The sequence below is a fragment of the Poecilia reticulata genome, chromosome 11 (assembly GCF_904066995.2).
Source record: "Poecilia reticulata chromosome 11, P_reticulata-male-v2, whole genome shotgun sequence".
NCBI classification, from domain to species: Eukaryota; Metazoa; Chordata; class Actinopteri; order Cyprinodontiformes; family Poeciliidae; genus Poecilia; species Poecilia reticulata.
The window spans coordinates 20,316,487-20,388,575 of NC_088840.1; the positions used below are offsets into that span (position 1 = coordinate 20,316,487).

The window sequence follows — 72,089 nt, forward strand, 5'->3', positions numbered from 1 at the left end:
TTTATACGGGAAAAGAACATTTACTAAAATGATCCTCATACAGAAAGGTGCAGACATTAACCTTCGTCCAAACGCTGGTGTTTCCTACCTATTCAGTGTAAGATTATCTGGGGGGTCCGGGAGAAATCCAGCAGTCTGCGCTGATCATCCATCTCTTCCTCTGACTTGACGATTATTTCTTTAAACTCTGAATGTTGCTTCAGCAGCAGTTAACAGGAGCTTTTTGATAAAGAGAAACACTCCCAACATTCAACACAACAGACCACGCGAGCTCTTTGTCTTCTTCTTTCCAGGTTTATGATTGTCGGTTTTCATGTTATTGCTTTACCGCCACCTTGTGGAACCTTCGATCATTACATGTAAAGAGTTCTCATACAGTGGCAACTCATTTTGAAAAACTTGAAATCTTTTCATAGTTATAATAGAAGACAGTTGCAGCAGAAAAGAGAAAAATACAACTAAAACAAAAACCCACAAAATTATAGACGACAACCATAATTTCTAAAATAAATATCAATGTAAGCATATTAGTAATATATATTAAATGTAATTATTTTTTATTTATTCATAAAACTTTTCATTCAGGTGTGTTGAGCCAGAATCAAATCTAAAAGTTGCAAAACAGCGACCCTTGAAGACTGTAGTTTGACACTTTAAATGAGTTAACAGTCATACATTTTATCAACAGTCTTCAATATGCACAGCAGAAAATTAAAAATGAGTAATTCTTGAGAACAGGGACAAAACAGGTCCTATGGATAAACCACAAAATTTGAATAAAATATACACATAATAGGGACTTCCGGTCATGTCGTGGTGCTGAACGGACGTGCGGTGAAGCCCTCATCAATTTCCTTCTAAAAAACTTAATTAACAACCTGTTATATCTTGCTTCTTGAGTCAACTGTACTAGTTATCGCTGATACTAGTTATCGCTGTTAACTAGTACCAGATAGCACCAAAGAACGCAAAACCAACCTCCAAAAAGGCTTTAATAACGTCTATGTTGAGCCCAGCGCAACAGTCCGGGAGTAGCAGGTTAGCTAACGCTAGCATTGCCTACAGCGACGGGGCAGCTTCTCCCCTAGTTGGCAGTGGCGTCTCGGATATGCCTCCTGTTAACAACAAATCCACAGAAACAGATGGTGATGGTCTGGCGGCCATGGAAGCAGGTAGCACTAACGACCTCGTGGCGGCTATTAACTCGATGAAATATGACTTTGTTAAGAGATTTGATAGCCTGCTAACTGCTATCCAGGGGTTGCAATCGGATATAAGAACTGTTACCACGCGTGTTACACAAGCAGAGGACAGAATTAGCGCTAACGAGGATACCGTGAGAAATTCTGTTCCCCCCTGTGTTGGGAGCGCGCATTGCAGCCAGAGTAGTGGATCCGGCGGATCTGACCATTTTCACGGCGTTTCTGATCGATTTCTCGGTAAAAACTACTCATATAATCATGTCAATGTTGTAACTTTCAGTTTAATCGGCAGCTGTCAAAATAAAAATACATACATAAATAAACGAGGTCTTGTGTTATTTTAAACGCGAAGTGAGTCGATCTTTTTTCAGCCTTTGTCTCGTAAGCCTGACAAATAAGTCAGTCAACAAACACAGGTTTCCAACACGTTGTGTGCATTAATAATGTTTCATTTCTGATAAAGGAGGAGGAGGGAAGCTGGCTGATAGCAGGGCACAAAAATAAAGACTTCCTGAAAAGATCAGAGTGTAAACTTTTTGGTAAATCCCGTTCTAATGTAAAATATGACAGATTACTGGAGAAAGGAAATGTCTAGTATGCTATAACACATAATATTTTTTGAGAATTTGGAAACAGGTGCTTTTAATTTCCAAAAGTTATTGGAGGAGAGAATGGATTGCCTGAAATAATGTGTTTGCCCTCTATAAAATGGAAACAAATGAATTTACCTGCAAGTCTTTTGCTGTGTTTATTCCTCTTATCATCAACAATAATTCCTATGATTTTCATAACATTTTCTCTTTTTTAACAAAGTTAGGATGGGGAACAAAATATTTTAAGCATGAAACTAATAAGCAAGAATTGGAACAACTTGAAAAATCTATTAAAAACACAGAAACGCAATTATTTAACAGTCCTTCAACCCAACTAAACACAGAACCTCTTAGGTTAAGAGCTAAATACAACATGCTATCTACAAATAAAGCAATTAAAAGTTTAATGAGACTGAAACAATTATATTTTGAACAAGGTGAAAAGGCCAGTAAGCTGTTGGCTTGGCGTATCAAACAGGAACAAACAGATAAAGCAATAAACTCAATTCAAACAGCTGAAGGGGTGTTTACATCTGACCCAAAAGAAATAACATGTTTTCAAATTTTTACTACAAATTGTATAGCTCAGAGTACTCACACCTGGTTCCCCAGGCACAAACTGATTTCTTGGATTCATTGGAATTTACTCCCCTAGATAACGAATCCTTAAAATCACTTGATTTTGAGCTCAATGCACAATTACTGTCTGAGGCTATATCCGGTATGAAAGGTGGTAAGAGCCCAGGACCTGATGAAATTCCAATTAAAATATAGACAATTTTTCAATCCAAAATGATACCTCCAATGCTTGACATGTATCAAGAATCCTTCAAAAAAGGATCTTTCCCTCCCTCACTTAATACACCAATCATCTCCCTACTCCTGAAGTCAGGTAAACCTGCAACTCAATGTGGCTCATATAGGCCAATTTCTCTTATTAATAATGATGTTAAATTTTGTGTAAAGTGTTAGCTAGGAAGTTGTAGCTACTTTACCCATGATGGTCCACCCTGATCAAAATGGCTTTGTACAAGGAAGCCAGGGTTTTCACAACATCAGAAGGGTGTTTAATGTAATTTTGAGAAATCTGAAGTTCCAGACAATGCTACCCTGTCACTGGACACAGAGAAGGCCTTTGACAGGATAGAATGGCAATATATGTTTGCTGTTATAGAACGCTTGGTATAGGAGGGAAATTCTTAGCTGGGTAAGCTAATTTACTCAAACCCACAAGCTGAAATCTTAACCAATGGTCTAATTTCATCTCCCTTTAAATTGAAACGTGTGACAAGGCAGGGCTGCCCCCTTTCTCCTCTGTTGTTCACACTGGCCATCGAGCCTTTAGCTATGGCAATTTGCAAACACGATAATATAACCGACATAAGAATAGGGAGCTTGGAACATCGTATAGCCTGTGTGCAGACGATATAATCCTGTTCTGCTCTAAGTTGGGTAACACCATGCCCACAATAACTGATTTAATTAAGTCTTTTGGAGTTTTTTCAGGATATAAGGTAAATAATGCTAAATCTGAAATATTGTACTTATCAGAAAAAGAACATCTCAATCCTCCAGTTTCAACTCCATATGTAGCATCAAAACAAGGATTTACCTATCTAGGTGTTAAAGTCACCCCTACAATAACGATATTATTCCAACTAATTATTACCGCCTTACAGAATCAGTTATGCAATTAGTACAAAAATGGTCCAAACTACCCATCTCCTAATAGGTCGTGTCAATATAAAAAATGGCAATATTGCCAAAATTTTTGAATGTTTCCAATCAGTTCCACTCCCCCCCCCCCCACCTTCTCTTAAGGAGATAGATAAAACTTTTTCAACTTTATTTGGAACGGTAATGTCCTAGAGTGAGACTGCCCCTTTTATATTTGCCTTACGACAGAGGAGGTTTACCATGCCCAATCTATTATGGTATTTCTGGGCAGCCCAGATCAGGGCAGCTATGTTTTATTTATTTCCAGACAGCCCCCAGGGTGGGTTACATGGAGTCCCAGCTGATCTCTATTCCTATAATCTATATTTGTATTCATCAGACAGGAAAAAGCTTATAAACAAACAAAAAACTCTTTCCGAAAAATACATTGCTGTCTGGCAAAAACACTTGATTATTAAGAGAAAAGCAACAACTATCCCAGTTCTCACCCATTTTTGGAAACGGGGACTTGCGTCCAGGTAGAGCGGACCCAGTTTAACTGTGGTCTGCTAAGGGGATACCAATGATCTTTTATAGGGAGAATATGTCATTCTAAGACCTTAAAAACAAATATGACATTCCTACGAAACATTTCTATAATATCTTCAAGTTCGGATTTCATTTTAATAATCTTGATCTACCCTCTTTGTCTCCATTAGAGACATTATGTAAGTCTCCTATATGACAGAGGACAGGTGTCTCTTCTTTATTGCTTGTTTGTTGACAAATGTAAAGAATCTTCGGCCAACATCCTACAAGCATGGGAAACAGACTTAGGAGAGAGCTTGTCGAGTGAGGAGTGGTCAGAAGCCTGCACTTCGATCCATACACAATCTGCTAACACAAATTCCAAATTATTACAATACAAATGGTTGACTAGGCAATACATCACTCCAGTTAAATTGCATCATTTTAACCCTAATATTCCTGACACTTGCATTAAATGTACTTCCCAAAAAGGTTCTTTATTTCATTGTATGTGGGCGTGTCCTCGAGTGTTGGCTTTTTGGAAGGATGTATTGATTGTGATTGGTCAAATGACTGGTAAAAAGGTTCCTTTGAATCCTAAAATGTGCATCTTTAATATTTATTCTGAAGACTTTGTTATCCCAAACAACTTGAGATCCTTACTTAATGTCTCTTTTTGGAAGCTAAACGCTGCATTGCACTCTTGGAAGAAAGGGTCATTATGTGGAATTTCCCAATGGACCACACAAATAACATTCTACTTTGTACTCGAGAAAATCAACTATTTTACTAAGAACAAGCTTGATAAATTTTGGGTGATTTGGTCTGTCTTTTGCCAAAATGATATCCAACTCGATGGATGGAAAAAGGATTGGTTATAAGGTCATATGGTGAGTCAAACTGATGTTTACGTTGTTTAGTCTATTAAGGGTCTGCTACAAAACCCCCTTTTTTATCTATTCCCCTCCCCAGTGTGTATGTCCTTTAGGTTTTTGTCTGGTCTAGATCTACATTTTAAGTATTTGTAAGTGAATATATGTATGTTTCTTGTTCTCTTGTTAAAATCAATAAGAATACATAAAAAAATATATATACACAAAATATTTTTTTTTCAAATATCTGACTAAACTAAAATGGGTCATGTGAGCACAACAATGTATATTTTCCTGGTGTTTGCTCAAAAGTTTTTGTATTTTAAACACTGTAGTCGGTGGATGATGCCTGTAAAATCCCTTGTCCAGGAGCAGAGCTCAATACATTAAAATAGCTTAAAATAATTAAAGAAATACTAAAATTATATACTATGACAATTAAGTATAAGTAGTCATATAAATAATTATAAAAGTATAAATAAATTTTGGTTAATTTGTTATTCTCTAGTTTTTTTCTTTTTATTCCCAAGTTGTTTGTCCCAACCATGTTGTGGTTGTGACAAGCCACATCATGGTTTGTCACAACCACAAACTGGTTGTGACAACCAGTTTTTACAAGGTTTTGTAAAAACTGACAATTTACAAAACTTTGATGAAATTTTGTGAAATAAAAACTTAATTTTGGTTTACTGTAAAGATTTCATGAACCTGATGAGCTACAACATGGCCTCATTCAGAATAACGTCATATAAATTGAGGTAGTTTGGCATTTCGTCAACTCCGTCAGATGTCAACTGTATCGGTTTTTGTGACTGAAATTGTCAAATCTCACTTAAATGTAAAATTAATTCATTTTAATGTATTTTAAATAAATTGAATTACTTTACATGTACCAAGTTTTTCAGTTTACTCACTAGTTTGTCACCACCTTTAGTTCTGTGGATTTTTTGTTTTAAATATTTAGTTTCTTGAGAAGCATTTGTTGGTAAAATGAGTAAAAATATCACTAATAGGGTCATTAAAAATTATTCTATATATATTTTTGTCAGGTGGTGATGAAAACGTTCTAGGTCAGGTCGATTGAAAGCGTATTTTTTTTTATGTTGCAACTGGGAGCCTGTAACTTAGCATCTTTACATTGTCATATGGTTGAGAAACAAAAATATATATTTGGACTAGAAACTAGACTAAAAATATTGAGAAAGATTGAGTTTTTCTTCTAACTTCACCTTGGCGTTTCCTACCATGTGCAGTCCTCTGTCTTCTTCTTTGGGGTTTTATGATTGTCGGTTTTCATGTTATTGCCTTATCGCCACCTTGTGGATCCTTCGATCATTACATGTAAAGAGATCTCATACAGTGGCAATTCATTTTGGAAAACTTCAAATCTTTTCATAGTAATAATAGAAGACAGTTGCAGCAGAAAATAGAAAAATACAAAACAAAAAAAAACACTTTTATTATAAGTGTATTAAGGTCAACAACACCCACCCACTCTTTCTCAATACAGAATAGAAAAATACAAATCAAGTCCAATTTTGAGAGAATGTTCTGGAAGGGAGTCCATGTCCGGTCAAACTCAGTTAGTGCATGAAATAGTCAGTGGGCTCCAAAGCCACTTCAGCTATCAGCATCAGTACTGGCTCTCCTCAGGACTGTGTGCTGATCCCTCTGCTCTTCACGTTGTACATAAACAGGATGTTAATCAGTATTGTTTTTGATACAGAATATGCCAGGAAAACAAAACAAAGCATCTCTGAAGGAAAATGTGTTGTGGTTGCACATCTCCAAGAATCCAAATGTGAAGATCCAAATGATCACATTTAACAAATACAACTTTCAGCTCTATAGACATGAAACCCCTCCAGTCTTTCATTCTAGTGTTAAACCACATCCATTGAATAGTGAACCTCAACATAGAACGTGTGGAAAATACTGCTATGGCTTTTCACCTGTGTGACGCCTCATGTGGTGAGTTAAACTAACCTTGTGACGAAAACTTTTTCCACAGCTCCCACAAGAAAACGGCTTTTCACCAGTGTGAATCATCATGTGGCAAGTTAACTCCTGTTTTCTCCTAAACTTTTTCCACAACTCCCACAAGAAAACGGCTTTTCACCAGTGTGAATCATCATGTGGCAAGTTAACTGAGGTTTTCTCCTAAAACTTTTTCCACAGCTCCCACATGAAATGGCTTTTCACCTGTGTGAATCATCATGTGCTGAGTTAACTTCTGTTTTTGACTGAAACTTTTTCCACAGCTCCCACATGAAAATGGCTTTTCACCTGTGTGAATCATCATGTGCTGAGTTAACTTCTGTTTTTGACTGAAACCTTTTCCACAGCTCCCACATGAAAACGGCTTTTCACCAGTGTGAATCATCATGTGCTGAGTTAATTTCTGTTTTTGACTGAAACTTTTTCCACACTTCACACATGAAAACGGCTTTTCACCAGTGTGAATCATCAAGTGCTGAGTTAAATGCAGTTTTCGACTAAAGCTGTTTCTACAACTCCCACATGAAAACGGCTTTTCACCAGTGTGAATCATCATGTGGCAAGTTAACTCCTGTTTTCTCCTAAAACTTTTTCCACAGCTCCCACATGAAAATGGCTTTTCACCTGTGTGAATCATCATGTGGCAAGTTAACTCCCGTTTTCGACTGAAACTTTTTCCACAGCTCCCACAAGAATTCGGTTTTTCACCAGTGTGAATCCTCCTGTGCCGAGTTAACTCCTGTTTTTGACTGAAACCTTTTCCACACATCACACAAGAAAACGGCTTTTCACCAGTGTGAATCATCATGTGCTGAGTTAAACTCTGTTTTCGACTGAAACGTTTTCCACACTTCACACATGAAAACAGTTTTTCACCTGTGTGAATCATCATGTGGCAAGTTAAATTCTGTTTTCGACTGAAACTTTTTCCACACTTCACACATGAAAACGGCTTTTCACCAGAGTGAATCATCATGTGTCTAGTTAACCTATCATTTCTTCTAAAACTTTTTCCACAGCTCCCACATGAAACGGTTTTTCACCAGTGTGAATCATCATGTGCTGATTTAACTTCTGTTTTTGACTGAAACTTTTTCCACACTTCACACATGAAAACAGGTTTTGAACCGTATGAGTTCTCATGTGATCATCAAAACATATTTTAAAGCGAAACACTTTTTACAGATGGCACATGAGAAAAGTTTTCTTCTTTTCTGATTTTGCTTCTCGGCTCCAGCAGCTTCCTTTAAGAGGACTTGGTTCCTGTTTGGTTCTGATTCAGTTTGGTGTGTCTGCTCATCAACAGGAACCAACATGCAGGTATCAGTCTCCTGTTTTAATTCAATCTGTTCTTCACCCTGACTGCAGTAAACTTCTTTCTCTTCCTGGTCTTGTTTTCCCTGCAGAGGTTCCAACTCCTCCTGGTCCAGAGTCGATCTTCTCTCTTGGTTAAACTGCAGGGAACCTGGAGGAGAAAACAGAGAAAAAGAGTTATTGTTAACTTTATTGAAGTAAGTAGGAGAAATCTTTCATTGTTTAAAACAGAAATCAACAAAAAAAAAAACACTTTAAAATTCAAAAGCATAGACAGAGAGACAGATCAGTCGTCACATCCAGCGAACTAACGAATTTGCCACTTCGGCACAAGCACAGAGGACGTCAGAGGATAAAAACAATAGACTCCGAGCAAAACTCAGATGTCCCAGCTTTTACTAGCATATAAACGCACCATCTACACACAAATCTTGGAGCTTCCCAGAAGTGTGAAATGAGTCTCAAAAATAGTTGTGCAATCGTAACCGGATTTGTGTGTAAATGCAGTTTTGTGTATGTGTACCAGGTGATTTGTGTGTACTTTATCAACATGTATAGGCGTAGGAGAAGGTTTATTTTATTTTTAAGTTTTACAAATCGAGTATTACACACACATAGATATTTTAACACACACACAAATCTTTTTACATACGCACAGATATTTTGAGACTATTTTCACTCCATAAGGTCTCAGTTTTATATGCTTCATAAAATTTATCATGGATTACCCGACACACCTCTAATGAAAAGTTTGACCAAATTTGTTAAGCAAATAACAATGTTTGACCACTGTTATTTGCTTAACAAACTGGAAAAAATAAACTATAAAAACAATCTTCAAGGTTTTTGGATATTAAACTTTTATCTACATACGAAGCATCACCTCAGTGTAGCGGTGGCTTCTTGATTTGACTTTTATAGAATATTTAGTTTGACAAACACATTATAAAATTTACAGCTACTAACACCACTATTAATATTGTATGTTTTACTAAACTTGCGCTTCGTTGTTCACATTTCTCCTGTTTTCTGAAGTAAGTCTCAGTAGTTAAAGGAGAGGAATAAAAAATGTCATTTTCTCTCTACATAAATAAGCCATTGGCACAGCGTAATATTCATGTCTGCGTTCTAATATGTTAATAAAATATTTATACGGGAAAAGAACATTTACTAAAATGATCCTCATACAGAAAGGTGCAGACATTAACCTTCGTCCAAACGCTGGTGTTTCCTACCTATTCGGTGTAAGATTATCTGGGGGATCCGGGAGAAATCCAGCAGTCTGCGCTGATCATCCATCTCTTCCTCTGACTTGACGATTATTTCTTGAAACTCTGAATGTTGCTTCAGCAGCAGTTAACGGGAGCTTTTTCATAAACTCGTTAAAACTGGACCGAAGATAGTTTTCAGAGAAACACTCAAACATTCAGCACAACAGACCACGTGCAGTCCTCTTTGTCTTCTTCTTTCCAGGTTTATGATTGTCGGTTTTCATGTTATTGCTTTACCGCCACCTTGTGGATCCTTCGATCATTACATGTAAAGAGTTCTCATACAGTGGTAATTCATTTTGGAAAACGTTAAATCTTTTCATAGTAATAATAGAAGACAGTTGCAGCAGAAAAGAGAAAAATACAACTAAAACAAAAAACCCACAAAATTATTGACGACAACCATAATTTCTAAAATAAATATCAATGTATGTATATTAGCAATATATATTAAATGTAATTATTTTTTATTTATTCATAAAACTTTTCATTCAGGTGTGTTGAGCCAGAATCAAATCTAAAAGTTGCAAAACAACGACTCTTGAAGACTGGAGTTTGACACTTTAAATGTGTTAACAGTCATACATTTTATCAACAGTCTTCAATATGCACAGCAAAAAATTTAAAATCAGTGATTCTTGAGAATAGGGACAAAACAGGTCCTATGGATAAAGCACAAAATTTGAATAAAATATACACAAAATATATATTTTTTCAAATATATAACTAAATTAACCTGGCTCATGTGAGCACAAAAAAGTAAAGGGTTCTCTCAAATAACACATCCTAGATCTGAATGAATTAAATATAATTGCCAATAATTTCCATCTGTTGTCTATTCCATTTGCACAACTGCATGTGAAATTGATTGTCAATCAGCGTTGCTTCCTAAGTGGACAGTTTGATTTCACAGGAGTTTGATTTACTTGGAGTTATATTGTGTTAAGTGTTCCCTTTATTTTTTGAGCAGTATATATTTTTCTGGTGTTTGCTGAATATTTTCTTATTTTAAACACTAGTCGGTGGATGATGCCTGTAAAATCCCTTGTCCCGGAGCAGAACTCAATACATTATAACAGCTTAAAACAATTAAAGAAATACTAGAATTATATGACAATTAAGTATAAGTAATCATATAAATAATTATAAAAGTATCAATAAATTGAATTAAAAATCATGTTTATATATTTTCCAACTCCATTGAAATTTGTCCTTAGTTTTTGTCAACACCGTCAGAAATGAAAAGAATGTAAAAAAAATTAAAAAAATCAGGCATTATTGGGGGGCACCAGAACTTCTGAGGACCCCATGGCTACTTCCTTTCTCTTCCTTCGCTAAGAGGGCTAGTTAGCTCTGGTTAGCTTATGTAAGTGGTTCCCAAACTTTTTCTCCTGCGCCCTCCCAGTGGTTTCCAAATATTTATAGGCCCCCCTATGGATTACAAAAGGCTGTCTGGTTGAACGACGTGTGAGGGGGGGAGAGAGGGTTCTTAGAGACTCCCTGTCCCTGTCCCTAGAGGCGTGGGGTGAGGAGGGGGCGCAAAATGAATGTACGTAGCTGAACACATAGACATTAATAGGTAGACGCCTCATGGAGAGGGCCGGCCCGTTGCTGCGATACGTAACAGCGTCTGCCATATTGAATGTGGCATCTCTGCCAGTAAGCCAATACAAGTGAATGGACCGAACTTTATAAAGTGCGTTTCTACAAAGTATTTTAAGTTAATACCTGCCATTGACACATTTTCTGACACACATTAATAGATTTGGCAATCAAAGAAATTGGTGAAGACAGAATTCTTTACTTTTAATGTCATTAATTAATTGTTTGGGGGCATTTTTGAATAAAAAGCACAATGTTTTGATAGAAATGACACTGATAATTTTTATATTGAAATTGATGGACACACTTTTACAGCGTTTTATTAAAGAATATATTTATGTAATTCCATAATTTAATGAACATATAACATTTCAAGACAAATAATTTTCCTGTATTTATTTTTTATACGTTATTGAGAAATTACTTTTGATTTATAAATCAGTCATTATCAAACATTAAACTACATATTTTTCTTACCTTTTACGGAGAAAAAATATTTATTACAGTATGTCAACTCTGCTATTGACAGCAGAGTGAAAATAATTCTAACAGAATAAATAATTTTTATTTCATTACATAAGTGACATAAGCATATTTTGTATGTAGATATATCTGAATATAAAAGTATCTGATATATATCTGAAAATGCACAATTAGTGTATAACAGCACATTGGAATTTTTATTATAAGTGTATTAAGATCAACAACATCCACCCACCCACTCTTTCTCTATACAGGATAGAATAATACCAATCAGTCCTCAAGTCCAGTCTTGTGAGAATGTTCTGGAAGGGAGTCCATGTCCGGTCAAACTCAGTTAGTGCATGAAATAGTCAGTGGGCTCCAAAGCTACTTCAGCTATCAGCATCAGTTCTGGCTCTCCTCAGGGCTGTGTGCTGAGCCCTCTGCTCTTCACATTGTACATAAACAGGATGTTAATAACATACAGTTGATCAGTATTGTTTTTGATACAGAATATGCCAGGAAAAGAAAACAAAGCATCTCTGAAGGAAAATGTGTCGTGGTTGCACATCTCCAAGAATCCAAATGTGAAGATCCAAATGATCACATTTAACAAATACAACTTTCAGCTTTATAAACATGAAACCCCTCCAGTCTTTCATTCTAGTGTTAAACCAAATGAATTGAATAGTGAACCTCAACATAGGACACATATGGATAATACTTCTATGGATTTTCACCTGTGTGACGCCTCTGGCGAGTTAAACTAACTTTGTGACGAAAACTTTTTCCACAGCTCCCACATGAAACGGCTTTCACCTGTGTGATGCCTCATGTGGTGAGTTAAACTAACTTTGTGACAAAAACTTTTTCCACAGCTCCCACATGAAAACGGCTTTTCACCAGTGTGACGCCTCATGTGGCGAGTTAAACTAACTTTGTGACGAAACGTTTTTCCACAGCTCCCACATGAAAACGGCTTTTCACCTGCATGAATCATCATGTGGCGATTAAACTACCATTCTGACAAAAACTTTTTCCACAGCTCCCACATGAAAATGGCTTTTCACCACTGTGAATCATCATGTGCTGAGTTAAACTCTGGTTTTGACTAAAACTTTTTCCACAGATTACACATGAAAACGCTTTTCACCGGTGTGAATAATTATGTGCTGAGTTAACTCCTGTGTTCCCCTAAAACTTTTTCCCACAGCTCCCACAAAAAAAGGTTTTTCACCTGTGTGAATCATCATGTGCCGAGTTAAACTAACTTTGTGACGAAAATTTTTTCCACAGCTCCCACATGAAATGGCTTTTCACCAGTATGACGCCTCATGTGAAGAGTTAACTCCTGTTTTCCCCTAAAACCTTTTCCACAGATCCTGCATGAAAACGGCTTTTCACCAGTGTGAATCTCATATGCCGAGTTAAATCCTTTTTTAGACTAAACTTTTCCACAACTGCCACATAAAACGGCTTTTCACCAGTGTGAATCATCATGTGCAGAGTTAAAGTTGGTTTTCGACCAAAACTTTTTCCACAGTTCACACATGAAAAAGGCTTTTCACCAGTGTGAATCGTCATGTGCTGAGTTAAAGTTGGTTTTTGATTAAAACTTTTCCCACAGATCCTACATGAAAACGGCTTTTCACCAGAGTGAATCATCATGTGTCTAGTTAACCTATCATTTCTTCTAAAACTTTTTCCACAGCTCCCACATGAAAACGGTTTTTCACCAGTGTGAATCATCATGTGCTGATTTAACTTCTGTTTTTGACTGAAACTTTTTCCACACTTCACACATAAAAACAGGTTTTGAACCATATGAGTTCTCATGTGATCATCAAAAACATATTTTAAAGCAAAACGCTTTTTACAGATGGCACATGAGAAAGGTTTTCTTCTTTCCTGATTTTGATTCTCAGCTCCAGCAGCTTCCTTTAAGAGGACTTGGAACTGTATGAGTTCTCATGTGATCATCAAAAACATATTTTAAAGCGAAACACTTTTTACAGATGGCACATGAGAAAAGTTTTCTTCTTTCCTGATTTTGCTTCTCGGCTCCAGCAGCTTCCTTTAAGAGGACTTGGTTCCTGTTTGGTTCTGATTCAGTTTGGTGTGTTTGCTCATCAACAAGAACCAACATGCAGGTATCAGTCTCCTGTTTTAATTCAATCAGTTCTTCACCCTGACTGCAGTAAACTTCTTTTTCTTCCTGGTCTTGTTTTCCCTGCAGAGGTTCCAACTCCTCCTGGTCCAGAGTCGATCTTCTCTCTTGGTTAAACTGCAGGGAACCTAGAAAAGAAAACAGAGAAAAAGAGTTATTGTTAACTTTATTGAAGTAAGTAGGAGAAATCTTTCATTGTTTAAAACAGAAATCAACAAAAAAAACACTTTAAAATTCAAAAGCGTAGACAGAGAGACAGATCAGTCGTCACATCCAGCGAACTAACGAATTTGCCACTTCGGCACAAGCACAGAGGACGTCAGAGGATAAAAACAATAGACTCCGAGCAAAACTCAGATGTCCCAGCTTTTACTAGCATGTAAACGCACCATCTACACACAAATCTTGGAGCTTCCCAGAAGCGTGAAATGAGTCTCAAAAATAGTTGTGCACTCGTAACCGGATTTGTGTGTAAATGCAGTTTTGTGTATGTGTACCAGGTGATTTGTGTGTACTTTATCAACATGTATAGGCGTAGGAGAAGGTTTATTTTATTTTTAAGTTTTACAAATCGAGTATTACACACACATAGATATTTTAACACACACACAAATCTTTTTACATACGCACAGATATTTTGAGACTATTTTCACTCCATAAGGTCTCAGTTTTATATGCTTCATAAAATTTATCATGGATTACCCGACACACCTCTAATGAAAAGTTTGACCAAATTTGTTAAGCAAATAACAATGTTTGACCACTGTTATTTGCTTAACAAACTTGCTTAACAAACTGGAAAAAATAAACTATAAAAACAATCTTCAAGGTTTTTGGATATTAAACTTTTATCTACATACGAAGCATCACCTCAGTGTAGCGGTGGCTTCTTGATTTGACTTTTATAGAATATTTAGTTTGACAAACACATTATAAAATTTACAGCTACTAACACCACTATTAATATTGTATGTTTTACTAAACTTGCGCTTCGTTGTTCACATTTCTCCTGTTTTCTGAAGTAAGTCTCAGTAGTTAAAGGAGAGGAATAAAAAATTTAATTTTCTCTCTACATAAATAAGCCATTGGCACAGCGTAATATTCATGTCTGCGTTCTAATATGTTAATAAAATATTTATACGGTAAAAGAACATTTACTAAAATTATCCTCACAGAGAAAGGTGCAGACATTAACCTTCGTCCAAACGCTGGTGTTTCCTACCTAATGGGTGGAAGATTAATGAAAACAGTTTTTCACCTGTGTGAATCATCATGTGTCTAGTTCAGGGGTGTCAAACTCCAGTCCTCGAGGGCCGGTGTCCTGCAACTTTTAGAAGTGCCTCTGCTGCACCACACCTGAATAGAATAATTAGGTCATTAGCAAGGCTCTGGAGAACTGAGGAGGTAATTAAGCCATTTGATTCAGGTGTTTTGTACCTGTGGCACATCTAAAAACTGCAGGACAGCGGCCCTTCAGGACTGGAGTTTGACACCCCTGGTCTAGTTAAATTCTGTTTTTGACTGAAACTTTTTCCACACTTCCCACATGAAAACGGCTTTTCACCAAAGTGAATCATCATGTGTCTAGTTAACCTATCATTTCTTCTAAAACTTTTTCCACAGCTCCCACATGAAAACGGTTTTTCACCAGTGTGAATCATCATGTGCTGATTTAACTTCTGTTTTTGACTGAAACTTTTTCCACACTTCACACATGAAAACAGGTTTTCAACCGTATGAGTTCTCATGTGATCATCAAAAACATATTTTAAAGCGAAACGCTTTTTACAGATGGCACATGAGAAAAGTTTTCTTCTTTCCTGATTTTGATTCTCAGCTCCAGCAGCTTCCTTTAAGAGGACTTGGTTCCTGTTTGGTTCTGATTCAGTTTGGTGCGTTTGCTCATCAACAAGAACCAACATGCAGGTATCAGTCTCCTGTTTTAATTCAATCTGTTCTTCACCCTGACTGCAGTAAACTTCTTTCTCTTCCACTTTTATCTGATGATCTTCTTTCTTTTCCTGGTCTTGTTTTCCCTGCAGAGGTTCCAACTCCTCCTGGTCCAGAGTCGATCTTCTCTCTTGGTTAAACTGCAGGGAACCTGGAGAAGAAAACAGAGAAAAATTGTTATTGTTAACTTTATTGAAGTAAGTAGGAGAAATCTTTCATTGTTTAAAATAAAAATAAAAAAACACTTGAAAATTCAAAAGCGTAGACAGAGAGACAGATCAGTCGTCACATCCAGCTGACATTTGGAGAATTCTCATATCAACGGATTTTAAAAAACATATTTTTTCGCAAAATTAATTGTAGCAGGGATTATTGTTTATATTTAACAGTAAATTGCATTATGTCAATATGTTATTTGTATTACTCTAAATTACATAAAAATTTAATTTTAGTCCACTTTATTTGTAGGTTAATAGTTGTTTAGTTTTTGTCCTTTGTTATTTACTTTTCCAATTTAAACAGGAAGAACTGTGGGTCCATTTTCCATCACTATAGAGACTGGTATCGGACCAGCATGCACTGGGTTGGGCCTCTAGGTTTTGATCAGAGCAGCAGAGGAAACAATGAAAAGTAGTGATGATGAGATGAAGCTTCATGAAGCCCTGAGGAACTCCATCCAATCACTGGACTCCTGAGCCGATGCACCGCTGTGCTTCATATGCTCCACTGTGACATCAAGTGGACAATATATGTGAAATAGGCAAAACAACATGAAGCCTTACAATAAATAAACAAGTAAAAAATGTTTGTGATTCTGATATATAAACTCTGATTAATCTGGTTGCATAAAAAATGGCTGGATCAAAAAGAAAACGGGGAAAAACAGGAGAGAGGGTTGTGATTGGCTTGTTATTCGCTACGTCACCAGAGACAACGATTTATGACAAAATATAAAAACTAACTGCTCGTGTTTAGGTGAGTTCTCCTTTTTATATGCTTCATAAAATTTATCATGGATTAATCGACACACCACTAATGAAAAGTTTGACCAAATTTGTTAAGCAAATAAAAACAATCTTCAAGATTTTGGGATATTAAACTTTTATCTACATACGTAGCATCACCTCAGTGTAGCGGTGGCTTTTTAATCCGTGTATGGTTCGTTCTTTGGTTTTTTTGTTTCAAAATAAAATTAGAAAAACCAAACAAGCATGTGTTCTTTTTTGTTTTTTCGTTTTTTAAAACAAAATTAGAAAAACGGCAATTGCAAAAATAAAGAAAATGAGCTATCAATTTTTGTTTTCATTATTTAATTTTTGGCAAGCGGTCTGACCCGGAAGTTCTCTCTGTCCGGCTTTCGCAGGGACCGAATCACACACATTATGCAGGCTGCAGGGACACAAGCTTGTTCATTTCAGGCTATATACTGTAGTATTTTCTCCCAGCCGCAAGTCAGTTTAAGTAAAGCTCCTGTGAGAAACAAATAATACCGGACAGCTGGTCACCGAGAAAAATTGTTAGCCTGAGTTTTTAGTTAAGTTTTTTATTTTGAAAGGCCAGAGCACCGGGGAGTGGCTTTCCACTGCAGCCATACCCGTCTCGTCTCTGGACCAGCAAGATGGCTTCCATTGCACTGCGCCTCCAGCAGCGACAAACAGTAAGTACACTATTAATTTGTCACAAAAAGTTGTTTTAAGATGTTTTTAGACTAGAAAGTAGCCCTTATAGCTTAATTTACGGTTTGAAATATACTCCGGCGTTTTCGGAGCAGCGTAGCTCCGCTAACGGGGCAAGGCGGCTCCAGGCTCAGCGGCCGGGTGGAGTGTGTTTACCCCGCTAACCAAGGTCTGGGAAAGTCACCTTGTCTATTCTGCTGCTTGATATCTGATCGTAGCTTCTCAAAGTGTAACATGAAGAGTTTAATGTGTTTGCATATATACTATTAGATACGTGTGTCAATATAATATTCCTCTCTGCAGAGTTCGATGTTTCTGAAGATGTTAGTATCTCCTAATCATTGACATCATCCGATACTAGTTACTAATATTCCCTTCCTCTGATCTTTTTAGTTTGTAAATTCATATTATTTATGTGTGCGAAATATATTCTTCCCTTCGATTGGCTTCTTATGTGAAGTGTGAACTTTTTAAAATATATTTTGTATTGTTTCACGCAGGGAGCTCTTAGGAGGAGAGGCCTCAGCTCCAGGTTTGGATGCAGCTTCCCAGAATCTCCCAGTGATCCTCTTCCTCCTCCTGACATCGTCTTCTTCGCTGTCTCCTCATCTTTTATATACATAAATTATAGAAATATTTTTTCATGTTTCCCCAAACATTGGCTGAATATCTGCGTATGTTATTGTAATAAATAAATTTATGAAAATGTTTCGTCTGTTTATTTTGTAAGATTTGAGTTTAAAGCTCAGATTACATAAAGGTTGATACAAATTAAATATTTGTTTCTTTTAATGTTTCTTGCTTATAAATCCAGAGCTAAGAAATAATTAAAAGTATCAACTCAAAAGTTGTTCATTATGTTTAGTCAGTTGAGTCTAATAAGTTATAATAAATAGGACACGCTGGAGGGACGATGTCTCTCTGCTGGCCTGGGAACACCTTTGATTCTCCCGGAGGAGCTGGAAGAAGTAGCTGGGAGGGAAGTCTGGGCTCACGACCCAACCCGGATAAATGGAAGAAAATGGATGGATGGATAAATAGTCTCATGAAGTGCACAGAGGTTTTCATTTCTAATTGGACAGTAATATGCATCTTATAAAAATGTGAAAAGATATTGTGAGGTGTTAAACCACAGAAGAGAAGAAGCCTATATCATTTTTCTAACACCTACTGATGTACAAGATTTGTTTGTTTTTTTAGATTGAAGTCTGAATTCTGAGATTAAAGACAGAATGATTACCTTTTTTCTTTCCCAAATCTTCTTCCATAGCCAAACATTTATTTAGTTAAGCTTTAAATAATCTGGTAAATTATTTCAAACATTTCCTACCTGGTATAAATCTATTTCTAGCAGAAATAGATTTCAATACCAGAAATAGAAATAGATTTCTATTTCTGGTATCTATTTCCAGGTATTTACCTGAAATAGATACTACTATCAATCTATTAGTATATTGTATATAAATGTTTTTATATATACAATATATTCTATATTTATTTTGGATAAATATACAATATTTATCCAGGATATTGTATATTTTGGATAACCTTTTTTGCATGCTTGTTCATGACATACCGGATTATAATTGCTTTGCTAATGCTATTCAGAAAGGAAAAACTTAAACTTAAAGGGTTTGAATGACTGGCAGAATGTTCTTTGAGCGTCTTTTTAAACCAGAGCAGATTAAAGGTTGGTAAAAAAAATGGACGGACTAGCCCTTTAGATATTTACTGAATGGGAAGCTGCATTTAGCAGCCATTAGCTTCATATACAAAACAAAGTCGGAGTTAAAGGCTGTCTGTGTGAAGGTATGATCAAATTAATTACATGTCGCTTTGGACGAGTGTAGAAAAACAAAGTGTGCGGGACAGAGCATAATGTCTATGTGTGATACGGCCCCTGTGTAAACCGGACAGAGAGAACTTCCGGGTCAGACCGATTGTCAACAATGAAATAATGAAAAGCTAAATTGACAGCTCGTTTTCTTTTTCTTTTTGCAATTGCCGTTTTTCTAATTTCGTTTTAAAAACAAAAAAACACATGCTTGTTTGGTTTTTCCAATTTTATTTTGAAACGAAAAAAACCAAAGAACGAACCATACACGGATTCTTTTTGATTGGACTTTTATAGAATATTTGGTTTGACAAACACATTATAAAATTTACAGCTACTAACACCACTATTAATATTTTATGTTTTACTAAACTTGCGCTTCGTTGTTCACATTTCTCCTGTTTTCTGAAGTAAGTCTCAGTAGTTAAAGGAGAGGAATAAAAATGTCATTTTCTCTCTACATAAATAAGCCATTGTCACAGCGTAATATTCATGCTGCGTCAATATGTTAATAAAATATCTATACGGGAAAAGAACATTTACTAAATGATCCCATACAGAAAGGGCAACATTAACCTCGTCCAAACGCGGTGTTCCTACCTAATGGTGGAAGATTATTTGGGGTCCGGAGAAATCCAGCAGTCGCGCGATCATCCATCTCTTCCTCTGACTTGACGATATTCTTAAACTCTGAATGTTGCTTCAGCAGCAGTTAACAGGAGCTTTTTGATAAACTCGTTAAAACTGGACAGAAGATAGTTTTCAGAGAAACAATCCAACATTCAACACAACAAACCACTTACAGGCCTCTTTGTCTTCTTCTGTTCTATTATCGCGGATTGCAAGCAACTTTAAGGTGCATACCGCCACCTACTGTACAAGAGTGTGTAGCAACATTTCTTTACATCTATTAAATTCTATTTATTAATCTTTTGAAATAAATAATACTTTTCTTAATCTATAAATATCCATTATGTTTCCTAATGTTCCTTTAATACTCAATGTTTGACCTGTCCTTCCAACCATTCTTTTTAGATTCTCCCTTTCAGATTCATATGTTCTACAGTTCATTAATACATGTTCTACATTTTCTTTCTCTCCACATCCTTCACACTTATCATTACTTTTCTTCCCTATTAAATATAATGTGTCATTTAAATTGGTATGGCCTGTTTTTAATCTGGTCATAATTATTTCTTCCCTTCTGTTTCTCTCATTAATATTTCTAATTAATACTGACTTTTGTACTTTATATAATCTTCTCCCTTTCTTATCTTCATTCCACCTTTTTTTGTTGTTGTTGCCATTTTTCCACCAGATAGGTGATCTGATAGTCTTTTAGAGATGCGAGTTTCAAACTGGTGTATTTATTCTCATTCCCACACATATTTTAAGATTTTTAGAACCATCTGAATACATTTTGAGGTAGTTAGAATATGATTTTCTTAAATATACATCAGTCTTTACCCCTATTTCATTTAAATTCCAGTCGTTTTTCATTTTAAGAAGTCTCATGTCTACATTAACCTCAGGAAGTAGCCATGGAGGAATAACACTAATTGGATTAAACTGAGCTATTTTCTTATCCTCTACTCCATACATTTTGGTCAATTTATCCATCCAAATCCATTACTCTGGAACTTTGCATATTCCTAACAGTTTTGTAATATAATTAATGTTACATTCTCTTCTTCATTACTTTAAATTTTTATCCAATATACTAAAGCTAATTTTATTCTTATCATTTCCAGCGGAGTTTCTCCAGTCTCTATTAGAAGAGCATTAATCCATCCATATGGCTCCATCATCTGCATACAATGCATAGTTTATACATTTATCAGTATCAGAAAAAAATTTCATTTATCATTATATTAAATAAGATTGGACTAATTGCACTACCTTGAGGTATCCCATTTTCCACATTAAACTCTTTTGAATAATCATTCCCAATCTTAACTCTTATTTTTCTATCCAGCAAAAATTTGCTATCCAATTATACATCGTTCCACTAATTCCCATCTGATTTTTTTAAGTAGTCCTTCTCTCCACAGTGAATCATATGCGTTTTCTTTATCAAAGAATGCTATAATCATTACCTCCTTCATTTTTAAAGCTTTCTCTACGTCATTACTTACTCTGGTTAGAGCATCCATTGTTGTTCTCCCTGTTCTAAAACCACACTGGTATCCATTCATTAGTTTCTTAAGCTCAAGAACATATCCTAATCTACTGACTATTATTTTCTCCATCCATTTACTTAAATGAGAAGTTAAAGCTATTGGTCTATAATTATTTGGACTGCTAGGATTTTCCCTGGTTTATTAAACAGAAGTATTATTGCCCTTTTCCAGCTATTTGGTATTAAACCTTCATTCCATATTTTATTAAATAATTGTAATATTAATTTCAATGTTACTTCTGGAACCTGTCAAAACATAGCATAACATAATTGATCCTCTCCTGGAGCTGAGTATCCTGTCCCTTTCAGTACTGTTTTCATTTCTTTTATGGTTATATTCATAATGTTGACATGCATTTTTGACATTTTTCCAAAATATTTTTATAATTTCCAAGTTTTTGTATTTTCTGCTGTCTGTAAGATGTTCACCACTGTGAACTGCAGCAAATGTCTCCCCTAATAAATTTGCCTTATCTTTATCTAAAACTAATATTTCCTGTCCTCAGACCAATGCTGGCATTTTAACATCATTCCTTTTCCCCGTCATTTTCCTAAACATTGACCAAACGTTCTGCAATTTTATTTCTGAACCTATTGAGGAACAATATTCTCTCCATGTTTTCTTTTTAGCTTCTTTAATAATTTTGCAAGCCATTGCTCTTTTCTTTTTATATTCAATAAGGTTTTCGGTTGTTAAATTTTTCTGTAATATTTTAAATGCTTTGTTACGTTCTGCTGTACTGCATTCATCATTCCACCAAGGAACTGCTTTTTTCTTACCTTTAACTTTGATTTTTGGGATACTAGAATTAGCAACATTTAAAATGTGTTCTGTTATCTGATATTCTTCAATGTTACCTTTTAATGTAACCATATGGCTGTTTTTTTCACAATTGATTAAAAATTTTAGCCAATTAGTTTTATTGAAGCACCATCTTGTTAATATTAAATTTTGCTGCCTATTTACACTGTCATTAATTATTGTACTCACTAGAAAATGATCACTCCCTAATGTAGACTTCCTGTTAATATTCATCATTCCATCTCATTTCCAGTATTCCCTCCTGGATGTAGAAGCCATGTTGCTACAGTCAATGTACAGTTTATGCAATCCGCCAAAATCAAATCCTACCGCCTTCGTTTGTTCGCTATTTCACTCGTTTCTCCTTCTTCCCGCTCCACTCCCAAGCTCCTTTGGAGTTTTATGATTGTCGGTTTTCAATCATAAAATGACCTTTTAGAATCAAATCTAAAAGTTGCAACTCCAAAACCGACAATCATAAAGCCCCAAAGGAGCTTGGGAGTGGATCGGTGGTGCTTTGCCGCCACCTTGTGGATCCTTCGATCATTACATGTAAAGAGTTCTCATACAGTGACAATTCATTTTGGAAAACGTTAAATCTTTTCATAGTAATAATAGAAGACAGTTGCAGCAGAAAAGAGAAAAATACAACTAAAACAAAAAAAACCCCACTAAATTATTGACGACAACCATAATTTCTAAAATAAAGATCAATGTATGTATATTAGTAATGCATATTAAATGTAATTATTTTTATGCATTCATAAAACTTTTCATTCAGGTGTGTTGAGCCAGAATCAAATCTAAAAGTTGCAAAACAACGACTCTTGAAGACTGGAGTTTGACACTTTAAATGTGTTAACAGTCATACATTTTATCAACAGTCTTCAATATGCACAGCAGAAAACTAAAGTGATTATTGAGAACAGGGACAAAACAGGTCCTACGGATAAACCACAAAATTTGAATAAAATATATACAAAATCTAATTTTTTCAAATATCTAACTAAACTAACCTGGGTCATGTGAGCACAACAATGTATATTTTCCTGGTGTTTGCTGAATATTTCTTTTTATTTTAAACACTGTAGTCGGTGGATGATGCCTGGAAAATCCCTTGTCCCGGAGCAGAACTCAATACATTATAATAGCTTAAAACAATTAAAGAAATACTAGAATTATATATTATGACAATTAAGTACAAGTATTCATATAAATAATTGTAAAAGTATCAATAAATTGAATTAAAAATCATTTTTATATATTTTCCAACTCCATTGAAATTTGTCCCTAGTTTTTGTCAACACCGTCAGAAATGAAAAGAATGTAAAAAAAATCAGGCATTATTGGAAGGCACCAGAACTTCTGAGGACCCCATGGCCTCTTCCCTTCTCTTCCTTTGCTAAGAGGGCTAGTTATCTCTGGTTAGTTTATGTTATTCTTTAGTTTTTTTCTCTTCTTTTTATTCCTAAGTTGTTTGTCACAACCATGAAGTGTCAACACCATAACTGACAATTTACAAAACTTTGATGAAATTTTGTGAAATAAAAGCTTAATTTTGGTAAAATGTAAAGATTTCATGGACCTGATGAGCTACAATATGGCCTCCTTCAGAATTAAATCATATAAATTGAGGTAGTTTGGCATTTTGTCAACTCCGTCTGATGTCAACTCCATCAGAGTTTTTGTGACTCTTTCAGTGAAATTGTTGTCAAATCTCACTTAAATGTGCAATTAATTCATTTTAATGTATTTTACATAAATTGCATTACTTTACATGTACCAAGTTTTTAATTTTACTCACTAGTTTGTCACCACCTTCAGTTCTGTGTCAACTCCGTCATGCAGTGTCAACTCCGTCAGATGGACTTTTTGTTGTTTTTGGTTTTAAATCATATTTATTTTGTTTCTTGAGAAGCATTTGTCGATAAAATGAGTAAAAATATTACTAATAGGGTCATTAAAAATGATTTTATATTTATTTTTGTCAAATGGTGATGACAGCGTTCTAGGTCAGGTCGATTAAAAGTGTAATTTAAAAGAAAATTGCAACTGGGAGCCTGTACCTTAGCATCTTTACATTTCCAAAACATTTGTCATATTTGCATACTTATGGTTGAGAAATAACAAAAAACAAAAAATATTGGAAAATTAAAACCCATTTTGTCCCTACTCTCAAGAATCACTGAAATGCATCATGAAGCTTTCTGATTCAAATGATCCCTGAGATCTGTATGTTGTGTCACATTGAGGTTAATACAGATGGCCTATAAGCTCCAGTGATGTAATAACTTTAGCTTATAGGCAAAGGCAGGCGGAGAAAAGGTAAAACTGAGATTGTCTGGGTTTCTTTTCATCAACTGCCTCTTATTTACATGCTTAAGATCCTGCTAATAAGGTTTGTTTCTAAAGTGTTTCTCTCAAAACATTTCTTTAATAGAGTGGTGGTAATATTTTAAATTGTATAAAATTAAAATTTGAGGGACAAATTGCTTTGCATGTTTGTAGAACTGTAATTAGACTTTCTCTGACTGGATTTCTGCCAAAATGTTTATATTTTGCTGGCACTGATTATGCAGAGTAAATATGAATATTTCTGACCCTGAGATATAATAATGAGTTTTCCAAAGCAGCTGTCATAGAACAACAAAGAATATGTGTACACATTGCATTGCTTTTTTTAATTTAAAGAAGCATTTGTTTACATTTCCAAAACACTGTTTATATTTATGTCCGTCTGAAACAGTTGCATGTTGTGCAGAGTGTAAGCACTGAAAGGAAATATTGCTGTACATCAGACGGCTGATGATGCAGATGGTTTTCTAAACAGCAGCTAATAATTCAGTGCTACATCAGAGATCTGATGTTGGTGCAATCTTACAGATATTTGTATATTTGAATCTTCATCATACTTTTCTGTTATTTTTTCTCCAATTCTTCTTTCTCTTTACGTATTTCTTCCTCCTTCAGGATTTGTTGTTTCTCGTCCTTGATTTTCCTCTCAGCCTCTTGGAACATCTCATTGGTGTAGTGACTTCCTCCATTCCTGTCAACAATGGTTCTGATCTTCTTCAGCAGCTCAGTGACTTGAGGTTTCTTATCTTCCAGCTTGTTGTTGAAGACATGATACTGGTTGTTACATCTGGACACCAGATCCTGCAGGTCTTGGCATCCAGACAAATAATCCTCAATGGTGCCTTCAAGGTCGTCTCCATTGGTAAACAGAACCATGCTGTATCTGTCTGCTGCGTCTCCAAAGATTTCTTGAATCTTTTGCACTGATTGTTTTTCTTCTGCTGTGAATCTGCCCACTGCAACAACCACCAGTAACTAAGTATCCCACAATGCATTGTGTGATACTTTGCTGGCCAATTCCTACTGTCATATAAACCAAGTGTCTCAACAGAATCAATTATTGCAACATATAAAAACTAATGCAGTTATGTTGTGCAGTTTAAGTATTGCAATCATAAAATAACTAGATACATTTGTTTAGCTTTACATAAACTGAATAACAGACATGTTATAAGCCAATCAGGTATTTGGTCGAGACTTTTCCATGTTAAACAATATTCTTAAACTTAAGTGTTGCAGTGATGTAAAGCATTCAGTATTTCCTTCTGAAATGTAGTAGCAGTAGAAAGTAATATCTGTTGAGGACGTACACACGTCTTCCCCCAGGTTCATAATGTAAGAGATCAAAAATGAGTCATCAGTTTTAAATCAACCAAACTTTAATAAAATGCAAAAGACATTGATCAGAGATCAGACAGAAAAAAATCATTTAAATATTCAATCAGATCTGATAAACGTTCTGAATACACAGTTATGTAGATTTTAGCCACACTTTAAAACAAACTGTTCTGGAATATTACGGCTCCTCCTCCTCTTATAACTCATGATTTTGGTTACTTTTAACAGTTTTGGTTTTTATGAATCATAATTCCTATTAAGGAGTTATTTATCAGATTATGTAGCTCCAGGTGCAGAAACCTGAAACCACATAATCTCTGTGTCTCCACTTTTCGTGCTGTATTATGAAACCTTATGTGCAGATTAATGTGGGGATTATGTTTCTGCAAATAACATCATCCTGATACTGATATTGCACAAAGTTCAGTCAGGTTTAGTTATCTTTATGTATTTTTTAAATTATCGTTATTATTTTTCTCATATGGATTTATTTGTGTCTCTAATAAAGTTGATGATGATGGTGGGAGGATCAACCTGACCAGCACAGGAATGTGGCACAAAATGTTCCAGAACAGCAGAGCCGTCCATGATATAGAAGATCGTAGTCAGTTTATCAATATGAGCTTCAACACCTGCTGACTAACATAACAGAATAAATTTAATCCAATGTAGTAATACAAAACTAAATATAATCCCAGACATGAAGAAAAAAAAACTCAAGGAAAGCACTTTGGACTTGGATTCAGAATTGTTAAAGAACTTTCCAAAACAGAAAAAAGTACAAAAACTCTTTCTAAATTAATTCAACCCGTACAAAGAGTTGGTGAGACTTTTTATCCACAAAGTCAAAGTAACTTACTAGAAATAAGAGTTGATAACATTTTCATTAAACAGATTTAAGACTACTTACTGTTTTCAATTAAATACAGTGTTTATATTTACATTTTGTCCTTCATGTTGCTACGGACAGCAGAGCTTTCAGCTGCTCTGTTCCTGTGAAAAAGAACTGACTCCCACCTGATCTCTGCAACACAAACTCTGCCATATTTCAAATAAAAACTTAAAACTCATCTGTTAAAAACTGTCTACGCCCTCTGACTGCATTTACTCTGACTTTTTAAATCTTATTTTATACTTAATTTTACTGTGCATTTTAATATTGAGTCTGTTTTTATGGTAAACTATTTAAGGTGACCTTAAGTGTTAGAAAGGTGCCTACAAATAAAATTTATAATTTTTTTATATTATGATTATTATGATTGATTATGACGATGATGATTATTATTATTATATGGTTTTAATTAAGGGGTTTATTCTGTATGGAGCTTCATTTAACACAATAAAAGAGAGAGAATATGGTATGTTTTTTCTGTTTTCAATTATTTATATTTTTATAAAAGTTTTCTTTTAGAAACTTCTAAAGAAAATTTCTTAAAAGAAACTTTCTATAAAAAATTATTTGGAAGGACATTCCAAAAACTTTGCCATTATATAAAATACAACAGCAAAGTTGCTGTACAACTTTCAACATTCATTTTTTAGAAATGTTTCTAACAAACTGAACAAGGTGTTCTCCAACTATAGCCAAATTATAGAAATTATTACTTTGTTGAGCTTTTTCTCTGGCTTCAGATTCATACATGGACTGCATCTGGGATTTTTCTGCTTGAATTTCTCTCTTTTGCTTTTCCTCCAGTTGCTTTTTCTGGATTTCCAAGTGTTTTCTCTTTGTCCCCTTGCTTTCTTGCTCTTTCTTCTTCTCTCTCTTAGCCTGGGTTTTCTCATTCATTTTCTGCACCTCTTCCTTGTTGTTTTCTTTTCTTTTTCTCTCCAGTTCTTCTTTCTCTTTATGTATTCTCTCTTCTTTCTCCTTCAGGATTTGTTGTTTCCCCTCTTCGATGTTCCTCTCAGCCTCTTGGAACATCTCATTGGTGTTGTGACTTCCTCCATTCCAATCAACAATGGTTCCAGCTTCAGCCAAATGGTACCAATTATCCTTTCGTTCAGCTTCTTCTCTGGCCTCAGATTCATACTTGGACTGCAGCCTGGCTATTGCGGCTTGAATTTCTCTCTCCTGTTTTTCCTTCAGTTGATTTTTCAGGGTTTCAAGCGCCTCTTCTCTCTCCTTCTTCTCTCTTGCTATCTCAGCCTGGAATTGCTCCTTCATTTTTTTATCTCTTCCTCATAATCTTTTCTTATTTTCCTCTCCAGTTCTTCTTCCTCTTTACGTTTTTTCTCCTCTTACTCCTTCAGGATGCGTCGTTTTTCCTCCTCAACTGCCCTCTCAGCCTCTTGGAACATCTCATTGGTGTAGTGACTTCCTCCATTCCTGTCAACAATGGTTCTGATCTTCTTCAGCAGATCAGTTACCTGAGGTTTCTTATCTTCCAGTTTATTGTTGAAAACACAACACTGGTTATTACATTTGGACACCAGATCCTGCAGCTCTGGGCTTTTAGATAAGAACTCTTCAATGGTGCTTTCAAGGTTGTCACCACGGGTAAACAGAACCATGGTGTATATGTCTGCAGCCTCTCCAAAGATTTCTTGAATCTTTTGCACTGATTGTTTTTCTTCTTCTGTGGATCTGCCGATTGCAACGACCACCAGGAAGATGTGGGGTCCAGGAGCAGCAAAGCTGACGCACAGACTCAGATCTTTTTTGGTTTGATCTTCTCCAAATCTGGTGTCAAACAGACCTGGAGTATCAATGACAGTAACCTGCTGTCCATCCACATTACTGGAGCTTTTGGAGCATTTTACAGTCTTGGAATTGGGGCTACATTTGGACTGAAAGCACTCTCCACCCAGGATGGTGTTTCCAGAAGCGCTCTTCCCATTCTTAGTCTTCCCCACCATCACGATTTTCAACTCATTGTTGTTTATTATGTTTGTTCCTGTGAAAAAAAGGTTTAGATTAGAATTAAGATTGTCATGCTGATTTCAGCTTCTGCTTGTCAGTTCAATAAAATTTCTGTCTCACATATTATTGTAGCTTAGCGTGAATACTACAACATATTAATTATTTACATGTGACATATTTGTAGGGTTAGAGATGGTAACATAGTACAGTGGTGCCTAAATCCAACCGTGAAGAGCTACAATCCTGTACCTTTCATATCTGATTCTCATATCTGCATCAAAGGATTCCCTAATTAGCTCTCAGTCAGCTGTACAGAGGTTTGGTAACCAGTTCATTTGATCCATGTACTGGACAGACTGGGGGGCAGAAAGTGGCCCAAGATCTCCGCACAGACTGTCCTACTTTCAACTGCTCAGTTGACATTCAAATGAAAAACATAAACAGATACATAAATACATGGACTGAGGGACAATCCATTCCTTAGACTTGACAGCGTGATTGTGAGAATATGAGCTGTTTGAAAAGAAAAACACGGAAACAATATTTATGGAGTAAAAAGTTGAATTTGAAAGAGTTTTTCTGGAATCATTGGTATTGTGAGTGGATCAAGATGGCTAGTCGTAAAGTTGCACCTGATCTCTTTAACATAAACTCTTTGCCACATTTCAAACTCAAAACTCGCCTGTTTAAAATAGAATACAACATTTTAAATATTATTTTATACTTAATTTTAATGTGTATGTGAATACTGATTCTGTTTTATGTTAAACTATGTAGGGTACAAATACAATCTTGATCCTATACAAATAAAATGTATCATTATTTTTATTACTATATGGTGCAGTGAGAAAGTGATTTATTCTGCAGGGAACTTCATTTTTAAACACTAAAAGAGACAGAATCTGGTTTGTATTTTTCTGTTTACAATGTTTTATATTTTAAAGTTTTCTTTTAGAAACGTCCAAACTTTCGAAAGCTCTTCCAAATAACTTTTCTGTTGTACTTGCTGTAAAACTTTCACAATTTATTTTTAGAAAGGTTTCTAACAAAATTAAAGTTTCTCCAGCTTTAGCCAAACAATAGAAACTCTTAGTTTGTAGAACTTTACCTCTGGCCTCAGATTCATGCTCAGACTGCAGCCTGGATTTCTCTGCTTGAATTTCTCTCTCCTGCTTTTCCTTCACTTGGTTCTTCTGGGTTTCAAACTCCTCCATTTTCTCCACTCTCTCTCTCTCAACTGGGAATTGCTCCTTAATTTTCTGAATCTCTTTTTCTCTTATTTTCCTCTCCAGTTCTTCTTTCTCTTTACGTTTTTCTTCCTCTTCCTCCTTCAGGATTCGTTGTTTCTCCTCTTCAGTTTCCCTCTCAGCCTCTTGGAACATCTCATTGGTGTAGTGACTTCCTCCATTCCTATCAACAATGGTTCTGATCTTCTTCAGCAGATCAGTTACCTGAGGTTTCTTATCTTCCAGTTTATTGTTGAAGACATGATACTGGCCGTTACATCTGGACACCAGAACCCACAGCTCTGGGCTTTCAGACACATAATCTTCAATGGTGTCTTCAAGGTCGTCTCCACGGGTAAACAGAATCATGCTGTATCTGTCTGCTGCCTCTCCAAAGAGTTCTTGAATCTTTTGCACTGATTGTTTTTCTTCTTCTGTGGATCTGCCGATTGCAACGACCACCAGGAAGATGTGGGGTCCAGGAGAAGCATAACAGATGCACTGACTCAGGTCTTTCATGGTTTTATCTTCTCCAAATCTGGTGTCAAACAGACCTGGAGTATCAATGACAGTAACCTGCTGTCCATCCACATTACTGGAGCTTTTGGAGCAGTAAACAGTCATGGATTTGGGGCTGCATTTGGACTGAAAGGACTCTCGACCCAGAATGGTGTTTCCACTAGCGCTCTTACCAACGCCAGTCTTCCCCACCATCACGATACTCAGCTCATCGTTGTTTGTGATGTTTGTTCCTGTGAAGAAGGTTTAGATTAGAGTTAAGATTATCTTCCTGATTTCAGCTTCTGCTTATCAGTCCAATAAAATTTCTGTAGTTTAGTGTAAATATTATAACACAACATATTAATTATTTACATGTGACATATGTGTAGAGGCCTGGCAGCATGGGCGGACATTGGGGGCATTGCCCACCCACAGAGTCAGTTGTGTCCCCCCTGTACTGGAAGCTGTTTGTTGTTTTTACCTCAGAGTGGCAAACTGTCTGTTATTCCTATAACGATTTGATACAGTAGGAGCTTCCGCATTTCCCATATCTGTGTCCTCTTTCACTTTTTTCAGCAGTTAAAATTGTTTAATCTATTAACACGTCATAACCTGTTTTTCCAAGCCGCTTTCAAACGCAACATAAGCGCTGAGACCATAGACATAATATCCATCTGATTCCTGGGAGGTTCATAGACATGTCTATGGGGAGGCTTACTGGGGAAACAATTATGGGTCTTACTTTCAGCACCCACCGGATGTAGCATTATTTCATTGCAATTTATATAATTTTTTGCTAATCTATATTCATGATAGAAGTAACATCTCTGTTTTCGGTTATAATAAAATATTTAGTAAAACTTGTTCATGGACACACGGTCTGCTGTCAGAAAGCTGCTCAGTACAGAGGATCGTAATTGTGAGTAATCAGGGGAGCAACAGGAACAAGATTATTAAGTTTTGTAACGGAGTGAATTAGCAGGGCCGCTAGCAGCTCGTTTCTCTGAAGAACTGACAGTAAAAAAGAGAAAAGCAGAGAGCTGGTCAGTGTTCTGACTGTACTTTAATAATCAGACCGCGTTCAGTTTGTGGCTGCAGCAAGTGTGTTTTTTGAAAGTGCTCCCAGAACAAAAGCAGTAGTTTTCATCGCCTACCAACAGATAAAGAAACAAAAAGAATTTGGCTAAAAATTCCTAAACTTGAACAGAGAACCCAAAATGCTTTATGTGGGATAATTTCATTGTGTGGATAGAAAGCCAAGGGAAGAAAACCTGAATCTGCATCTGGAGCAACTGAGTCAGTGAAGTAGCTAACTTTGCTAGTGCGGGTTATTTGCGGCCATTTCTTTAAGTTGCCATTCCTCCCCGCATTAGCTGTAGGTTGCGGTTAAACAATATTGCCACATGCAAGTTGTGATAACTGAAGTTCCCTTATATTTTATAGCCTAAAAACCTCTGTGGAAAGCCAGTTCTGTTAGGATTCGGGTCAGTGTGAGTGATCTTTTCTATAGAGGATCTCGGAGGAGAGCTCTGACAGGCTGACGCACCGGCAGCTGATTCCAGATGATTGACTGGCAGATCTTTAAGAAGCGGAGTGATAGAGATTTTTTGGTATTATCATTTTGTTGTTACTTTAGTTCATATTCAGTCTAATGTTAGTCAGTTTAAAATGTTCTCTTCTTTAGTGTGTGTATTAACTGACCTGGGGGTCACAGCTGCCTGTTCATCTTCAGGTGAAACAGTTTGACCGAGATTTGAACCGGGCTCAGATCGTAGATCAGATATTGCATCTGGAACTGGGTTGTTAGTCGTTTAGGTAAATTGTTTTACGACCTTTGCTGTGTTTAGGTAAAATGTTTTACGACCTTTGCTGTTTTTCCTCTGCTGTCTATCTTACCTATCCTCCCTCTTTGAAGTTTGAAAATAAAAAGCAAGCTCTACCCAAAGATCTTCAGAACGCTCTGTGAACGGCTCAGAGGAGCAGTTGATAGAGTCTTCTCTTTTGCAAAAGCTTTAAGATTCATATACGTTGTCTGTGGTTCTTTTATGTAGGTTCTAGGAAAATACCTATCACGGAGGAACAGTCACTCATCGTTCGATGGTCTCAATTGTTGGTCAGAGTCAACCCTGAAGCCATGCTTTGGATGTTTTTGAGAGGACTCTAGTAATTTTGTGTCTGCTTTCAGGAAACGGCGAGCTGTCAGGAACAAGCCGAGAACCGTGCCTGGACATTAAGATCCCTCCTGCCAAGACCAAACATCTCCTGGATCCTAGCCCTCCCCTCCAAGCAACGGCCACTCGAAAGACAAACCCAAGCAGAACTCCCTACCGTCCTGTGGAACATAATCTGTATGAACAATCTACAAATAAAAAAAACCTTTTTCACTGAACAGTGCTCTCCGGTCTTGTGAGAACTTGCATGTGGGTCAAGAAACTTAAATCCAACATGACAAGTTGGCGAGTTGCCAACATGTAAATAAATGGCGGTTCCGGTTAGCAGTGTAAGTCACACCCATAAATCACGCAAAGCCTCGTGGGGGCTAGGAGTAATGTGGATAAGAGCATAGACATGACTTGTGTTGTTTTAGTTGAGCAAAGTAGGAGAGACCATGGACATGTACACGTAGACCCCTCATGGAGCGGGTCGGCCCGTTGCTGCGATACGTAACAGCGTCCGCCATATTGAATGTGGAATATGTGCCGGTAAGCTAATACAAGTAAATATTGGACCGAACTTTATAAAGTGCCGTTCTACAAAGTATTTTAAATTAGTACCTGCCATTGACACATTTTCTTACACACACTAATATATTTGGTTATCAAATAAATGACTAAATACAGAGTTTCTAACTTTTAATGTGATTATTTAATTCTTTGGGGGCATTTCTAAATAAAGAGCACAATGTTTTTATTTGATATAAATGATTCTGATAATTTTTATATTGACATTGATGAACAGACACTTTTACAGTGTTTTATTAAATAATATATTTACATAATTCCATAATTTAATGTACATTTAAGGGCTGCACAGTGGCGCATGTGGTAGAGCTGTTGCCTTGCAGCAAGAAGGTTCTGGGTTCGATTCCCGGCCTGGGGTCTTTCTGCATGGAGTCTTCATGTTCTCCCTGTGCGTGCGTGGGTTTTCTCCAGGTACTCCGGTTTCCTCCCACAGTCCAAAAACATGACTGTCAGGTTAATTGGCCTCTCCAAATTGCCCCTAGGTGTGAGTGTGTGTGTGCATGGTTGTGTGTCTCTGTGTTGCCCTGCGACAGACTGGCATCCTGTCCAGGGTGTACCCCGCCTCTCACCCGAAACGTTGGCTGGAGATGTGCACCAGCAACCCTCCCAACCCCACTGAGGGAAAAAGGGTGCAAGAAAATGGATGGATGGAATGTACATTTAACATTTCAAGACAAGAAATAATTTTCTTGTAATTATTTTTATACATTATTGAGAAATGACTTGATTTATAAATCAGTCATTGTCAAACATTAAACTACATATTTTTCTTACTTTTTCCAGAGAATTTTTTTTTACAGTATGTCAACTCTTCTATTGACAGCAAAGAGTAAAAATAATTCAGAGTAAATTATTTTTATTTCATTACATAAGCTGTGCAAACCGGATTCCAAAAAAGTTGGGACACTAAACAAATTGTGAATAAAAACTGAATGCAATGATGTGGAGATGGCAAATGTCAATATTTTATTCATAATAGAACATAAATGGCAGATCATCTCTTTCAGGGAAGACCCTGCATTTTTCAACAACATAATGCCAGACCACATTCTGCAGCAACCACAACATCATGGCTACGTAGGAGAAGGATCCGGGTACTGAAATGTCCAGCCTGCAGTCCAGATCTTTCACCTATAGAGAACATTTGGCACATCTTAAAGAGGAAGGTGCCACAAAGAAGGCCCAAGAAGATTGAACAGTTAGAGGCCTGATGGGAGAGCATTTCTATTTCTAAACCTGAGAATCTGGTCTCCTCTGTCCCCAGACGTCTGCTGAGTGTTGGAAGAAGAAGGGGAGACGCCACACAGTGGTAAAAATGACCTTGTCCCAACTTTTTGGGGATTTGTTGACGTCATGAAATTTTGAAACAACATATTTTTCCCTTAAAATGATACATTCTCTCAGTTTAAACTTTTGATCTGTGATTTGTGTTCTATTGTGAATAAAATATTAGATGTTGGCACCTCCACATCATTGCATTCAGTTTTTATTCACAATTTGTTTAGTGTCCCAACTTTTTTGGAATCCGGTTTGTATTTTATTAACATATAAAATGTTTAAAAGTGCATTTTTGCATTCATTCCTATCATTCAGTGCCAATTCGCCAATTACAGGGGGATCACACTCTTAAGCCTCCCTGGTAGGGTCTATTCAGGGGTCCTGGAGAGGAGGGTCTGTCGGATAGTCAAACCTCGGATGCAGGAAGAGCAGTGTGGTTTTCGTCCTGGTCGTGGAACACTGGACCAGCTCTACACCCTCAGCAGGGTCCTGGAGGGTGCATGGGAGTTCGCCCAACCAATCTACATGTGTTTTGTGGACTTGGAGAAGGTGTTCGACCGTGTCCCTCGGGAGACACCACCACGTCGAGAGGAGCCAGTTGAGGTGGCTCGGGCATCTGGTCAGGACGCCTCCTGAACGCCTCCCTGGTGAGGTGTTTCGGGCACGTCCCAACGGGAGGAGGCCTCGGGGAAGACCCAGGACACGCTGGAGGGACTATGTCTCTTGGCTGGCCTGGGAACGCCTTGGGGTTCCCCGGAGGAGCTGGAAGAAGTGGCTGGGGAGAGGGAAGTCTGGGCCTCCCTTCTGAAGCTGCTGCCCCCGCGACCCGACCCCGGATAAGCGGAAGAAAATGGATGAATGGATGGATGGATGGATGGATGGATGAATGGATGGATGGACCCCGCATTGGCTGCTCCAGCGCAGTAAATACGGCAGCCATCTTGGAGCGGTCGTCCCTCCCATAGACATGAATAAGTAGACGCCTCATGGAGCGCTGAGTGGTACATAACAGAGTCCTCCATCTTCTATAAGCAGGGTGATTGGAGCTCCTTAAGTCTTGTGCTGTGTAGACTTGTTTCAACCGTTTTACAAAACAAACTGGATTCATTCTCATTACCTTTCACAGGTAAGGATGAAAGATCAGAATTACTTGACTTTGCAGCCAGAAATTCGCTTCCAAACAGCCGAGAAATATTTCCTGTGTAGCTAAATTGGCCCGAAATAACCGCTGATTGTTAGCGTAGCAGCACTAGCGGAACAAGTCAGCATCGGGCCGGGGGACGGGCCAATTACCGGGTCCCTTACGTGCATCAGCTGCTGGAAACTGGGGGAGGGAAAGGGGGGGTCGAAACGAAACTGAAATTGTTGACTTTAACATCACCTTTCTCAATAGGTGAGGCGCACTTTTTCCGTCTATAATCAGACATTTAAACGACTTGAAACCATTCCTCCCTCCCTGGCACCTCCAGACCCAGGCCACCATCCGGCCCGGTTCGGGGGGCAGCCGCCCCCGAGCCCCCCCTATAGCTCCGCCCCTGCGTAGCAGCTAACACTTTTGTGACCAATATGAAACTACACTTCGTCCTTGGTACAAGGGGAGCAAACAATTCAAAACCCAAGCAGCACAACAATCAAATTTAAAATGTTTATTACAAAAAGTCACTTTCAATAGCGGCACAATAAAACAGTCCTTTTCTTCTTCTTAATAAAATCTAAAGTTCGATAACTACCCTAAAAAGAAAGTCATCAATCCGAGGCCATCAGTTTAGCTCCTCCTATTACGCTGCTCCAGATGAAGGCGGTCCGCCCGTAGCGTGAAACTAGCTGGTCCCACAGCTGACTCCACACCGCTCCAACACTGCTCTGCTCTTCAGACCGATCCAGCTACAAGAAAATCAGGGCAGATCAGGTTCCCTCTGCCCTGATCCTGTATAATGGGCCATCGGCCCACCTCCCGGTGCTCTCCCGATGCTCTGTGCCTGGCGTGCGGATTCCATCCGCTCTTCGCTCGACAACGGATCTCTGCCATCCACAGGATCGGTATTCTCCCTCTCTTTTCATTCAGGCTCCTTTTAGGGTGCGTTCACACTGCAGCCTGAAGTGACCCAATTCCGATTTTTTGGCAATTCTGATTTTGCCAAAAATCACTGCAAAAATCACTGCAGGTAAATGCGACCTGTATGTGTTCTGCAGTGTAAACGGGCAAACGACCTGAAAGTGTCCTGCATGCGCAGTAGAGGGCACAATAGCGTCAGTGTTCTGCCAACCACCATAAAAAGAAGAAGAGCTCAGTGTTTGTGGAAGTAAACATGGAGGCTGACGGTGGAGCTTAGCTTACACATTTGAAGTTGTTATCCGGCCGGAGCAGCATATTAACAACTTAATCCTCATATAGTCTGTCATGGTTGTTGTTTTTCTTCCTGATTGTGTGTATCAGGACGCAGAATAGAGAGATTTGTTGAGAATCAGTGACATTCAGTTCGGATGAATGCGACCTGAACGTTAGGTCGTATTTGAATCGGATACGTATCAGACAGATATGGGTCACATCCTACAAAGAATCTGACCTGTGCCGTTCACACTGCCATGAAAAGATCGGATACAGGTCGCATTATGTCAAAAAAAATCGGAATTGGGTCACTTTAGGCTGCAGTGTGAACGCACCCTTATTCTGGCTTCAATCAGCCTCTACTAACACTTGAGCTCACCCAAGCACACTGGTGTGTTTGGGTTGTTCAAGGGGATTGTCATAATGTGTGGTTGGTGGTGGTGAGAATGACGCTGAGACCCAGGTAAGATTATGAATGTGATGGTTTTAATGAATAATAAAGCTCATAAACAGTCCAGGAACAGGCAGCACGGCAGACAGACAAGCACACAGCTAATCGCCGGTAGCACTGAAAAACAAAAAACTGAATAACTGGAGCTGACGCCGACAGAGGACTTAACCAGTACTACTGGGACAATGGACAGACAGACGCAGACAGCTAAGGCTTGACAATAGACAAGGACCCAACGAAGAACACAGACAACAGGTGAGACTAAATACACATGGGGCAATCAAGGGAAAGAGACACACCTGGGAGACAATCAACGGGGAAGACGCAGAGACAGGACTCACAGAGAACAGGATCACACAGAAATCTCAAAAATAAACACAGAAACACGGATCATGACAGTGATAAACAAAATCCAAAACAATACAAACATGCAAAGCACCACAAAAAGATTAAAATAAAAATACAATCATATTTTTCCCTTTGCAACATTTTCAGACTGTTTTCTAATGAGGGAGAGCTGATGAAAAACCGCTGTTAGAGGAGAAGTTAATTAAAAACCAGATGATTTAGTGAGGAAAGATCAGTCAGGATCAGAGCTGGAGCTGCTGTTCTTTAGTCTGTTTCCCAGCTCAGCTTCACCATGTCGGTATTTAACTACAGGTCCTTCTCAAAAAATTAGCATATTGTGATAAAGTGAATTATTTTTCGTAATGTAAGGATAAAAACTAAACTGTCATATATTTTAGATTCATTGCACACCAACTGAAATATTTCAGATCTTTTATTGTTTTAATCCTGATAATTTTGGCATACAGCTCATGAAAACCCAAAATCCCTTTCTCAAAAAATTACCTTCAAATAATTATGTTCAGTTATGCACTCAATACTTGGTCAGGAATCCTTCTGCAGCCTTCAATGCGGCATGGAGGCAATCAGCCTGTGACACTGCTCAGGTGTTATGGAGGCCCAGGATGCTTCGATAGCCTTAAGCTCATCCAGAGTGATGGGTCTTGCGTCTTTCAACTTTCTCTTCACAATATCCCACAGATTCTCTATGGGTTTCAGGTCAGGAGAGTTGGCAGGCCAATTGAGCACAGTAATACCCTGGTCAGTAATACCAGTAGTTTTGGCACTGTGAGCAGGTTGTGCTGAAAAATTAAATCTTCATCTCCATAAAGCTTTTCAGCAGATGGAAGCATGAAGGGCTCCAAAACCTCCTGATAGCTGCTGCATTGACCCTGCCCTTGATAAAACACAGTGGACCAACACTAGCAGCTGACATGGCTCCCCAAACCATCACTGACTGTGGGTACTTGACACTGGACTTCTGGCCTTTTCCCCCAGGCTTTGAAGACAGCAGTTATCAAACCACTGATAAAAAAGCAAAAACTGCTTTGACTCCTTCCAGTCTGGTTTTCGTGCTCATCACAGCACGGAGACGGCCCTTGTAAAAGTGTTCAATGACATCCATATAAATACAGACTGTGGGAGAACCACAGTGCTGGTTCTGTTGGACCTCAGTGCAGCTTTCGACACTGTTGACCTTTTGACATTTTACTGAATCGACTGGAAAGTTGGGTCGGACTCTCCAGTCCAGTTCTCAACTGGTTTGAATCTTACATAAAGAACAGGGAATTCTTTGTTTCAATCGGAAATTTCTCATCAGAGGTCAAAGGTCACATGTGGGGTACCCCAAGGTTCAATCCTAAGACCCCTTCTTTTCAATATTTATATGCTCCCACTGGCTCAGGTTATAACAGGACATAGGATTAGCTACCACAATTATGCGGATGATACACAGCTCTACATCACGATGTCACCAGGTGACTCTGAACCCATCCAATCACTGAATAGATGCTTAGAACAGATAAATGTGTGGATGTGCCAAAACTTTCTCCAGCTGAACAGAAACAAAACTGAAGTTATTATCTTTGGACCTAAAGATGAGCGAACTAGAATCAATGCACAGCTTCAGTTATTACAACTAAAAACCAGCGATCAGGCCCGAAACCTGGGAGTAGTGATGGACTCTGACCTGAACCTTCAGAGCCACATTAAGACAGTCACAAAGTCGGCCTTCTATCACCTGAAGAACATCTCTAGGATTAGAGGACTGATGTCTCAGCACGATCTAGAGAAACTCATCCATGCGTTTATCTTTAGCCGCATTGATTACTGCAACAGCGTCTTCACAGGTCTGACTAATAAATCAATCAAACAGCTGCAGCTGATCCAGAATGCTGCTGCTCGGGTTCTCACTAAAACCAGGAAGATAGAGCACATAACACCAGTTTTAAAGTCCCTACACTGGCTCCCTGTAGCTCAGAGAATAGACTTTAAAATACTGATGTTAGTTTATAAATCACTGAACGGTTTAGCACCACAATACCTTAAAGATCTGTTATTACTGTACCAACCGTCTAGACCCCTCAGATCTTCTGGTTCTGGTCTGCTCTGCATCCCCAGAACCAGAACCAGACGAGGAGAAGCAGCATTCAGTTTCTATGCACCACAGATTTGGAACAAACTTCCAGAAAACTGTAAAACAGCTGAAACACTGGGTGCTTTTAAATCTCAACTTAAAACTCACCTGTTTAGAGTTGCTTATGGCTAAATTAGGGTTAGAGTGCGGGTTTTGATGTCTTCCATGTTTTTATGTCTTTAATGTTTTTAATTTCTTCTTTCTTTTCTACGTTTTAATGATGTAATGTTTCTTGTTTTTTTATTTTTTTAATCTCTCTTTCTCACTGATTATTTCTGTTTTTATTTTAATTATGTAAAGCACTTTGAAATGCCTTGCTGCTGAAATGTGCTATACAAATAAAATTTGATTGATTGATTGATTGATTGATTGATTGATTGATTGATTGATTGATTGATTGATTGATTGATTGATAAAAACCTAGAGGTTGGAGTCCTTGTCAAACGGTGTTTTTGACTAAAGTCCCTGAGGGTTAGAATCCCAGTTAAACGGCATTTAACTGAAGTCCTAAAGGGGTGCGGGTTTTAATGTTTTTATCTTTTTAAAAAAAAATCTCTCTCTTTCTCACTGTTTATTTAATGTCACATGCTGTTTTTATCTTAATTATGTAAAGCACTTTGAAATGCCTTGCTGCTGAAATGTGCTATACAAATAAAATTTGATTGATTGATTGATTTTGGCATTTCCTTCTCCCCAGTCTTCCTCCAGACTCTGGCACCTTGATTTCCGAATGACATGCAAAATTTGCTTTCATCCAAAAAAAGTACTTTGGACCACTGAGCAACAGTCCAGTGCTGCTTCTCTGTAGCCCAGGTCAGGCGCTTCTGCCGCTGTTTCTGGTTCAAAAGTGGCTTGGGAGTAGCCAAGCCACTTAGACATGGGGAATGCGACACCTGTAGCCCCTTTCCTGCACACGCCTGTGCATGGTGGCTCTGGATGTTTCTACTCCAGACTCAGTCCACTGCTTCCCCCAAGGTCTGGAATCGGCCCTTCTTCACAATCTTCCTCAGGGACCAGTCACCTCGTCTCGTTGTGCAGCGTTTTCTGCCACACTTTTTCTTTCCCACTGAGGTGCCTTGATACAGCACTCTGCGAACAGCCTATTCGTTCAGAAATTTCTTTCTGTGTCTCACCTCTTGCTTGAGGGCATCAATGATGGCCTCCTGGACAGCAGTCAGGTCGGCAGTCTGACTCATGATTGCGGTTTTGAGTAATGAACCAGGCTGGGAGTTTTTAAAAGCCTCAGGAATCTTTTGCAGGTGTTTAGAGTTACTTTGTTGATTCAGATGATCAGGTTAACTGCTCGTTCAGAGAACCTTTTCATGATATGCTAATTTTTTGAGACAGGGATTTTGGGTTTTCATGAGCTTTATGCCAAAATCATCAGTATTAAAACAATAAAAGACCTGAAATATTTCAGTTGGTGTGTAATGAATCTAAAATATATGACAGTTTAATTTTTATCATTACATTATGAAAAATAATTAACTTTATCACAATATGCTAATTTTTTGAGAAGGACCTGTATAAAGATGCTACGAGTCAGAGCCCAACATGCTGAAAATGTCTTTTTCTGAATGTAAAGGAAAAATATGTATTTTCTGTTTCACTTTTGGATAATTTCTCTTTTATCCTTGGCTTTAGCCTGTGAACCAGGACGTCTCAGAAGTCATTCGAGTTTTCCCAGTGTGACCAGCAGACTGAAGCCTGTGACCAGTGTTCCCAGTATAATAAATACATGTTTTATTCTTTCACTTTTTGTGTGTTTTTAAATATCTCAATCTAAAGTATTAGTGTTATAATACAGCTTATGTAATGAAATAACAATTATTTACTCTGTTAGAATAATTTTTCACTCTTTGCTGTCAATAGCAGAGTTGACATACTGTAATTATTTATTCTCTGGAAAAAGTAAGAAAAATATGTAGTTTAATGTTTGACAATGATTGATTTATAAATCAAGTCATTACTCAATAATGTATAAAAAATAAATACAAGAAAATTATTTGTTTCTTATCTTGAAACGTTAAATGTACATTAAATTATGGAATTATGTAAATATATTCTTTAATAAAACACTGTAAAAGTGTGTTCATCAATTCAATATAAAAATTATCAGAATAATTTATATCAAATAAAACATTGTGCTCTTTATTCAGAATTTCCCCAAAACAATTAAATAATCACATCAAAAGTTAGAAACTCTGTATTTAGTCATTTCTTTGATTGCCAAATCTATTAATGTGTGTGAGAAAATGTGTCAATGGCAGGTATTAACTTAAAATACTTTGTAGAACGGATCTTTATAAAGTTCGGTCCCTTCACTTGTATTGGCTTACTGGGAGAGATGCCACATTCAATATGGCGGACGCTGTTACAGCAACGGGCCGGCCCGCTCCATGAGGCGTCTACGGAGAAGGACCTCGCTGCAGCCATAGACATAATATAATATCTCTATATATAGATATATGTATATATCCATATATATACACAGACAGACAGACAGACAGACAGACAGACAGACAGACAGACAGACAGACAGACAGACAGACAGACAGACAGACAGACAGACAGATAGACAGATAGATAGATAGATAGATAGATAGATAGATAGATAGATAGATAGATAGATAGATAGATAGATAGATAGATAGATAGATAGATAGATAGTGCTATATGAACTGAAAACAGGGCAATGCATTTTAATGCTCAATATTACCCATCAGAAACCGTTCAGACACTTAATGCTGAGTGGAGTGGAGTACCGCTCCAAGAAGCCCGCTCTAAATCTTGTCGGCGACAATAGGCGAGAGCGGTCCATGAGGCGTCTATTCTTGTATTGTCTATGGTTGTACCTACCTGTTCATTCTAAATAACACCCAGTTTGAATTGAATTTCTTCCAGGTTCTGAGTGAGCTTATGTTCCCCGCTGTCGTGAGTTACCTTCCTCGTGTGTCTTCCCATGACGCCGTTGGTATTACCTAGTGATGGACAAATGAAGCCTCATGAAGCAATGAAGCTTTCCAGCCCTTTGCTGTCATTACTCAATGCTTCATTCATTGCTCACTAGTGACATCTGCTGGTGAAACTGTAACAGCCTTGTCACTCAGTTGGATCATACTTCCAAAATTACTAAATGCTATATTGTCACAAGGTTTTTTTTTTTTATCAAACTCATGTTAAGAAGAATCAATGAAACCATATTTTATCATCATATGTTTTAATAAAATTATTTGTAGCCAATCTAATCCTGGTTTATGTTGAACATCAGTGGTTGTGTTGGGTTTTCTTTTATGTCAGACTGATTTGACAATAAAGACATTTTATGTTTTAGTGTCTTGGGGCATTGGCTTTTCTTAGATTTATAATTGGCTCTGATCCCTTATATTTGGCTACATGTTGAATTTTAGTCCTGCAACAGGATTAAATCTGTTTTTGCTGTGCAAGACTGATATATCTTTGCTAATCAGACTACAAATAATAGTGGAATTTTGCAGAAAGTGAGAAATTGGGAGGTGGAGGGGTTAATTATTGTTATCTAAGAATTTTATTGTGAGCGATCATCTCAAAGTATTCCCAGATAGAGATTTTCCTCTTGCTGGCTCCATTTCAGACAATTAATCAAGTTTACTTGTGTAGCACATTTCAGCAACAATGCAGTTTATTGTGAGATTTACATCATAAAATCACAAAAATATAGTTATAAAAAAACAACATAATCTACAATTGAGAAAACCAGTAACAAACATTAAATTTTAATGAGCGCCATCATCAATACACATCGAATATGTTGGTCAATGTTCATTTTATTTTTGCCACTGAAGATAAATATCCTCCTCTGATGCGAGAAAAAAAAGAACAACAACCCATGATGCAGCGCGGCTCATAGCGCTTTTATTTTGAAAACCGACACGCAAAATGAAGCAGTCACGTGACCCAGGCAATGCGAGGCCTCGATTGTTGCCAGTCACGTGGTTTTCAGCAAGACTACACAAGCCTCGAAGCGGGGCTTCATCGGACACGCCCCCTTTTTACTCTGTACAAGCCTCGGAGCCTGGATTCAGATGGTCCATCACTAGTATTACGGACTCCGCTCGTTCCGCCACATACAAACCTGTCCGCCCTCCAACGAAGCCCTCTCATCCAGCGCTCTGCCTGCAAGCATTTGCCTCCACACCAAGTAAGACCCAGTCTGTCCACACCTGGAAAATCTCTCATCTACTCTAATCTGCTGTCTCTCGTTGACGGTAAGACTGTCAACGAGTCTTGCTCTCGGTCATCTGTTCCAGAACTCATTCCCTTTCCCCTCTCCCCTGGATTCAATAAACTTATCAATGTTCATTTATCTGCCACTCCTGATTGTGTTCTCGCATGTGGGTTAAGACTTGATACCAACATGACAATCTTCAAAAGCCAAAGTAGCATAAACAATTTTTGCTGCATAAACGTAGCTGAGTTGATTGACACCCATTTTGTCTGATTTGAAGAAGGTGGGGGGACTGATTGACCTTGGATGACCTCTAGAAACATTTCTTTATATCTTTAAATTGATAGCGGCACAAACAAATTTTTGCTGCACAAATGTAGCACAAACGTTTGACAACCATTTTGTCTGATTTGAAGAAGGTGGGGGGGCCAACTTCACTCAGGTGTGATTCCACCTAATTTTTCACTACCTTCCGCATCTTTAAACGACTATTTTAAAAACTGCAACACGCAGACTCTTCCAACACCTAGATCACATCCGACAACATTTTTCTCTCAACTACTTGTGGAGGTCTTCAGGAAAGAAAAGACCTCCACGGAGCTCTATATTTTAGTATCACAAAAATATAATAGAAATTGGGATAATAAAGCCATAACAATATAAACTCATAATATTGTGAGCATATTGTCAAAATATCAGCAGACCAAAGACAATATTACCAGGAGAAAGTGAAGTTACGAGAAGAAAAATTAAGAAAAGATTTTGAAAAAGTTATTAAGTTCAGTAAGCACATAATAAATATTGAGTTGGTAAAACTACATTGAAGAAATAAATATGAAGGTCAATAAAATTATAAAACAAATTTCTCCTTTTTTAAAATTAATTGGTGCATTTTAAGTGTATTCATTTATTTATTGGGCCATTTACAGGCTATATTTCTGCTTTTATTTTTAACTGGCAGTTTAGATCTTCCACAGCTGCAACTGTCAATATGGACAATGGATATTTAAATATTACACAAATATAATAGAAATTAGGAGAATAAACTCATAATATTGTGAGCATATTGTCAAAATATCAGCAGACCAAAGACAATATTACCAGGAGAAAAATTAAGAAAGGATTTTGAAAAGGTTACCAAGTTCAGCAATTTCCTGACTCTTTTTTCCAAATGGGTACAGTGGTTGCACAATTATTTCAAACTCCTGCTACTGATCACATGTGATACGGATGAGTTAAAAGAGTAAGCATTTCCTTATTTGTAAAATCGAAAGCAAAGAAGGCTATACAATGTCACAAGACGTTTAACATTCATCTTAAAACAGTGGTGAGACAGTTTTTTCCTGTAGGAGTTCTCATAAGATTACTAGTCTACTTTATTCTACTAATACGACTTTAGTCTCATATCACTTTTTCATGTATTACTTTGTAGAAAATCATGAGACAATCTCAGAACAACATAAAAGATGGCTGAAGAAGAGAAGTAGCATGTTTAGCCCATATGTATTTTTGTTGCTGGATATTTTCTACATCTGAATAGAATCAATATTTAGTTATCTTGGCTTACCATTGTTGCAGGCCTCATTTGGGCTGACTTTGTTGCTGTCCATGATCAATCAGAGAGAGCAGTGTTGACACTCAAGCTGCAGTGAAGCTATGAATACAGGTTGGATCCTGCACAAGACTTTTGAACAGAGCTAGTCAGAGTAAACTGAAACTGGAGCGTTGATTGGCTCTCTGTCCCTGACTGCTTTTTTGCATTTAAAAAATTGCCCTGCAAGTTTTAAGTTCCCAAACAAATGGTAGTTATTATTATCATTATTATTATTATTATTATTATTATTATTATTATTATTATTATTATTATTAGTAGTAGTTGTAATAGTAGTAGTAGTAGTAGATGTATTATTTATTACAGATTACCTTTGACTTCAAAACACCTTCTAAAAACACTTTAGATAATTCTGATGTGAGCAAAGTAAAGCAAGATGCTCCTTAAAAAGTCAGGGACAGAGAGCCAATCAACGCTCCAGTTTCAGTTTACTCTGACTAGCTCTGTTCAAAAGACTTGTGTAGGATCCAACCTGTAGTCATATCTTTTCTGCAGCTTGAGTGTCAACACTGCTCTCTCTGACTGATCATGGACAGCGACAAAGTCAGTCCAAACAAAGCCTGCAACAATGGTAAGCCAAGATAACTAAATATTGATTCTATTCAGATGTAGAAAATATCCAGCAACAAAAATACATATGGGCTAAACATGCTGCTTCTCTTCTTCAGCCATCTTTTATGTTGTTCTGAGATTGTCTCATGATTTTCTACAAAGTAATACATGAAAAAGTGATATGAGACTAAAGTCGTATTAGTAGAATAAAGCAGACTAGTAATCTTATGAGAACTCCTACAGGAAAAAAACTGTCTCACCACTGTTTTAAGATGAATGTTAAACGTCTTGTGACATTGTATAGCCTTCTTTGCTTTCGATTTTACAAATAAGGAAATGTTTACTCTTTTAACTCATCCGTATCACATGTGATCAGTAGCAGGAGTTTAAAATAATTGTGCAACCACTGTACCCATTTGGAAAAAAGTTACAAAATTGCTGAACTTCATAACTTTTTCAAAATCTCAATTTTTTCCTCGTAATTTATTTTTCTCCTCGTAATAGTCTTTAGTCTGCTAATATTATGACAATATACTCACAATATTCTGACTTTTTTCTATTACATTTGTGTGATTTTAAAATATCCATTGTCCATGTTGACAGTGGCAGCTGTGAAGGACCTGTTAAAAATGAAAGCAGAAACATAGCCTATAAATGGCCTTGTAAATACAGGGACACACTTAAAATGCACCAATTACTGTAATTCAAGAGAACTTTGTTTTATAATTTTATTGACCTTCATATTTATTTCTTCAATGTAGTTTTACCAACTCATATTTATTATGTGCTTAAATATGTTAAAAAAATGTACGTTTTGCCTTTTACTTGTTACCAGACTCACTTTTGTCACACTGGTGAACGTGACATGCATGAAACATAATCAGGCTTTGTGTTGTTCCTCTGTAGCTTAAAGGAGCACATACTTTATTTCACATACGTGAGCCAGGAATTCCAGTCTGACACAAATGTAAAAGCAAATGTTTTATTGTGAATCAGGGTATGGGACAGGCAGCCACCCGCATTGGGACAGGAACCTCTGACAACAGAGAACAGATTTGGTTAGTAGCTTGTAATCTTGGGGACAAAGATCAATAACAAAAGCCACTAACCTTCATAAAGTGCATTGGAAAACAAGGCAGATTCTTGGTGCCTCAGCAAAGTGATGGCGAGGAGTCGTCTCTGGGCTGTTGGTTGTAGAGGACAGAACAGCACTGCAAGATGGAGACTGATCCAGAGCGTGAGCACTGGTAGCACAGCACAGTGGTAGGTAGCAGGTAATTAATCAGAATCTGGAGGTCCAGAGAGAGGCAGAAAGAGGCAAACATACCTGAGGGTCAGGCGAGGCTGGGAGGTCAAGGCACAGAAACAGGTCAGTTACGTGAAGACAATATTGGGCAGATAAATTCAAGGACGAGGCAGAGATCGAGAGGCAGAAACTGGGTCATGTCCAGAAATCAGAAGCCAGTGAAGTATCCAATGTGGGCTAGGCAAGGTGGGAAAATCCAGGAGACGATAAACGTGGTTGAGATTGTGGTCAGGTAAGGAGGTAAAGCTGGATATCTACTCAGACCAAAGGGCTTTCCAAAATTTAATTTTTAAATGTCAAATAAAAATTAAAAACAATGACATTCTGACTACATGATGATTCTAATTCAGATTTAAACTTTCTTCTCCACAGGAGCAAACATTATAAACAACAATGAGTTGAGAATTGTGATGGTGGGGAGGACTGGGGTTGGGAAGAGCGCTTCTGGAAACACCATTCTGGGTCGACCGTGCTTTCAGTCCAAATGTAGCCCCAAATCCAAGACTGTAAAATGCTCCAAAGGCTCCAGTAATGTTGATGGACAGCAGGTTGCTGTCATTGATACTCCAGGTCTGTTTGACACCAGATTTGGAAAAGATCAAACCAAAAAAGATCTGAGTCTGTGCGTCAGCTTTGCTGCTCCTGGACCCCACATCTTCCTGGTGGTCATTACAGTCGGCAGATTCACAGAAGAAGAAATAAAAACAGTGCAAAAGATTCAAGAAATCTTTGGAGACGCAGCAGACATATACACCATGGTTCTGTTTACCCGTGGTGACAACCTTGAAAGCACCATTGAAGAGTTCTTATCTAAAAGCCCAGAGCTGCAGGATCTGGTGTCCAAATGTAATAACCAGTGTTGTGTTTTCAACAATAAACTGGAAGATAAGAAACCTCAGGTAACTGATCTGCTGAAGAAGATCAGAACCATTGTTGATAGGAATGGAGGAAGTCACTACACCAATGAGATGTTCCAAGAGGCTGAGAGGGAAACTGAAGAGGAGAAACAACGAATCCTGAAGGAGGAAGAGGAAGAAAAACGTAAAGAGAAAGAAGAACTGGAGAGGAAAATAAGAAAAGAGTATGAGGAACAGATAAAAAAATGAAGGAGCAATTCCAGGCTGAGATAGCAAAAGAGAAGAAGGAGAGAGAAGAGGCGCTTGAAATCCTGAAAAAACAAATGACGGAAGAACAGGAGAAAGAAATTCAAGCAGCAATAGCCAGGCTGCAGTCCAAGTATGAATCTGAGGCCAGAGAAGAAGCTGAACGAAAGGATAATTGGTATCATTTGGCTGAAACTGGAAGACACATTACTCAGATTTTTAAAAACTTTTTTAACATATAAATTGTGAAAGTTGTAAACATACAGTTCTTGGAAACGTCAAGATGACTGCAAAGAAAAAAAATTAAAACAGCAAATACCAACTGGAAGTTTCTCAGAAAAAACTTGAGAACACAAAATGTTAAAACTCTCTTATTATGTTGTTAAAATTAAGCAATGCTTTGTAAGATCTCTTCACGTCAAATTACCTCCATATCATTACGTTAAAGGGGCAATGTGTTGTACCTTCGAGCTATATAAAACCATTTTATACCACAATCAACTGTTTCCTTCAGTTGTTATAAAAATGCTGTATATATCAAAGATTATTTAAAAGCGATTTGACTTCGTAATCTGACACCTTGAAATTGGGCTCTGTGCCTTTAAGAACCTCCTGCTCTTTTCAACACTCCATATACAGGTAGTCATCACAACAATGTTGTTAGTGGCTTCCATTAAGCCAAGCTTTGGGAGGTAGAAGCTCGGCTGGAAGGAGAAGAGAGAAGGTGTTTAGGCACCCCTAAACACAAAAATTAATCAAGCACAAGGAATGTTTGAGGAATTTAAACAAATATTCCTGATTTGAATTCCTCAAAGAATTCAAACACCTCTGGTATGGTTTTGATGAGTGAACAATTTTTAAGCTAAAAACCAAAAGACAAACAAAAAAAAGTTGATTTTAGATAATAGTGCCCCTTTAAAACTCAGCCTGAACATGATTGTTGTGTCCAGGAATATTTTTCTGAAGTTCATGAACACAGAGCTCAGGCTCATTGCACAGAGAGATCTTAGCTTTTAGAAACTGCATTTTGGGAAATTTATATATTTTTTAGCAATGTTAGCATAAATGCAAAATACTAACAGTAAATGTACTTGACTCATGTTTATGCCAATGATTTGCACTTCAATATTCTTGGACTTCTTGCAACAACTTAGCAATAATGTTGCTTTGTGATCATTATTTGAGCGGATTTTTTTTTTTTTTAGTACAGTTAGAATTCAGTTGAAATCGATTGTCTCCTTGACCTGAATAAGAAATAACAAATGAAGGTTAATCACAAAATAAGAAAAAGGAACTCAAACTGCTGAGAAATAGATAAAAATCCACTTTATTCTCCTTTTGCGGGCTGCCACTGGCTAGACTGTGTGTCAGCAACATCAGAGCCCATAAAGTCTGAAATAAAGCAGAGACAACAGGCTTTCCTTCCATGCAGTCATCTCACACACCTCACACACACCAAGACATTTTAGAAGCCCTGAATCAAAACCAAGAGGATCCAAGATCTACAGAACAACAGGGGGCTGTTGTGCGTATGAGGAAACTATCCCAAACATTGCAGTTCTGAATCAAACCTCTAACATCGGCTAAGATGTTGGCCCCAGTAATCAAGGCAAAGCTAGAGACTTCTTAGTCTGACAAAAATAACAGTCATCACTTGGGAACAGGAAGAATCAGAGCCTGATGCCTGATCCTGCTGCTTTCCTCCAGCTGCCTGCTTCATCCCACACACTCCAGGATGGACCTCAGTCATCATTACGTCATGGCCTGTGTGTATCAGGGTTGAGTTGCCGTCCTCCATCCTTCAAAGTCTCCTATTTGTCTCTATCAGTTTCAGAGTTAGGGAAATATATTTAGATAGAATTGATTCCATATTATAATCATTTCATTCAATATTATCACCTGATTGCTGCATCAAGCTGTAACTGATTGCTGTCAGACAATGACTTACTAATAAATATCAAGCATAAAGAAAAATCTAGAACATGGTGTGGACATTGGACTTACTGAGTAATTTTACTTTACATGTTCTTTGACGGTGGTAAAACAGCAACAGTGCATTGGTCCAGAAAATTAAAAGTTTTAATAGGTTGCTTTGGACTAAACAATGTGAAAAACACCCTTAGGACTTGAATGAGTCACAAAAAATAAACTGGATCAGAAACGAGTGCATCAAAGAAGGAGAGCAGCCGTTAAACTCCTCTGTGAAACTTGGCTGGCTGCAGCTTTAGCAGAGTTCAGCTCAATACTGGACATGTTAAAACTTGACAGACTTAGGAAACTCAAATTACCTGTTAGACGGAGAACTGGCAGAAGGAAAAGTAGAGAAAAAAAAGTGAATCCACATTAAAGTAAGACGGGATGCAGAGTTTTAAACGACAAAATGTCTTGCTTCACTGTGAAGAACAACAGATCAATATTTGGAAGGATTTCGCCTCCTGGTATAAACTGACTAAACACAGTAAAGAAATATTTTTATCCTTCTGTTTTTTCTTCACTGTCACACTTAAACATTTCAAGTCAAAAAAGTTTTAATATCAGGCAAAGACAACCTGAGTAAAAACAAAAAGGTTTTAAAATTGTTTAATGTATGCTATTTTCAGAAATAGAAGAGCCAGACATCAGTGTCTCTTCATCCCTCAATCATCTCCTGAGGCTCATATGGTGCAGAACATTTTGCTGTAATTGATCAAGTTCTTCATTGTCTTTAGTGGACTGTTATGGTTTGATTAATTGCTTAAGATGTTGAGTTTGGATGACATGGCTTTTCATATATTATAATATTATCTAATATAATATAAATGACCCTGCGACAGATTGGCGACCTGTCCAGGGTGACCCCGCCTCTCGCCCGGAACGTTAGCTGGAGATGGGCACCAGCAACCGACCCCACGAAAGGACAAGGGTGTAAAGAAAATGGATGGATGGATGGAATATAAATGGCCATTTACGGAACAAATCATGCTAACAGGTAAATAAAAACATATTGTGAAGAGGATACATTAATTCTTACATTTAAACTGCTTGATCCTGTGTGTTTTATTTAAAAATGTTGATATATTTTATGAATAGTGTTCAGTGGTCATTTAATGTGTTTTTTCACTATTTTCTTAATGTGGTTTACTGGTTTGGATAACCTGACTTCCTATCAAGCTATAAGAATGACAAAAACATGCTAACAAAATGCACCAGACTGCAGCCCATTGTGTCATGATCTGTGTTTATGTGTATTTATTTTGAGGTTTTTCTGTGTTTATTAGTCTGTACCCGTGAGTCTCCTCTGTCTTCCCTGTTGATTGATCCCAGCTGTGTCTCGTTTCTTTGATTACTCTGCCAGTGTATTTAGTCCCACCTGTTGTCTTTGTCTCTTGTCGGATCCTCATCTTGTGTGCATCTCTGTTGTCCCTGTTGCTTCCTGTGCAGCATGCTTGAATTCTGTTCTGTTTGGATTATTTCATTATCATCTTCATCCTGGATCCTCCCTGCGTTCTTCCTCACCTCACTAATACCACAAATTATGACACGTGGACGGTTCTAGACGGGGCTGATGCAAGTGGCTCTTTGACTTATATAACAAATGATGAAATATTGCCCTGTTTTTTGTTTTGTTTTTAAGTGAATAAACACTGACTACCCTGGCCCTCCAATCTTCGGGCCCCTCTTACTTAAAGCTCCCACAGCTCAGGATATAGCAGGAAATAAAACTGGCTACCATAACTATGCAGATGATACATTAATACTTACAATTTCACCAGGTGACTCTGAACCCATTCAATCACAGAATAGATGCTTAGAACAGATTAATGTGTGGACGAGCCAAAACTTTCTCCAGCTGAACAGAAACAAAACTGAAGTTATCTTTGGTCCGAGGAACGATTGTAGAGTCAACACACAGCTTCAGCTGGAAACCAGAGAGATCAGGCTGAAACCTGGGTGTAGTGACGAACTGTGACCTGAACCTTTAGAGGCACATAAAGACAGTTACAGTCGACATTCTGTCACCTGAAAAACATTTCAAGGATTAGAGGACTAATGCCTCAGCAAGATCTAAAGAAACTCATCCTGGTGTTTATCTTTAGTCACGCTGATTATTGTAACATTGTCTTCACAGGTCTGCCTAAAAAATCAGTCCTCCAGCTGCAGCTGATCCAAAATGCTGCTGCTCACGTTCTGACTAAAGGTAAAGCACATAACACCAGTTTTGTGCTTTAGACTTTGCAAAGTCTATTCTCTTTTACAAAGAGAATAGACTTTAAAAAACTGTTGTTAGTCTATAAGTCCTTCTGAACACTTTGCATGCTGACACTGATTTAAATCAGTCTTCCTCTTTTGTCCATAAGCACTAATATGCACTATATGAATGCATGTTTACAAGAAAAAACTTTGCATTTAGTCTTTGTACACAGACCTCTCCTTATTTAGTGATTTTAACAGATTATTAGAAACAAAAACTGACCACAATCATGAGCAAACATTTAGAGAAACATCCTGTTTGTTGTGGTATTTATTGTATAATCAATGATTTTAATTGTTCTATTATAAAGCCACACTTAAACTAGAACTGATATAAAATTTTGTTTTAAACAAGACATGTGGAGCATAAAAATGCCCAAACAATGAAGCTGAAACATAATCAGGGCTGTTCTGATTTATCAACCAGCTGGTTTATTGGTGCCAGTTTCCTTAATTTTGTGATATTGGTAATCGGCTGATACTTACGAAGTCGATCTTATCTACCTCAGCAAAGGTCTAAAGATCATCCACTTTCCTCCTTTGCTCTGCCATCAGAGGTTTGCATGTCATGTCTGCATGTTTGCAGTTAATAGTCACCTCACTTTTGCAAACTCAGAGACATTCTCACTATATTTAGAGAAATTTCAGACAGAAAAGTTTTTTAATCGGAACGTCAGGCTTTTTAAAGATCAGTAATTGACATTCGACGAGAAAACTGCAGTTTTCTCGTCGAACACACAATAAAAGACCAAATATTCTATTTATATTATTCCTTTAATTAGTTTTCTATAATTAGAGTGAATCTGAAATGTACTGAAAGTTGGATACAGTAAAAATGCAATACAAGCAACGGGAATTAGATTTGCCCCAGTTGAGGTAATATGAGGTATTTGCATTGATTGTATTATGTTTCTTTTCTCCAAACAAGAATAAATTCATTCTAGTTAAAACAAATATATACTTGATAGCTACTAGTAAGTAAATAATAATTAGAAATCCTTGGAGCTTTTTCTTATTATATAATAGTGTTTAATGATAGAAAAGGTTTAGGTTTTGTATTACACTCAGCTCAGCACAGAATGTCATAATAGATGTGGATTAAAATAAATCAGTAAATAAACCCACATTGCACTGATGATTAAACAGTAATCACATATTAAAGTTATAAAATTAAAATATTAAAAGGAAATAAATAAGAATGGACACAAGAAGAATATTTAGTGAGTTTACATCCTAAATTTGAATTTAACTGCAAGAAATTAATACATTCACAGAAATCTGAAAATTAGAAAATAATACAGATAACGATATTCAATGATAGTTTTACTTAACATGTAAACATTTAAACATCAGAAACTTTTTAAAACTAATTATGTGATTCTGAGATCACAGGTGAATTGCATCATTCTACCTGGAGTTCAACTTTATTTTTAAAGACAACAAAGAAAATGAAAACATCTTATTACTTCTGTTTTAATGTCTAATAACTGCTAGGTAACAACCTGTGACCTCACTGTGTTACACATTGCTCAACACGACGTCTTTCAAAGTCAGCTATGGCCCTGGCTTCAACTTCATTTCTCAATCTGGCTTCCTGCTCGTTCTGCAGCCTGGATTTCTCTGCTTTAATTTCTCTGCATTTGCTCCTCAAGTTCTTTTTTCTTATTTTCAAACTCTATCTTCTTTATTTCTGCCTCTATTCTTTCCATTTCCCTCTTCCTCTTCCTCTTCTCTTCTCCTCTCTCTCTTTCTCCTTTTCTCTCTCTCACCCTGGATTCTATGCATCTCTTTTTCGTACTTTTCTCTTATTTTTTCTCCAGTTCTTCTTTCTCTCCACATATTTCTTCTTCTTTCTCCTTCAGGATTTGTTTCTTCTGTTCGATTTCCCTCTCAGCCTCTTGGAACATCTCATTGGTGTAGTGACTTCTTCCATTCCTGTCAACAATGGTTCTGATCTTCTCCAGCAGCTCAGTAACTTGAGGTTTCTTGTCTTTCATCTTATTGTTGAAGACATGATACTGGTTGTTACATCTGGACACCAGATCCAGCAGCTCTGGGCTTTTAGACAAATAATATTCAATGGTGCCTTCAAGGTCATCTACACGAGTAAACAGAACCATGCAATATCTGTCTGCTGCCTCTCCAAAGAGTTCTTGAATCTTTTGCACTGATTGTTTTTCTTCTGCTGTCAATCTGCTGACTTGAACGATCTACAGGAAGATGTGGGGTCCAGGAGAAGCATAACAGATGCACTGACTCAGGTCTTTGATGGTTTTATCTTTTCCAAATCTGGTGTCAAACAGACCTGGAGTGTCAGTGACAACAACCTGCTGTCCATCCACATTACTGGAGCATTTGGAGCATTTTACAGTCATGAATTTGGCGCTGCATTCGGACTTAAAGCACTCTCCACCCAGAATGGTGTTTCCAGTAGCGCTCTTCCCAATTCCAGTCTTCCCCACCATCACGATCCTCAACTCATTGTCGTTTGTAATGTTTGTTCCTGTGAAAAAAAAGGTTTGAATCTGAATTAGAATCATGATCAAGTTGTACTCAGAACTTCATCCCCAGGGGTGAAAGTAAGGGGGTTACTTAGATTTAGAGGGGCTACGCAGTACCTGCAAGAGAGGGGAGCTGTGTGCTGTACAAAATCAGTGGGTTCACTGTGCAGCAGCGAGTGCGCTCACTAATTAGGCCCGTGACTGATTCGTTTTTCAAGAACAATCTAAAACAGACTTAATCAGTTGATAAATAACTTTTTTTCTCCATTTCATATTGTTTCGGATCTTGCTAGAGCAGGACTGTAATATGTCGATCGCGGGAGGCCTTAATACAAACTGAACGTCGCCAGGATCCTGAGAGCAGCACGTCCTCCTCTGACTCCTTATCAAAACGTCCGTAACTTTATTAAAGAACAAACAAAAAAATCAACAAAATGTGTTCAAATTAATGACCCAACAACAATAATAATCTCAGTAATTATTGTTTCAACAAGGTGTTGCGCAATTCTGTGCGTTTCGGTTCCAGCAGAGCAGGAGTTTAAAATGAACTAATCAACCACCGCTGTGTTCAGAGAAGCTTATTAATGATCGCAAAATAAATATTAAGCCTGAAAACCTATTAACGTAACGGACTGAATGTTATGTTTTTAACGTGATTACGTTAAAAACGTAATCACGTTTTTAACGCCTTGTGGAGCGCAGGCGGTTGCCACGGCAACGGGTGTGCTTAAATGATGGAGAGAGAGACGGAGAGTAAAAAGGTGCAAGTGGTGTAGAGTTGATCACTTGTTCGGGTTGTTTTACCTTTGTCTTGGTGGATCACAGCCGCTGTAGTTTCTGAATATTCAATAAACGACAAACTTAGACAATTACCTCGTTATTCTGTGACTATATGTACAACAAACATCAAACACGGCAAATATGTTTCAGAGTAACAGAAACACGTAATTACTTGGATTTTAATCTGTGTGTTTTGCATCCACTGAAAACAAAGACATTAACAAATAAACGGGACAGTATGTTGTACGTTTAGTGATATTTTCACAGTTGCGGTCTCGACTGGTCTTGAAATAAAATGCCGAGTCCTCAGCGCCCGAGACCGAGACAAGACCGAGACCAAATGCGGTCGAGTCCGAGACCGAGACCATCAAACAATGGTCTCAAGACCTGTCTCAAGACCAAGACCGATCTCCAGTACTACAACACTGTCCTAAGCAACCACTTAGTTCGCTTATCCCTTGGGCCCTGGAAAATGTTGTGATAAAGTGGAGACAGATAGAGTGACAGTTGTATGTTTGTAAAAACAAAACGTCTGAGGATCAGCAGAATATCTCTCAAACCTTGGACAGAATCCAGAATCTGTTTCGTGCATTCCACTTTTTATTAAAAACTGATGTAATGTAACGCCCAACAGGAAAACCAGATATTAACGTTCCTCACTGATACAACCTTGAACTGCGTGACTGTTCAAAATAGCGTGATCGAAACCAAACGGTATCTGTCTGCAGTATTGCCAGAGGCTTCTTGAGTCCTTTGCACGGATTGTTTCTGTTTTTTGTCTGAAGTGGTTCACAGTTAAACAAGGGCGTAACTTTGTGTTGCAAGTTGGTGGGGACAAGGAGGAGCTGGGGGGAAGGGAGCTGATGCACGCACAGTTACTGAAAGGCGTTTTCTTTTTTAGTGCCAAGAATAATCCCAAAACTTAAATGTGAATGCCATACAATCTCATTCAATAAATAGGGATATACATCCTGATCAAGTTTGTCAGATTATTGCCTTTTGAAAATGATCTTTTAGCAAGTATTAAACATACTATGAAATATAAATATGTTAAAACTGAAGTAATCTAATTAATCTATATAATGTATTTCACATGGTGAAGGAACTGATGACAAAGGAACTTTTCAGTCATATTCTAATTTATGGAATCAGCCTTTATGTGCTGAATGCTTGAAAAAAGTTTAATAATTCAGTAATATTTTTTGTGAAGAATTATCACAGTTTTCTTTATTGTCTGATTTTATCAAGTGCTAAAAACATCAACAACGTGAGATTCTGTAACAATCAGAATGTTTTTAAACATATCAAGGACAGAATAAGTAACTTCTGTGTAAACCAAATGAATCCTTGTCACTGCAAACTTTGTATTTTTCAATTATGTGATTCTGACTCCACAGTTGTCCCTCAATTGGTTGGCAAAACCTTTTCTTTTTGTCCTGCAGAATTACACATAGCGGATGAGATATGATGTGCCTTTAACAATATTAAAGACGCAAAACGTTTTTTGGGTCAGGTTGGGGCAGATGGTGAGTAGAGTGACCATCGAAATTACTTGATTTTATAAAATGTGGCTTAAAGCTGAGATGCTGATGTTTGGATATGTAAAGATGTATATTTTCTCTGCATATAAATCTATAAAGATTTTTGGTTTCTGTCAATTCTGTAAAAATACAAGAGAGAACAAAACTAATTTCTCTATTATATTGGACAATAATTTAATTTTACTTAATTGTCACTGTCGGACAATTAAGTTTAAAATGTAACAAACTTTGACTCTTTATGTATGGAGTTAGATTTGTTTCACAATTATTCAATTTAAAAAATATGTCAAACAAAAAAATTCAAACAAAAAATCTTAAAAACTTTTTAATCTTACGAAACAAAAAAAATTAGAGTTTTTTTATGAATTGAAATCGCAAATTTTGTTTGAAGCTAATTTTATTTTATATTTTTTTTAAGCTCCTGTTTTGTAGTTGAACTCATTTTCTTGCTTATACAACTTTATTTGCTTTTGCGAAGCTTCCATGAACATTCTGGGACGAGCTTAAGGACGCGCAATGTAAGACGTGTTCCGATTAGTTAGCGCTGACTAAAGTGGATGACTCCCTGAGATCTCAGAACTCTGTCCGGAACTGCAGGGCTTCGGTGACGGGAGACAGAATGTGAAAGGTAAGTAATCTTCACAAAATTACACCGTTAAGCAGCTACTAAAGTCTGCACCCTGTTTCAAATTAGAAATCTTACACAACTTATAACGACAGACGCATATTTTGTCTGCCGCAATACCCGGTAGCATATTGTGCTAGCTAATGTTAGCACTAGGTCAGTGGTTCTTAACCTGGGTTTGATGGGTCGGTCTCAGGGGTTCGGCGGGCATCTTTTCGGGGTTGCTACTGCCTCTAGTGGCGTGGGGGTGGTAACACAACTAATATAATTACATTACTAAATCAGAATACCGCAATGTCTTTATTATTTATTATAAATTGTTCATTCTCTCAAGAATGTAGAGCTAATTAAATAACCTAAACAAGACCTTAAAGTGATTCCAGTTTCTCTCGATGGCCAACCTGTTAAAACTGTGGCAAATTTTAAATACCTTGGGTCGTTTCTGGACAGTCAGCTCAACTTTGCTGAAAACACTGACTATATTTTGAAGAACTGTTCTCAGAGACTCTACCGTGTAAGAAGACTTAGTGATCATGAATGTCTTGAATTTGGGGGGGGGGGAAATCATATTTTATTTATCACTGCAGAAGGGTTCAGTGAATGTGCATATGAAACTGGTGGGATCGGTACCTCAAAAATGGTTAAGAAAATTCTTGAACTAGGCTTGTGTAATATTCGCCTGTCTTTATGTTGAATTTGTTAACCAGCTGTCGAGTTGCATTAAGCGTGGAAAATACCAAATGTATCTGGAGGAAATATGTGTTAAAAACTGTTGCGTAATCCTCAGTGTGTGTGTGTGTGTGTGTGTGTGTGTGTGTGTGTGTGTTCATGTGTAACTATCCAATGCGTGTCATTTTACACTGACCAACAGGGGACTCACCGTTGAAGAGGGGACATTTTGTAGGTCCCCTCTTGGAAATGACCCTGTTTTAGGGTCAGGGGTTGCAGTTAGGACTAAGGTGTGAATTGACTTTTGGTTAGGGTTAGGAAAAGGGTTAGGTATGTGATGGTTAGGGTTAGGAAAAGGGTTAGGGTTAGGCTGTAGAAATGAATGGAAGTCAATGGAATGTCCCCTGTTGGATAGTAGCGTACGACTGTGTGTGTGTGTGTGTGTAACCCACACAAAATGGGGATGCCTCTTTAAGAAACGGAGGTTAGGGAAGCTAGTTGGTTTACCTAGCCAATAGGAAGTTTAGTTTCCAGTGTGTTTAAACCAATCAGAATTCAGAGTTGCCGCTGCAAGTCCCGCCCTTCTTCCCTGTGAGCGGGAGAGATCCGCCATGAGAAGAAAACAGTTAAGCTGTGCAGCTGTGATAGTCTGTGTTAAGATGGTTATAGTACTGGATGCAAACTCTAAACAAACCCTTTCCTAGATAGAATGGCTGTTTATCATCCGACTTCTAAGCTGGAGGTTGTGAAGTGAGAAAAACAAAGACTGAACTTCCGTTTTTCTGCCGAGCACTGTTAGAGCTAACGGCTACTGGTTTCCTCAACGTTCATCTTGTTCTCCGTTCAGTTGAAGTGCCCCACGGGTCCGGACTGAGAGCCACCATATTGTTGTCCCGAACGTGTCGCATTGAGATCGGTCAAGTTTTTTTAATTTTTTTATGCTGGATTGTTCCTGTGGTGGATTCCTCCTGTGACTTTGATGGCGAGCCTTCCCACCTGGACTTCAAAAAAACTGGATTCATTCTTTTCCATTTGGTGTCCTGCTGCACCCCGCGGTGCGGTAGGCCTGTATCACTCACATCTTCACACTCAGTTGGTTATGAGTGAGACCACTGACTAACATTTTTCATTCTTATTGTTTAATCCTGGAATTTCTGACCTTACCTTTTGGACCAGTTTTTATTTTAAACTTTATAACAAACTGCTGTGTAGGAAATTCTCCTCATGTGAACGGTCTTGAGTTGAACCTAATTGGAACTGAAATTGATTAATCTGTTGCCTATTACTATTTAGAATTCAGATTAGTGTAATTTTATTTTCATAATTGTGTGTCTTGTACAACTGTTTGTCAATTTTATGGTTTATGTCACTAAAGCCAGTTGTTGTTTAAATTCATTTAACTGCCTTTGTGTGTTATTTAAACACCCCACCATGCTCCGATAGTCGAACCTATTGGCCCATTCATCTAATATACACTGCTCAAAAAAATAAAGGGAACACTTAAACAACACAATTTAACTCCAAGTAAATCAAACTTCTGTGAAATCAAACTGTCCACTTAGGTAGCAACACTGATTGACAATTAATTTCACGTGCAGTTGTGCAAATGGAATAGACAACAGATGGAAATTATTGGCAATTAGCAAGACACACTCAATAAAGGAGTGGTTCTGCAGGTGGGACAACAGACCACTTCTCAGTACCTATGCTGTCTGGCTGATGTTTTGGTCAGTTTTGAATGTTGGTGGTACTTTCACACTTGTGGTAGCATGAGACGGACTCTACAACCCACACAAGTGGCTCAGGTAGTGCAGCTCATCCACGATGGCACATCAATGCGAGCTGTGGCAAGAAGGTTTGCTGTGTCTGTCAGCATAGTGTCCAGAGGCTGGAGGCGCTACCAGGAGACAGGCCAGTACACCAGGAGACGTGGAGGAGGCCGTAGGAGGGCAACAACCCAGCAGCAGGACCGCTACCTCCGCCTTTGTGCAAGAAGGAACAGGAAGAGCACTGCCAGAGCCCTGCAAAATGACCTCCAGCAGGCCACAAATGTGAATGTGTCAGCACAAACGGTTAGAAACCGACTCCATGAGGATGGTATGAGGGCCCGACGTCCACAGATGGGGTTGTGCTCACAGCCCAACACCGTGCAGGACACTTGGCATTTGCTAGAGAACACCAGGATTGGCAAATTTGCCACTGGCGCCTTGTGCTCTTCACAGATGAAAGCAGGTTCACACTGAGCACATGTGACAGACGTGACAGAGTCTGGAGATGCTGTGGAGAGCGGTCTGCTGCCTGCAACATCCTTCAGCATGACCGGTTTGGCAGTGGGTCAGTAATGGTGTGGGGTGGCATTTCTTTGGAGGGCCGCACAGCCTTCCATGTGCTCACCAGGGTCAGCCTGACTGCCATTAGGTACCGAGATGAGATCCTCAGACCCCTTGTGAGACCATATGCTGGTGTGGTTGGCCCTGGGTGCCTCCTAATGCAGGACAATGCTAGACCTCATGTGGCTGGAGTGTGTCAGCAGTTCCTGCAAGATGAAGGCATTGAAGCTATGGACTGGCCCGCCCGTTACCCAGACCTAAATCCGATTGAGCGCATCTTGGACATCATGTCTCGCTCCATCCACCAACGTCACGTTGCACCACAGACTGTCCAGGAGTTGGCGGATGCTTTAGTTCAGGTCTGGGAGGAGATCCCTCAGGAGACCATCCGCCACCTCATCAGGAGCATGCCCAGGTGTTGTAGGGAGGTCATACAGGCACGTGGAGGCCACACACAATACTGAGCCTCATTTTGACTTTTTTTAAGGACGTTACATTAAAGTTGGATCAGCCTGTAGTGCGTTTTTTCACTTTAATTTTGTGTGTGGCTCCAAATTCAGGCCTCCATTGGTTAATAAATTTGATTTCCATTGATGATTTTTGTGTGATTTTGTTGTCAGCACATTCAACTTTGTACAGAACAAAGTATTCAATGAGAATATTTCATTCATTCAGATCTAGGATGTGTTATTTGAGTGTTCCCTTTATTCTTTTGAGCAGTGTACATAAAATAACCTTCTCATCTGTGTTACATGTGCGTGTATTAACTAGCATTGAAGCCAAAATGGGAAAACAGCGGATCGTTGCACCAATGGACCTTACCAAGCTCTGCCCAGAAATGCCCTCTAAAATCCCACGTCGCTGCATGTCTAACAAACAAAGCCTCGTGGAGCTTAGTTTCCATGTAAACATGACATCTTTCATTTCGACTGACTCTCTGCAGAGTATTTCTGAGTCAATTACTGTAGCATTTCTGCCGAATTTTCACAAAATATCAGCCACGACAATGGAACCAACAAGTTCATATCATCTTTTTTGGACGACATCAAGGTATTTGAGCCACGCAATGCCTCCAACATTGTGCGCGTCGCAGCTAAATGCTACCAGTCGATGAGAAAAACAGCAGATCCTCACACCCTCAGCATAAATATAGCTGTGGACAAGATCACTGATGCCTATTGTTCTTGCAAGGCTGGGTAAGTCGGATATTCATGGTTTTGAGGGTTACTTTTGAATCAGTGATTTCTGATTCACACTCAAACATAGGCAAATGTTTGAGTGTGCCTAGGCCTCATACTCGGTGCAAGTGCAGCTAACACGATTACAGTTTAGTAAAATGCCTTTTCAGGTGAAATAAAATCTTTAATGTATGTCAGATACGGTACACATTGCATATTGATCTGTTCAGCTAACGTAAGGCTGTAACAGACAGGCTTCAGGATGTAGAAGTTGTATCTGTACTGTCATGCTATACGTGGCTAAAAGGTTTTCATAATGGATGTGTTTATTATTGACTTTCTCTTTTTCATTCACTAAACACAAAGAAAGCAAAGCAATAATACTTACACCAGCACACACTTTTGTTCTTATTGATCCTACGATGGTTGAGCTGCAAATGCGGTCGTGCACAAGCTTTGATCCAAGCAAGGCTTTCCGTTTCAGATTTTGGAAATCTGTTAATTTTAGTTCCACAAATACGATCAGGATACCTGACATCGCCTGTACAGATACCCCACTGACGGTGGAGAAACATTCTTTTTCGAGTCCTGACGCAAAAACTTTCTGCTGGTCTGCTAGTCCACAATGTACATAAGCATGTGTTTACTAATGTAGCTTGTGTTTGTGAGACGGTTACGCATGTGGTAGCTGCGCTGTGACGTGAAATGGGCATTAGCCAATGAAACACCGCCCCTGTGATAAGGTCCATGTTATTAGGTCCTCGTTAATCTGCACCACACATCAAGTGACTGTGCAGATGATTTATTTACCAAGCACATAAACAGTGTTGTAAGGAGCCCTACTGGGGACATGGGGGATTTTTTTTCTTTTGCGTCCCCTCACAATACTTTTGCGTTCCCTCGCAATAATCTACTGATCAGTTTATGCCATACCATACCATACCATACCATACCAACTTTATTTATAAAGCACTTTAAAACAACCACAGCTGATACAAAGTGCTGTACATTAAAACACAGCATAATAAAAAAAATAAAAAACTCTTACAGTTTAAAAACAAAAACATACACTCTAAAACTAGATCCCACAGGAGTTAAAAGCCAAGTAAAATAAATGGGTTTTAAGACGAACTTTAAAAGTGGACAGTGAAGGGGCCTCTCTGACCTGCAAAGGCAAGTCATTCCATAACTTAGGACCTATGACAGAGAAAGCCCTGTCCCCTCTGAGCTTCCTCCTGGATCTTGGTACCTCCAAGAGCAGCTGATCTGCTGACCTGAGTGACCGATAGGGTACGTAGGGGTGAAGAAGCTCAGAGAGGTAAGCCGGGGCAAGATTATGCAGTGATTTAAAAACAAACAAAAGAATTTTAAAATGAATCCTAAAATATACAGGCAGCCAGTGAAGTGAAGCCAGGACAGGGGTCACATGCTCCCTCTTCCGAGTTCCTGTCAAAAGTCTTGCAGCTGCATTATGAACCAGCTGCAGACGTGAGAGCAGCGACTGACTGACTCCCAGATAAAGTGCATTACAGTAATCCAGTCGAGTCGAGATAAAAGCGTGGATCACTGTTTCAAAATGTTGCCTGGAAAGAAAAGATTTCACTGATGCCAATCGCCTTAAATGATAAAAGCTGGACTTAACCACGGCTCTGATTTGGCTGTCCAATTTAAAATCACTGTCCACCTTAAAACCAAGGTCCGTAATAACATGTTTAAAATATACCTCCAAAGGTCCAAGGTCAACAGAGGAGGACTCACAGGGGCCACTGGGTCCAAACACAATCACCTCTGTTTTGTTTTCATTACAATTTAAAAAGTTCAAGGCCAACCAAGATTTAATATCACCAAGACATGCCAGGAGATGTTTGATGGAGTGGACATCCTTCTGCTTCATGGGCAAATAAATCTGACAATCATCAGCATAACAATGAAAAGAAATCCCATGTTTCCTAAGGATAGAACCCAAAGGCAATAAATAAAGAGAGAAAAGCAGTGGGCCCAGAATTGAGCCCTGCGGGACACCATAAGTCATTGAAACAGCAGATGATTCAGAGTCACTAATTTTCACTGAAAATGTTCTCTCCTCTAGGTAAGACTGGAACCATTTAAGAACAGTGCCATCAATACCAACAATGTGGCAGCATAATTGAATACTGTTAGCCTTTCTTACGGTGGCCGCCGTACTTTCTGCTTTACAAGCTTATGTAAGGTTTTTTCATGGACTATTTCTGAGTTATCGTGGGATAAACAGTCATGTTATTGTCTCTGTTGTGTTCATCTGAATGGTTTAAGGTAACGGTTCTCAACGTGGGTGGTACGACCCCCCAGGGGGCGTTCAGAGGACGGCAGGGGGCGCTGGCAGACGTTTTTACAAAAGGGGGGCGCTGGGATGCCTTTGGGGGGCGTTTGGTCGAAGGTAAACTTTACACTTTAAATACACAACAATGCCAGTTTAGACTTTGAGCAACTTGGTAAAACTGTATTGTGTAACATTGCAACTGTATCGATGGCAGCTCTTCTTCTATTCAGTGTTTGTTAGCTTCTTGGCGCAGCTCCGTTTTTCTGCTACTGGTAGCTAAAATCATGAGGCCCTCACCGTGTATCCCTCTGAAAAATGAACCCATTTAAATAAAGAAATCAAGAAATCCCTCCATGGGCGATACCACAATAAAGAGCGTTCATTTTATAGCGGCAACACCGGTGCTGTAAGTGGTCCGGTATGAAACGGGGGTGATTGAACAACGATACCACAGCACTTTTAAATTTCAATAATCAGAATGCAGAAATTGTTTCCATTGTTTTAAAAGGTTTATGTCAGTCTGCCTTTTCCCCATCGATACTCTTCCCGACCGCCCTGCACCAGTGGCGCAACTACACATTATTCAGGTGGATGCAAAAACATAGATCGCCCCCCCCACACCCCCCAGGGAACATCGGGGTGAAGGAGCGACGCTCACCCGCTCTTCCAGCCCCCCCCGACCCCCTGAGGGGACGATACGTGAAGGGTAAAACTCACTACATTTACCTCGTTATGTGCGCGAGGTGAAGGAGCGTAAGGCGCGCTGAAGTGTATGGGAAAACATCATTGGCACGCCGCCCCCTCCAGACGGGGTTTTGTCGGCCCCTCTGGTGCTGCGCCCCTATGCGTTGCATACCCTGCATACCCACTTTTTGCGCCACTGCGCCACAATAATTAATACAGAGGACTGTATGGCAAGAATACACAGACACTATTTTCAGATAAAATGTAAAATAATATTGTTGAAATGTTATGGATTTGTTGAGACCACATCTAATACTGAGAATAAATATATCTTACAGACCATAACCGTAAACAAATTATCACTTATTTATGTTTTTAATTAGATTTTATATATTTATTTCTTCAATATTATTTTTCATGTCAGTGTTAATGTCATGAGGCTGATGACTCCATGACACTTTGAATTTGACTCATTAGGATTTGATTAAGAACCAGATTTGTTTTTGTAATTTCTGTCCAGTAAAACTATTAATCTATAATCAATAGACAGGTCTATATAAAGATATAGTCCATGTTTCTGTCTCATATTTGTATGGCATTAAGTAGTTTACTTAGAGCATCTCACTTTAATGTTTATTGTTATGGTCTTCTGTGTCCTCTTTAACCCAAACAATTTTAATGTAAAATCACTGAATATTTTATTCTGTAAAAGTATCACCTGCATATAAACAGGTACAAATATTGAAACAACCTGTTCAATGACTTTCATATTGTATAAAAAAAACATTCACCACTGACATAAAAAGTGGGACTGTAAAGCAGATGCTCACGTATTCTATAAATGTCACTAAATCAGGGGTTTTCCCTGACAGGGAGCTAAAATGTTGAATGTGACAGGTAGATTCCACTCCGCGATTTCTGAGGGGAAATTATGGAGGGGAATCTGACTATAATTTACTGGAATGATCTTATTTTAACCAAACTGCATTCAATATGATTAGTATAAAGTATGACTTGTTTTATTTTGAAAATATTTTGGGTGGATGTCTGTGGTGATTTATTTTTAAATAAACTGTATAATAAAATTTAATGAACAACTTACTATACAGCATTGTGTGAAAACTTAAATCACTGTAAGAAGAACTTTGGAGGGTCATTTTATAAGGTTTTTAAAGCAAAGTGTAGTGACTATTTGTCCCAAAAACTCAAACTCAAAATTCAAAAACTCAAGACTTTAAAGTGATCAAAACAAAAGGTGAATCCAACTCAAATAGTCACCTGATGCACCGTTGGTTTCTGACTTACAGTTCAAAAGGATCAAAAAAGGCAAAATGCGGCTCTTTGGTTGTTTTATTTCACAGTTCAGGCAAAAGGTTAGAGGCTTCACAGGATTCTGCTGCTCTGATTCCTGCACTTGTTCTCTGATTGACTAACTAATGACTGACGACTGACTGATGACTGACTGGCAAAAAAACCTTATGACCACCCACGTGCATATTAAGCTACTTAAAACCCACCTGTTTATACCGTGAAGTACCCACATCCCAACTGAAATTAATTAACTGATTAAATGATTTGCTAACCAAAGAACTTATTCTAAATAAATTAAACAAAAATTCTAATTGTAAATCAACTAGAAAATAAGCAAATAAAAATGAACCAAATAATCTAAATTCTAAGATTTAACTGCAACATAGAGACATAGCTCCTACACAAAGATATAACTTGACAGCTGCTACTAAGTTAATAATAATAAATAAAGACCCTTGAAGTTTTTTCTTGTAATTTAATATTGTTTAATGATCAGATGAAGGTTTAAGTGTTGTATTACACTGACCAAAACACAGGAAGCCACATCAGATCTAGATTAAAAGAAATTAGTAAATAAACCCACATTGCACTGAGGTTTAAACATTCATGATTCATGATCACAAATTAAAATCATAAAATTAAACTGTTACAAGAAATAAAACAAGAAGAATGGACACAAGAACATTTAGTGTGTTTCCATCCTAATTATGAATATAACTGAAAGAAATTAATACATTCACAGAGATCTGGAAATTAGAAAATAATACAACTAATAATATTCAATGATACAGATTTACTTAATATGTAAGCATTTAAACATCAGCAGAAACTTTTTTTAAACAAATTATGAGATACTGAGGTCACAGGTGAATTAGATCATTGTACCTGGAGTTCTACTTTATTTTTAAAGACAACAAAGAAAATGAAAAATTCTTATCAATTCTGTTTTAATGTCTAACAACTGCTAGGCTACAACTTTTGACCTCACAGTATTACACATTTCCCTTTACCGCGTCTCTCAGCTTCAGCTCTGGCCCTGGCTTCATGCTCGGCCTGCAGCCTGCGATTCTCTGCTTCAGTTTTTTTTCGATGCGCCTCCTCCAGTTCTTTTTTCTGTTTTTCAAAATATCTCGCTCTCTCTGCCTCTTTTCTTTCCATTTCCCTCTTTCTCTCATCATCCACCCTCCTCATCTCCTCCTCCATCTTTTTCTTCTCTCTCTCTCTCTCAGCCTGCATTCTCTCCATCTCTTTCTCATACTTTTCATTTATTTTTCTCTCCAATTCTTCTTTCTCTTTACGTATTTCTTCTTCTTTCTCCTTCAGGATCCGTTGTTTCTCCTCTTCGATTGCCCTCTCAGCCTCTTGGAACATCTCATTGGTGTAGTGACTTCCTCCATTCCTGTCAACAATGGTTCTGATCTTCTCCAGCAGATCACTGACCTGAGGTTTCTTATCTTTCATCTTATTGTTGAAGACATGATACTGGCCGTTACATCTGGACACCAGATCCTGCAGCTCTGGGCTTTCAGACAAATAATCTTCAATGGTGCCTTCAAGATCATCTCCACGAGTGAACAGAACCATGCTGTATCTGTCTGCTGCCTCTCCAAAGATTTCTTGAATCTTATGCACTGATTGTTTTTCTTCTGCTGTGAATCTGCCCACTGCAACGACCACCAGGAAGACATGGGGTCCAGGAGAAGCGTAGCGAATGCACTGACCCACGTCTTTCTTTGTTCTTTCTTCATCATACCTGGTGTCCATTACACCTGGAGTATCAATGACAGTAACCTGCTGTCCATCCACATTACTGGAGCATTTGGCACAGTCAATGGTCAGGGATTGGGCGCTACATTTGGAATCAAATTTCTTTTCTCCCAGAATGGTGTTTCCAGTAGCGCTCTTCCCAATCCCAGTCTTCCCCACCATCACGATCCTCATGTCATTGTTGTTTGTAATGTTTGTTCCTGTGAAGAAGAAAGTTTGAATCTGAATTAGAATCATCATCATGTTGCACTCAGAACTTCAGCCTCAGTGTATCTGGTAGAGAGGATATGATCCAGCTGAGACCTTAGCAGGATTTGAGGGAATCAATGACATGTGGCGGAGATAATTATATATACAGTTAAAACCAGATATTCATCAAGAGTATGGAGAGCGTTAAAGAAACTTTTAAAACAGCCAATTTGTTTATCTCAGTTGTTCAGTCCAGTGTGGGGTAACCAATTATTTATACCTGGAAGAAATTATCCAACGTTTAAAGCACGAAAAGACAAAGAACTCCAAATAATTCAGAATCTTTATCTACCACACTAATAGGCTTTCAGGATCTACAAAAGAAATTCGACTCAGATAAGAAATGCTTTTTAAAAATATTTTCAACTCAAAAACTTCATCATAACGAGTCAAAATAATGAGCTGACAAAACCTGCAAAGTCAACTTTAGAAAATTTTTTGATAAAGAACAGTTTGAAGAAAGCCATCATATCTGAGTTTTATTAATTAGTGATGTTTCTCATTTCTGAAGAATCTCATGATAGACTTAAGGCTTGGAAGGAAGATTTATTACTAGTTACTTGAGGGAGATTAGCAAGCAGCATGTGCACTGGCCTACACTAACTCTATCAACACTGGTCTTAAATAAGTCAATCCTATGTAATGACAAATTTAGACTTATTTACTGGGGAAACAGAACTGACAACAGACGTTTTCTGAGAAGTTGTCTTTGTTTCTTGAACTCGTGTGAATCGTTGTTCAGGGTCACAGGTGCAAAGCCGGAGATGTGATAAGACTGTGTCTTCTTTGTTATAAGCTGATGGTGAGTCCCGTGCTTACGTAACTGATGGATTATAAAAAGCCATTTATTTGTTTCTTTACTCTCTGATCAGCCGAGAGTCTCAACGGTCATTCTTTTCTTTGACCCTTCACTGAAATAATGTCAGAATGCATTCTGTTATTCTTGATTCATTCTTGATTGTAACAGTGTCTCATTTCAAAATAACATTAACAAATCTCGTTATCACCTGTCTATATGTTTCAATATAGAAAATATGCATATATTGATAAACAAGGAAACCCCAGATTAAGACAGAAGAAGGCTGAAAGTGAAAAGTTTCATGCTTACATGTTTTTATTGGTGGATATTTTCTACATCAGAACAGACTTAATATCCTGACTCACCATAGTAGTAGCTCATGTTTGGGCTGAACTTGTCGCTGTCCATGACCAGTCAGAGAGATCAATGTTGACACTCCAGATGCAGTGAAGTAATGAATACCCTTTGGATCCTCCACAGGCCTTTTTATACAGTCCTATCGTCAAAATGAAACTAAAAATGAAGCTTTTATTGGCTCTTTTTTCCACATTTTGATCTTTATTCTTTAATTGGTGCACATAACCTTCAGATGTAAATATGCAATAAAAAAGTCTGATCTGGTGTATAAAATAATTAGTGGGGTGTGCGTTTTTTACAGAATAAATATACAATAATACTATTGTTTGACTTTGATGCCTCCAAAGTTTCCCTAGATTTATATCCAGGGTGGTTACAAATAAGGAACTATGTGAAATTTGTGCCTCAGCTTTGTCCTTCGAGCTAAGATAAATTTCCTCATTGCTGTTGCTTGCATAACATTTAACTTTACACAACTTTAAATATATTTATAATTCACTCTAATTTCAGACAAATCAGCACTTCTTTTAGAAGTATGCCATAAGTGGCATATTTGATCATTTATTTAATGAATAATGCACTTGGATTGTGTGCTCAGTTTTATTGAGTGGACATTATTTAAGGTGGTGATTATTAATTACTCAAATGTGTTTGATGGTGGGGATAGATGATAGATGAATGATTATTTTCTTTTATACTTTGAACTCAGTGGTTCATAAATTAGATTTCTCTCAGTAACTGAAACACATTAGAATGTCACACCATGACAAGAAAAGCATACAAATATCTTTTTAGTAGAAAATTACATACACATGTAAATACAAACAATATAAAGAGGTGATTAAGTACAGTATTTTCCGGACTATAGAGCGCACCTTACTGTAAGCCGCATCTTTTTTTAAAAAAAAAAATATATAAACGTACATATATAAGCCGCACCGGGCTATAAGCCACTGGTTTCTCCGCCGCTCTCGGTTTTTCACAAGGATGCACCAGAGGGCTGCATCCTCAATAAATCTGCTAATAAGGAAGCGGCTAACATTCTGTACTGCAAGATCGATAGCCTTCAACTTAAAATTACATGAACATCTTCTTGTCGTTTCCATGATGAGGGGATATGAGTTTGAAGAAATTTCTCCGTTGTGCCTGCTGCTAGCATGTGCTTGTTCTAAATAAAAATTAGCGCGTTCTTCTTTGATTTCCAATTTTGACTTCCAATGATTCACTTCCTGCTAGAGAGCCCCCTGGTGGTTGAAGAAAAACCCACAGAAAAGCCGCACCGGGTTACAAGCCGCAAGGTTCAAAGCGTGGGAAAAAATGTAGAGGCTTATAGTCCAAAAAATAAGGTAATAAAAATCCTTTTTTAAATAAGAAAATATTTTATTGCATTTGCTCAAGAAATTCATAATAGCGTTGATAATGAAGTTGACTGGAAAAAGAATGGGATGTTGTTTTGAGTCATAAGACATCAGAGTGTAGGTTCCCTGACTGTGAACTGCTTCAGACAGAAGGAAAAACAACTTAGGATGGCTGCTTTCCTAAGCTGCAGGATAGCACCAATATACAGTAGTTTACTTGTATACTGATACAGTAGTACAGAAACTACAGTATACTGGTGTTCTATTTTTATGCTTTTATACATTTTTATTGCTTCTGTAGTGCTTTATTTGTAAAATAAATGGTCAAATGTTTGATTTGTGGATTTATTTTTAGAAATCTGCTAAGTTCTCTATAGTAAATCAAGAATAAAAAATAACTTTGAGAGATGCACTTAGTGTTTTTGCAAATGTCAGGGATGATTTGAGAAATTCACCAACCCGACTGAGAAAACCTGCACTTACTGCAGTTCAGGGAAGCTCAGATAGGATTTTGAGAACCCAACTTTATGTTATCTAATGAAAGCAATATACTGTTATCATCCACTAAACAGGGACATAAAATGAGTACTGATAAAACAAATGAACAACATGCTGCAGGCACCAATCCAGTTTGAAACCTTTCTGATAAGATGAGGTTTAGTTTCTGACTGTCTCCAAAACAACAGCCCTACTCTGCTGTGAGACTGAATAGTTTAATTTAAGCACAAAGTATTGCTAAAGCCGTCAGCATCTCACTTAGTGAAATGAATCAATATTGTAGTTGGACTCAATGCCTCACATTAATTAATTTCCCATATATGATAATGGTAAGTGTTTCTGACAACTAGCTTCCATCAAATTCCCATTAGAATATGATGGGAAGTCATTTTTAAACAATTTCTCCTCATCTAAAAACAAAAATTAAGGTCTTCTATTTTTATGCTTTTATACATTTTCATTT

At 37.8% G+C, this 72,089-nt stretch overlaps 3 protein-coding genes, 4 long non-coding RNA genes and 2 pseudogenes across 9 annotated transcripts; 2 read left to right on the plus strand and 7 right to left on the minus strand.

Annotated features, from left to right (window-relative positions):
- Positions 1-6,290: 6,290 nt before the first annotated feature.
- Positions 6,291-9,704, minus strand: LOC145553741 (uncharacterized). The gene is made up of 2 exons (XR_014089775.1): positions 9,399-9,704; positions 6,291-8,314 (listed from the first exon to the last, which is right to left on the minus strand). It is a non-coding gene; the product is annotated as an uncharacterized LOC145553741 (long non-coding RNA).
- Positions 9,705-11,695: 1,991 nt separating this feature from the next.
- Positions 11,696-12,906, minus strand: LOC145553747 (uncharacterized). Its single transcript, XR_014089782.1, has 2 exons — positions 12,318-12,906; positions 11,696-12,238 (listed from the first exon to the last, which is right to left on the minus strand). It is a non-coding gene; the product is annotated as an uncharacterized LOC145553747 (long non-coding RNA).
- Positions 12,907-13,649: 743 nt separating this feature from the next.
- On the minus strand, positions 13,650-15,000 carry LOC145553743 (uncharacterized). The gene is made up of 2 exons (XR_014089777.1): positions 14,924-15,000; positions 13,650-13,793 (listed from the first exon to the last, which is right to left on the minus strand). It is a non-coding gene; the product is annotated as an uncharacterized LOC145553743 (long non-coding RNA).
- A 526-nt stretch (positions 15,001-15,526) lies between these two features.
- Positions 15,527-17,922, plus strand: LOC145553744 (uncharacterized). 2 transcript variants are annotated; one of them, XR_014089779.1, is made up of 4 exons: positions 15,527-15,591; positions 15,708-15,812; positions 17,171-17,272; positions 17,792-17,922. It is a non-coding gene; the product is annotated as an uncharacterized LOC145553744 (long non-coding RNA). The 2 variants fall into 2 exon arrangements; XR_014089778.1 differs by lacking the exon at positions 17,792-17,922 and having other exon boundaries at positions 17,171-17,543.
- A 9,880-nt stretch (positions 17,923-27,802) lies between these two features.
- On the minus strand, positions 27,803-28,711 carry LOC103461275 (GTPase IMAP family member 4-like). The gene has a single exon (XM_008403591.3). The coding sequence runs from the start codon at positions 28,656-28,658 to the stop codon at positions 28,041-28,043; it is 618 nt and encodes a 205-aa protein (XP_008401813.2). The 5' UTR covers positions 28,659-28,711; the 3' UTR covers positions 27,803-28,040.
- A 282-nt stretch (positions 28,712-28,993) lies between these two features.
- LOC103461238 (GTPase IMAP family member 9-like) lies at positions 28,994-30,718 on the minus strand. The gene is made up of 2 exons (XM_081612822.1): positions 29,741-30,718; positions 28,994-29,070 (listed from the first exon to the last, which is right to left on the minus strand). The coding sequence occupies exons 1-2, from the start codon at positions 30,600-30,602 to the stop codon at positions 28,994-28,996; spliced, it is 939 nt and encodes a 312-aa protein (XP_081468948.1). The 5' UTR covers positions 30,603-30,718.
- Positions 30,719-45,978: 15,260 nt separating this feature from the next.
- Positions 45,979-49,718, plus strand: LOC103460839 (GTPase IMAP family member 4-like; annotated as a pseudogene). The gene is made up of 2 exons (XR_014089899.1): positions 45,979-46,060; positions 47,720-49,718. The product of XR_014089899.1 is annotated as a GTPase IMAP family member 4-like (transcript).
- A 4,446-nt stretch (positions 49,719-54,164) lies between these two features.
- On the minus strand, positions 54,165-55,178 carry LOC145553909 (GTPase IMAP family member 7-like; annotated as a pseudogene).
- Positions 55,179-67,463: 12,285 nt separating this feature from the next.
- On the minus strand, positions 67,464-69,850 carry LOC108165646 (GTPase IMAP family member 9-like). The gene is made up of 2 exons (XM_017303497.2): positions 69,779-69,850; positions 67,464-68,565 (listed from the first exon to the last, which is right to left on the minus strand). The coding sequence occupies exons 1-2, from the start codon at positions 69,819-69,821 to the stop codon at positions 67,583-67,585; spliced, it is 1,026 nt and encodes a 341-aa protein (XP_017158986.2). The 5' UTR covers positions 69,822-69,850; the 3' UTR covers positions 67,464-67,582.
- Positions 69,851-72,089: the final 2,239 nt, after the last annotated feature.

Excerpts from the sequence above, each read along its gene's own strand:
- LOC103461275 (XM_008403591.3), bottom strand. The coding sequence starts at position 28,658 with ATGGTGGGGAAGACTAAGAATGGGAAGAGCGCTTCTGGAAACACCATC.
- LOC103461238 (XM_081612822.1), bottom strand. The coding sequence starts at position 30,602 with ATGGTGGGGAAGACTGGCGTTGGTAAGAGCGCTAGTGGAAACACCATT. Across the intron at positions 29,071-29,740 it reads ACAAACTAAGAGTTTCTATT|TTGAAAGTAGGACAGTCTGT; the intron begins GTTTGGCTAAAG and ends TCAACTGAGCAG.
- LOC108165646 (XM_017303497.2), bottom strand. The coding sequence starts at position 69,821 with ATGGACAGCGACAAGTTCAGCCCAAACATGAGCTACTACTATG. Across the intron at positions 68,566-69,778 it reads AAACATGAGCTACTACTATG|GAACAAACATTACAAACAAC; the intron begins GTGAGTCAGGAT and ends TCTTCTTCACAG.